This window comes from Malania oleifera, chromosome 3, assembly GCF_029873635.1.
Source record: "Malania oleifera isolate guangnan ecotype guangnan chromosome 3, ASM2987363v1, whole genome shotgun sequence".
Classification (NCBI taxonomy): domain Eukaryota; kingdom Viridiplantae; phylum Streptophyta; class Magnoliopsida; order Santalales; family Ximeniaceae; genus Malania; species Malania oleifera.
The window spans coordinates 121722536-121794624 of record NC_080419.1 but is presented as its reverse complement, the minus strand read 5'-3'; the positions used below and the strand labels follow the sequence as shown (position 1 = coordinate 121794624).

At 35.7% G+C, this 72089-nt stretch overlaps 2 protein-coding genes across 3 annotated transcripts; both read right to left on the bottom strand.

Moving 5' to 3' along the window:
* Positions 1-15997: 15997 nt before the first annotated feature.
* On the bottom strand, positions 15998-34246 carry LOC131150498 (uncharacterized). Of its 2 annotated transcripts, XM_058101239.1 has the most exons (3): positions 34026-34226; positions 18280-18333; positions 15998-17437 (listed from the first exon to the last, which is right to left on the bottom strand). In XM_058101239.1, exon 3 carries the CDS (start codon positions 17374-17376, stop codon positions 16336-16338), a length of 1041 nt encoding a protein of 346 aa, XP_057957222.1. In that variant the 5' UTR covers positions 17377-17437; positions 18280-18333; positions 34026-34226; the 3' UTR covers positions 15998-16335. The 2 variants fall into 2 exon arrangements, with proteins under 2 accessions (XP_057957222.1, XP_057957221.1); XM_058101238.1 differs by lacking the exon at positions 18280-18333 and having other exon boundaries at positions 34026-34246.
* A 1731-nt stretch (positions 34247-35977) lies between these two features.
* On the bottom strand, positions 35978-70582 carry LOC131150497 (uncharacterized). Its single transcript, XM_058101237.1, has 13 exons — positions 70046-70582; positions 62073-63029; positions 61511-61611; positions 61245-61359; positions 60907-60984; positions 60679-60771; positions 60109-60192; positions 55334-55432; positions 45750-45812; positions 44874-44904; positions 41375-41421; positions 38776-38834; positions 35978-36467 (listed from the first exon to the last, which is right to left on the bottom strand). Exons 1-13 carry the CDS (start codon positions 70091-70093, stop codon positions 36233-36235), a joined length of 2010 nt encoding a protein of 669 aa, XP_057957220.1. The 5' UTR covers positions 70094-70582; the 3' UTR covers positions 35978-36232.
* Between the last annotated feature and the right edge of the window lie 1507 nt (positions 70583-72089).

The following is a 72089-nucleotide window of genomic DNA, read 5'->3' as shown; positions in this document are numbered from 1 at the left end:
AGGCAATAGCGCTCACGCCAATGGGGATGATTGTAACGCCCCGAACCCTTAAACCCGGGTTCGGCGCGTTATACCTGATAAAATCCCTAATAATCCATAATGAACACAGACGCAACGGAAAACATAAACATAATCTCCATATAACATAATACCTGAGTTTACTAATTCTAACTACCAACCATAATAAATTAATCATCCACCTATATTCAAATATATACATGTCTCCAAAACATTATCCACAAATACTAGTATGTTTCACAACCATCCATATCTTATAAAACTTAAAACATAAATAATACATATCAAAATTAACACTAAAATATACCATTTTCTCTTTCTATTTATCTCGAGCTCTTTAAGCTCAATCTCGAGGAAAACCTGAAAAAGATAATTTCATATTCGGGTGAGACACATCTCAGTAAGGGAAGAAACCATATATTAAACACAGCGTGTGGCTAATATAAGGTATATAACAACATAATATTTAACATTTAAAAATTGTTAACACAATTTTTGAAACCATTCTCTGATCCTAATCAAACACATGCAAAAGATTTAACCCACGAGATTTCTCAAGGATAGAGGTGATTACCCGCCCATACAAGTAACACCCCTCTGCTTTGATACATTTAGCAACCCGAATGTCACAATTTAAGCATACCAGGGCACTCACCTTACTCAGTAAGCCCTCAAGTGTTAAATTGATCTCGTACTCATGCATTCAACAATAGTTTACTGGAAAAGGCCCTAAGGATAGGGAATTCTACCTGCCCATACAAGTAGGTTCCCTCTGCCCTAGTGCGTTATGCAGCTACTGCCACATCTGAAGCTACTAGTGCACTCGCCTTACTCAGCAAGCCCTCAGGCGAAGAGTGCGCCCTGCTCAAACATAATATGTTCTACATACATAAATACTTCTAATATCATAATACATCATTCTTTCCATCGTTATTCAATCATTCACACTCTTTCATGTTCATAACTTAACATTTCCTTGCGTTTCACTTTAAGTGACTCTTTCCCATTTGTATCATTCACATTTCACATTTCATTTCATTGCATTGTCATTCCTTTTCATTTCATCTCATAACATTTTCATTTCATTCATTTATACTACAGCCGCTCTTTAGCCGTCATTTGTTAGTCCACATAGAAATGCGCTAGAATCTAACACAGCTCCTTTTAGTTGTCATCAGTTAGTCCACATAGAAATGAGCTAGATCTGCTAACTCGGCTTTCAGCTGTCATACCTTTACATAATTACATTTAATATACACAGGCAACATTGTCCATACCATATTTTATTCTCATTGCTTTACTTACTTAGTCTGCATCTCATACATTTAACATATAATTTGCATAGATTCTCATGCCACACAATTTAGTAGGTAAATTCATACATATTTCTCATAAAATAAGCCAACCCAAATTTAACATTTATATGCTCAAAATACATTTCATTTCTTATTTAATTCATCAGAAAATTCTTTTCACTTTCATTCGTTCACTTTCACATATATATAACTATATCGACAATCCTAGGCTTAGAAAACATAAATTTCATAGCTGGCATATTAAACTCAATAAAAACATATATGCATAAATAACACATAATCATTTTTAATTCATGAAAAACCTGATTTAATATATAAATTTCCCCCTTACCTGGTTTCTTGAACTACGCCAACAGGGATTCTGAAAAATACTTGTGACGCTCACCCGGACCTTGAATCAAAAATTCCTAATTCCAATAAATTATTCCTGAATAAAATATTATTTAAATATTTCTTAGGGTCATAATTCCTAAATAAATAAATATACCCTTAAATTTAGTCAAATTACCAAATTTCTCAAATCCCACTTTCGCTTTGGAGTGGGGCCTAAAAAATCTCAATTGAAAAATTACTTATGCCAAAATGATGATATCGACGACTAGGACCCGGTGGTGGTCCATGATCGTCGATTTAACTGCATATTTAAAGCGAAATTGAGGAAATATGAAAAAATTACCTTTCCCCGGGAGCAGTGCTTAAGCCGTTCCCACAACAAATATGCTCTAGTAGAAATGTCGGTGGTGGAGCCAGGAATCCAAAGACACCTTTAGTTTCCCAATCGATAGAATATTTGTCAAGAAATGAGGGAAGAGAGAGAGACGGAGACGGAGAGGCGATGGAGAGTGGGAGAGAGCATAGAGAGAGACGCAAGAAGAAAGCTTCTCTGCGCAAGAAGCTTCAAGCTTCCTTATTTGTTTTTCTTTGTTTTTTTCTTTTTTTTTTAACTTACTTTTAACTTAAACATCATATATTATATTTATATATCATATCCTTTTATATATATATATATATATATATATATATATATATATATATAATCACCATTTTACTTACATTAATTAATTCAAGTTAACAATGTTTAACTAATTAATTACTAATAAATAATTTTAATTAAATATAATTTTTTTTCTATTTTCTTTATTTGTTTATTCAATACATTACCTTAATAGTGTTTAACCAATTAATTAATTAATAATTTTAATTAATTATTATTTTTTTTAAATTTTTTTTTTTTTTGGGTTATTACAATGATGGTGTTGGTCCTTTTGGTGCAGTAGGTAGGGATTAAGATGTTGTGCTACGCAGTGTGGCTCAGCAAGTCATGGCTGTGATAGCACGGAGTTCTAGAGAGCAGGGACGTCCATCCTCAGCTCAGGGATGTACCATAGAGAAATTTATGAAGATGAATCCACCAGCTTTTTCTGGAGCGACTGACCCTGTAGTTGCGGAGAACTGGGTGCAAGAGGAAGAGAATATTCTAACAGTATTCATTGCACCAATAAGGAGAGAGTTTTATATGCTACATATAGGCTGGCGGGGGAGGCCGAGAGATGGTGGGCAGCTCCAGGTTGTTGGAGGAGCTGAGGGCTACACCAGTGCAGATGACCTGGGCCCGATTCAGAGACATATTCTTTGATAGGTATTATCCTGCTTCAGTCAGATATGCTCAAGTACAGGAGTTTTTGAGTTTGTCCCAAGGGTCGTTAACTGTACCGCAGTATGCGGTGAGATTTATTGAGCTCTCTCGTTTCTGCCCCTATATTGTCCCCGATGAAGCAAAGAAGGCTAGAATGTTTAAGAGAAATTTGAGGCGTGATATTTACAGGTAGGTGGCGGTACTGAGGATCCAGGATTTTGCAGAATTGGTTGATAGGGCCACTATAGTGGAGGAGAGTTTATCTAGAGAGACGGAGACACGAAGTCAGAAGAAGAAGGCTGCGCCCTCGAGTTTTCAGGCGGGTCCCAACCGAGGCCCTTGGAGAGGAGGTAGATTTTGCAGAGGCCAAAGACAGATGGTAGAGCATGGTGGATTTCAGGGCGAACAGCTTCCTGCCATTTGTCCTAGATGTGGACGGAGACATCCTAGTGAGTGTCAACTGGGGGAGAATGTTTGTTATCGATGAGGGAGGCCCAGTCATATAGCTCGATCGTGTCAGACGCCATCAAATTATGCACAGGCTCCCAGATCATTTCAAGGTGGATATCAGACACCTCGCGGTGGTCAGCAGAGGAACATTGCATCGGCGAGCGTCTACGCATTGACACCGGGAGACGCTGAGACGGCTGGAGACGTGGTGACAGGTACTCTTTTACTGCTTTACCATATAGAATGATTGTTTTGTTTGATACAAGTGCCACCCACTCTTTTATATCGGCGGGGTATGTGAAAATAGCTGAAATCGAGACACAACCATTAGATATAGAATTGTCTGTGGGTACACCGATGGGATCTGTGGTTAGATACATGAGGGTACTTCGGAATTTTCCAGTAAGTATTCAGGAGAGATTGCTTTTAGCCGATCTTGTAACCCTGGATATGCAGGGATTTGATGTGATATCGGGTATGGATTAGTTAGCTATTTATCATGTTAGTATTGATTGCCATCATAAAAAAGTAATTTTCAGACCCTCAGGTGAGCCAGAATTTAGATTTACGGGTTCAAGCATGTGTGCCTTGCCACAATTGGTGTCGGCTATTTAGGTGAGGAGACTGCTATAGAAGGGTTGCCAGGGGTATGTCGCATACATAAAAGAACTATTGAAAGAAGAATTGGGACAAGCTGACATACCAGTAGTGCGGGAATTCCCAAATGTATTTCCAGAAGAATTGCTTGGTTTGCCACCAGATCATGAGATTGAGTTCACTATAGACTTGTTGCCGGGATCTGCACCAGTATCTAAAGCACCGTACCATATGGCACCAGTCGAGTTGAAAGAACTAAAAGATCGGCTACAGAAATTATTGGATAAGGGTTTTATCAGGCCCAGTGTGTCACCCTGGGGAGCGCCAATTCTATTTGTGAAAAAGAAAGATGGAACCATGAGGTTGTGCATTGATTATAGGGTGATAAATAAATTGACAGTCAAGAATAAATATCCTCTCCCTAGGATCGATGATTTATTTGATCAGCTCCAGGGGACCCAGGTTTACTCTAAAATTGACCTACGGTAAGGTTACCATCAGGTGAAAGTTAGAGCAGAGGACATTTCGAAGACCGCATTCTGTACCAGATATGGGCATTACGAGTTCTTAGTGATGCCATTTGGATTGACTAATGCACCAGCGGTTTTCATGAATTTGATGAATCGGGTGTTCCACCAGTATTTGGACCAATTTGTAGTTGTGTTCATTGATGATATACTGGTCTATTCGAGAAGTTTTGAGGAGCATGAACCTCATTTGAGACTGGTGTTGCAGGTATTAAGGGAAAGGAAATTATATGCAAAATTCAAGAAATGTGAGTTCTGGTTAAAACAGGTTACTTTTCTCGGCCATGTGATCTCAGAAGCAGGAGTATCAGTTGATCCGAGTAAAATAGAGGCAGTGGTGAGTTAGGAAAGGCCAGGAAATGTTCACGAAGTCAGGAGATTTCTGGGATTAGTAGGTTATTACCGACATTTTGTGGATGGTTTCTCCAGGCTATCAGGTCCATTAACATGACTTGCGAGAAAAATGTAAAATTTGAATGGACTGATGACTATGAGCAGAGTTTTCAAAAGTTAAAGTAGCGGTTAGTTTCAACTCTAGTACTGGCTATTCCATTAGGGGAGGACGATTTTGTAATATACAATGATGTCTCTCTTAAGGGTCTTGGATGCTTGTTGATGCAACACGGTAGGGTTATTGCATATGCGTCTAGGCAGCTTAAAGAATATGAGTAGAATTATCTTGTCCATGATTTAAAGCTTACTGTAGTGGTGTATGCTCTCAAGATCTGGAGGCATTATTTATATGGTAGAAAGTGCGAAATTTTCATGGACCATAAGAGTGTGAAATATTTCTTTACCCAAAAAGAGTTTAATATAAGGCAAAGAAGGTGGTTAGAGCTTATTAAAGACTATTATTGCATGATTAGTTACCACCTAGGAAAAGCAAATGTAGTGGCAGATGCTCTGAGCAAGAAATTAGAGGGATCTGTACTGGCAGCTATGGAAATTCAGCACTCGATTCTAGTGGATTTGGAGAGGCTCAGTATATAATTGGTGGAGAAGAGTCCTCAGGCAGTTATTGCCAATCTAGTGGTTCAGCCTACACTATATGACAGGATTAAAGCAGCTCAGGGCGATGATGCAGAGTTGGCAGCGGTGATGGCTAGAGTACGTGATGGACAGGGTGAGGAGTTCAGCATATCAAATGATGGAGCTCTGCGATTCCGTACTAGGCTATGTGTTCCTGCAGATACTAAAATCAGGGGAACTATACTGGAGGAGGCTCATAGATCCCTATACACGATCCATCCCGGCAGTACTAAAATGTACAGGGACCTGTGAGAGTATTTCTAGTGGAGTGGAATGAAAAGGGAGATAGCCGAATTTGTTCAACAATGCTTGACGTGTCAGAAGGTTAAAGCTGAGCACTAGAGACCGGCAGGACAGTTACAGTCATTTTTTATTCCAGAGTGGAAGTGGGACCACGTTTCGATGGACTTCGTTACGGGGTTACCACCAATATGACAGGGACTGAATGCGATTTGGGTGGTTCTAGATCATCTGACGAAGACCGCTCATTTCATTCCTATTAAAATTAGTTATTCCATGGACCGATTAGTAAAGATATATGTTCAGGAAATAGTTCGTGTTCATGGAGTACTAGTATCCATAGTCTCAGACCGAGATCCTCAGTTTATTTCACGATTCTGGAAAAGTTTTCAGGAGGCTATGGGTACGCAGTTAGCTTTTAGCACTATTTTCCATCCCCAGACAAATGGTCAGACTGAGAGAACAATTCAGACATTAGAAGATTTGCTTCGTGCTTGTGTGCTTGATTTTGGAGGCAGTTGGATTCAGTTTATGTCGTTAGTTGAATTTTCTTATAATAATAGCTATCAGACTAGTATCAACATGACTCCATACGATGCATTATATGGCAGGAGATGTCGTTCTCCTCTTTTCTAGGATGAAGTAGGTGAAAGGCGAGTTTTAGGTCCCGAGATAATACAAAAAGCGTCCGACAAAGTTCGATTAATTAGAGAAAGAATCAATACAGCATAGAGTCGGCAGAAAAGCTATGCAGACACCCGCCGCCGAGAGTTGGAATTTGATGTGGGAGATCGAGTATTTTTGAAGATAGCTCCTTTGAAAGGAGTTATAAGATTTGGAAAGAAGGGCAAGTTGAGCCCTAGGTATATTGGTCCTTTTGAAATACTTGAGAGAATAGGGTCATTTGCCTACAAGCTAGCTTTGTCGCCAGCTTTGGCTCGAATTCATGACGTGTTTCATGTTGTCATATTAAGGAAATACGTCCCAGATCCATCCCACATCATTAGCTATGTAGACATAGAGCTTAAGGATTCATTGGCATATGAAGAAGTACCAGTACAGATTTTGGATAGAAAGGTTTAGACTTTACGCACTAAAGAAATACAGTTAGTTAAAGTTTTGTGGAGAAATCACACTATAGAGGAAGCTTCTTGGGAGCTCAAGGAGCAGATCAAACAGAAATACCCGCAGTTGTTCCAAGAGGTATAGAGGTACTCAGGTAAAGTGTAATAGTTAGATAGGTTTCCTTTGCAGGTACATGTATTGATTTTGGTTAGTAGATAGTTTCTAGTTTTATATATGTAATCTCCCAGAACGTAAATGTAATCACGGTATTCCTCCACCACAAGTGAGGGCAAGTAATAAAATGAGTAGACCTTTTTTCCTTTACGGAATGATGGAGTGTATAGATGGAGATACATAGTAAATTTCGAGGACGAAATTTTATAAGGAGGGGAGAATGTAACAACCTGGAATTTTTGCACAGGATTTCGTCAATGAATACAGGGGATTCGTCGATGAACGCATAAGGGACTTCGTCGATGAAGCCACATCTCATCGATGAGAAAATACCGAGAGAGGTTTTGGGGTAGCTTGAAATTCGTCAACGAGGGAGTAAGGTTCGTCGACGAAATTACTGAAAGATTCGTCGACGAGATGACGTGTTTCGTCGACAAAGGCCACAGTATAAATATTGTTTAACCCGAATCTTTTATGAAAAACAACGCAAGAAACCTCTCCTCTCTCTCTCTCTCTCTCTCTCTCTCTCTCTCTCTCTCTCTACGTCCCTCTCTCACTTCTCTCTTCATTTTCGGGCCCGTTTTGCTTCGGATCGAAGATCTGAGGCTACCACGACACTCCTGGAGAAGTTCTTTGCAAGTTTACCGGAGCTGATCGTTGGGAAAGTTGGGTTCGATTTCATCCTAATCTCAAGGTAAGGCATTTTATTCAGTATTTGTCTTTCCCTCAGTTATAAGAAATGTTGTAGGTAAGAAAATACTGATATTTTGTTCTAGGAGATTTTATTTTCAAGATGTTGAGTTAGGAACCTTGTGGGTATAAAGTCAGAATTTTATAAGGGCTTTTTCAAAGTTAAGGTAAGGGAAATATGTTATGCTAGGGGTTTTCATGATGCTATCAGAGATGTCATAGACATATATTTATACCAGTTTATTATACAGTATTTACAAAATATGAGTTTAAATGCTTGTGTGGCCTGAGTAGATTTTCATGTGATGAAGAACTTATATAGTTTTTATAATGTATCATACTATACTGAATACACAGATATAGATAGTATATACAGTTTATATAGTTTTTCCTAGTATATGGAGTTATATAGAATATACAGATATAAATATATATTCACAGAAATTATACAGAGAAATTTACATGCATATACAGCTTTTATAAGAATAGTTTCATGAAACAGATATATATATATATATATATATATATATATATATATATATATATACATATGCATGTATACCATTTTATTTAGATTTGTATATATATTACAGTTTTATACAAAACAGTATATATAGAGTTATAGCATGTCATGTTTCTTATTACCATAACATACAGAGTATACAGACGAAGTATATAGACAAAGTATATAGATAGATATACAGAGATAGCATCAAGATGCTACAGATACAGTATATAGAGATTACAGTATTTATAGTACAGAAAGATAGCGTTATGGTAATTTTGGAAACATGATGAAAACAATAAAATAGTATATATGTATATATGTATATAATATCAGATCTATGTGGAAAGATTACAGACAGATACAGTACAGATATAAATTACAGAGCACGGTACCGTTGCTATATACAGATAGAGTACAACCACATATCTCAGATAGTGTATAGGTACCGTCAGTCGTGCTCGGAGAGTATGCAGCTTCCTAGTTCACTGGGTGGAGGGGGCCGGTTTGACGAGGTAGTAGCCAGTCCCGAGCCTAGGAGTGGATGCAGTTTGGCCGGACTGAGGTAGTGTAGAATATATTGACTTATTTGGAGGGCCGACCAGATGAAATCCCACCTACGGGCCGCACAACCCTGTCATGAGGAGTCAAATCATGACGTACAGAATCCCAAGGATAAAACACAGTTATGTATATGTATACAGTTTTACAATATATGATGAGTATAGTATGATATTATCAGTATGAAAAGTAGAAAATACAGACGATACAGTATATTTTAATTTGTGAAAGAAAGATATGCTTTACAGATTATTTATTGCATTACAGTTCAGTTGCTATTTTAAAAGTTTCCTTAACTTAGTTGTCACACACTAGTAATAGCATATTTCCACTTACTGAGCGTCGACTCACCCCATGACTTTAACATTTTTCAGGTGAGCCATCTAGGCGAGCAGATTAGGCTCACGGATAGAGAGTATTTTGATTACCCTACTTATAGGATGAGTTTTTGACAGAGTTGTGTATATTTTTGAGATAGATGATGCTGGAGGGATTATTTTGTATGGCTATGGTTGATATGCACTGGATTCTGGTATTGTTTAATATATATGTAAATGGTTGTATGATTCGTGTTTCTGCTACTAGGTATGGATATGTATATATAAAAAAAATGGTAAGAATTTTGAGGATGTTACAATTTCTCTCTTCATGTTATTCCACCAAAAAGATTCTTGCAAGTCACAATACATCTTACTGCTTCCTAGATGCATTGTATAAAGAGAGCGATAAGTTTCTTTCAGAATTGTTCTTTTAACCTCTTCATCATTGGGTACACATAATCTGGTTTGGAACCTCAAAACCCCATCATCTGATATGTTAAAATTCACCCTCAGTCTACTCTGTACCTTACCCATAATCTTCACCAACTTTTTATCTTTCATTTATGCGGCCTTAATCTTGTCTAGCAAGGTCGGTTGGATTACTAGATTAGTAATGAAAGTCAGATGCATTCAATGACTTTCGGCTTAATGCATCTACTACCACATTGGCTTTCCTTGGGTGGTAATTGATGGTACAATCATAGCCCTTGATCAGTTCTAACTATCTCCTCTGTCTCATGTTCAGTTCTTTTTGCGTGAAGAAGTACTTGAGACTTTTTATGGTCTGTAAAAATCTCGCACCTTTCACCATATAGATAGTGTCTCCAGATCTTTAGTGCGAATACCACTACTGCCAATTCCAAATTGTGCGAAGCATAATTCTTCTCATACTCCTTGAGTTATCGAGAAGCATACACAATGACCTTGCCATGCTGCATTAATACGCACCTGAGCCCTTTTCGAGATGCATCACTGTAAATCACAAAACCACATCCTCCTGAAGGAATTGTCAATACCAACACTGTGATGAGTCATTACTTTAATTCTTGGAAGCTTTGCTCACATTCATCAGTCCATTCATAGTCACATTTTTTCTTGTCAATCTCATCAAATGACCTGATAATTTAGAAAACTCTTCCACGAATCGGCGATAATATCCTGTCAAACCTAAGAAACTCCTGATCTCATGAACATTCTTCGGTCTCGTCCAATCCATTACTGCCTCTATTTTACTTGGGTCCACAAAAATATCATCCCTGGATATCATATGTCCTAAGAATGCAACTTTTTCCAGCCACAACTCACATTTCTTAAATTTGGCATAAAACTTCTTTTCTCTTAGTACCTGGAGTACCAACTTCAAATGGTTCTCATGCTCCTCAAGACTCTTCGAATAAATAAAAATATCATCAATAAATACCACCACAAATTGATCCAAATATTCATGGAAGATCCTGTTCATAAGGTCCATTAATGTAGTAGGAGCATTAGTTAGCCTGAATGGCATAACTAAGAATCCATAGTGACCATATCTAGTTCGGAATGCAGTTTTTGGAACATCCTCTGACTTGACTTTCACCTGATGGTACCCTAATCGGAGATCGATCTTAGAGAATACTTGTGTTCTTTAGAGATGGTCAAACAAGTCATCTATACGAGGTAGTGTGTACTTGTTCTTAATTGTCACCTCGTTTATTTCCTGGTAATCCATATACATTCTTATTGACCCGTCTTTCTTTTTAACAAACAGAATCGATGCTCCCCATGGTGACAGATTGGGTCTGATGAATCATTTGTCCAGCAACTCCTGTAACTACTCCTTCACTTCTTTCAATTTTTCTGAAGTCATTCTATAAGGAGTCTTAGAGATCGACACCATTCTTGGAAGTAGGTCGATAGCGAACTCAACTTCGCGATTGGGAGGCAACCCGAGTAAGTCCTCTAGAAATACATCCAAGAATTCCCTCACTATCGGGATATCCTCAAGCTTTAGCTCTTCCTTTGGTGCTTCCTTCACACGTGTTAAGTACCCCTGACATCCACCCAAAAGTACCTGTTTTGCCTTAATAGCCGATAATATTTGTGGTGAAGAGAGCACGCATGTCCCAACAAATTTGTACTCCTGCTCTCCATGAGGTTTGAACACCACCTCTTTTTTATAACAATCTATACTAAAATAGCTTGAAGCTAACCAATCCATCCCTAGAATTACATCAAATCCATGCATATCAAACACTACTAAATTGGTAGGTAGCATTCTTCCATGGATACAAATTGGATAGCTATAAGTACCTTTCTATATGATACTAAGGTCCCCGTCAGTGTAACCACAGATAATTCAGCATTTAATGGTTGAATTCCCACCCCACACATTTTAACATACTCCATAGATATAAAAGAATGTGTTGCTCTGGAATCAAATAATACTACTGTTTTCTTTGAAAATATAAAAATATTACCTGTCACCACATCACCGGCATTTTCTGCATTTCCTGGAGTAAAAGAATAAACATGCGCCTGGGCGGTGTTCTTTTGATAGTTGCCTCGAGGTGCCTAATTATTTTCCTGGTATTATTTAGAAGTGGATACATTATTCAGCAGCATATGACAATCTCATGCAATGTGGCCGGGTTTGTCGCACTGATAACAAATAATTACTCTAACCCAACATTCATCCTAATGTCTGCTATTGCATTTTGAACAAAAAGGGCACGCTGGATTATTCTGATAAGCCTGATTCCCCATTACTTGCCTCTGGCCCACTGTGAAGACCTGAAAAATTTAGATTATGAAAATAATTAAGGGAAAGAGAAAAAGGAAAGAAAATAAATTTAAAAATGGGCTACAACAAGGACTCGTCGACGAACGCCCTTCTTTGTACCGTCGATGAAGACATGTGTCTCATCAACGAAGAGAGACCAAGACAAGATTCAGATATTTCTAAAATTCGTCGACGAAACCAATGGTTTGTCAACAAACGTTCTTCTTGGGCTCGTCGACAAACCTATCTGTCTCGTCGACGAACCCCTTCCTATAAATAGAGTTTCTTTCATTTTCAACAAGATTTTTTCTCTCCTCACCTCTCTCTCCTCAATTTTGAACTCGTTTCATCCCAGTTTGAAGATCAGGAACCACTACGGAGATCTAAGGAAGATTCTCTATAATCTAATCGGAGCATATCGTTGATTTTAGGTTCCGGGGAACCACTCCAAAATCAGGGTAAGTGAGATATTTTAGGGTTTATAAGATTATTTGAGGTATGTGAACGTAGGAAATGTATTAAATGAAAAATAAAATGGGGATAACGTGATTTCATGGTTTGGGGTTCGGAACATCGCTAGTGTGATTTAGGATTTTAGCGGACCTTTCTGGAATCTGGTAAAGGGAATACGTTATAACAACTTTTTATTAATTTTAAACCAGTTAAATTCGAGTATACAATTTAATATACTTATGTATAATTTTCTGAATGGTTTAGGCATTTGGATCAAAAATGATTTCTAATTATATATCATATATGGGAAAAATCGTGTGGCATGAATATAACTTTCATAATTAATTGGTTGTGAGTGTTGCTTGAATGCGAATATGGTACGCTTGTGGATACTATTTTGGGTTGCAAATTCTGGTTGGTTGTGATGCATTTTGGATGAATAAATACTGTGAACTTGAATGCATTGATGTGCTTACATGAATTGGATGGGTATTGTTCTATGGTTCATATAAATTGCGATATAGCATTGGCAATGGTATGAGAAGGTCGTTATATCGTACCTGATATAAGTTGTCATATAACGTTGGCAGTGGTATGAGGAGGTTGTTATATAGGCATTTATATTAAAAGGGTAAAACATTGGCAGTGGAATGAGGAGTTTGTTTTGCCGATTTACTATAAACGGGGTTGTGTGTGTGGATTTGTAACTTGTGTGGTTGGGAAGCTTGTATAGTAACATGTGTGGTTGTAAGTCCTCTATGGATGGTATTCCTGTGTGGATACGAGTCCTGTGTGGACTATATTTCCTATATGGATATGGACCTTGTGTAGGTGTGAATGAAGTGTGTGTGTATCCCATGTGGATGGGTTGTGATGTGCGAGTATACATGGATCTCTATAAAATAATTAGCATTGGATGTGCGTAAATTTAATTGCATAAACATTTATGGCAAAGTAACACTCTCCACCCGAAGGCATACTGAGAAGTGAGTGCCCTGATCAGTATCAGTTGTGGTTATACCCAAATAAAAGGGTAAGGTTACAAACAGTATCAGAGCAGAGGGTTGCTACTTGTATAGACGGGTAATCACCCCAATCCTCGAGAACTTTTGCTATAAATATTGGCTTCTTTGTGTGACTACAGTATTTATGCGTTTTATTGGTTGTTGTTGATTATTAAATGGTCATGTTTTATATTTTATTAAAACTCTTTTGCCACACACTATTATAACTTATTTCTTCCTTACTGAGAGGTATCTCACCCCGACGATTTATTATTCTTTTCAGGTCCCTTAGGTGAATGAACTTAGAAAGCTTCGAGGCAGGATTTAGTTATTGTGTTATTTTTAAGTGGTGGTAAGAACAGTTATGTATAGTTTTTGTTTTATATGCTAGGCATGTAATATGGACAGATGAATGCGATTGTTTTGGGATGTAAAGGTATTACTCTGGTATTTAGTTTGAGGTTGTTTATTTCTTTCCGCTACGTGATTGTTATTTATGGTATTTAGTCGTCATATACATGATATAAATTTTTTTTGTCAATGCATGTCATGTTTAACTCCCATGACCAGATTGTGCGGTCCAAATACTGAACTTAACTTGATTGGTCGACCAAAACTAAATCAAACATTTTATCTGTAAGTGCGATTTTCCTATCATATCTTGGTACAAAAATAGGTGTGTACCCAGGACAACTCTACTATCCACGGCCAACACTTCCACAACAGTGTGGCTGCACTAATATTCATCTATAGCTACAATACCGAACATTTACCACATTCGGCCCATCAAGATTCTTATAACATATAATTGTAATTTTTTTACAGAGGAAGAACGGGATCTAAGAAGATGGGAGAGGGAGAGAGTGAGAGAGAACGGAAGAGAGAGGGGAAGGGTTAACCAGTGGGGTTTGAAAATCAAATCTGTAGGATCAGGAAACATCCTGATCCTACTTAACATATGTATAATATAATATTATATTATTTAATTGATTAATTTTATTTTTTTTAGGATTATTACAGTATAAGAAAGAGTGTGAAGAAGTATATGAAGACACAGGCACAAGAGAAACAGAAGAAAGAAAGATGAAGAAGAAATAATGAAGAGGAGAACAAGGAGAAATTGTGCGCATAGAGATGATGCTCAGAAGAAAGAAGTAAAGAAGGTAGGAGAAGTAAAGAAGGTAAACTTCTGGCAGAGACAGGCTAGAAAAATAATGAGAGGAAAGGTTGATCGAAAAATATTTTGTACAATTTGAGATTTGTAATTTCTCCTAAATAGTAAAAGTTCTGATTCCATTCGTCGGTTGAGTAAGTATATTCGAACCACATAAAAATTCCATCTCGCCTATATTTATTTTCTGCTTATTTCTATTTATTTTATTATTAATTATCTGCATCATTTTATAACATTGAGAATAAATTCTTTTGGTTTTCAAATTTGACTTGTTAATTGTTATATGCAGTTGTTCATGGATTTTATTTATTTTATTTTTAAAAATGAAGGATATATATATATATATATATATATATATATATATAAATTTATCTTATTTTAATTCTCTTGAATTTTTAAAAAGTATTTAAAATATTATAATTCCAAGCTGCCGAGCAGTACAATAAAAGATGGGAGTGGGTCGCAGCAATGTCAAACGCATGCTAAAAACATTGGAATAGAGCTTAAAAGGATCTCCTACTCTGCAACAGATTGTCAATATTAACTACCAAAGGACAGCCAACCAAACAAAAGCCTTGAACTTCAAAGGAACTTTACTTTAGCGTTCCAGATAGAATTAAGACGAGGAGGAGCAAATCAAATGATTGAAAAATGAGTATTCCTAATAGCATATCAAGAGCCACCCACCTAGATGCTTAAGCTGGCACAATATCATTTAGACTAAGTATATATTAAATATTGCTCATATTACATTTTAATGTGATTTGAGTGTTGGGAGGCAACAACAACATTATTTTTCTCGAAAAATAAGAGATATTACTGAAGAGAAACTAGACTCACGAGCATAAGAAATCCTCCTTAGAAGATAAACAAACAGCAGCAGCAACATTCTCATGTTATGAGAAACGTAATAATAGTATTTAATAAACAATAAAATAAATAGAAATTGTGAATTGCACGAGTCTACACTAGTTCATACGAGTTCTATCTACTATCTGTACCCTCCCGGGAATAATAACCCCTTTTTGCTCAGCATCAGCTATCATACTGTAACCTTTCCTGGAATCATATAATAGAAGAATTAACATACACACAACATACAAAATTAATAACAGTAACTAAACATCACAATTAAAGTGAATCTTATCCCAGTCCCAACTGTTTTTGGGAACAGTAATCAGGATCGGGGTTTTTTTTATCACATACACGTTATACTGGCACATCTTCCTTCTAAAAATATATAATATTAATGATGTATAAAATTAAAATTTTATTTATAAAATTTATATATATATATATATATATATATATTTGACTTTCCTTAATAATAAAACATGAAAATGTAGATTTCTTAGTATTTTTCTTTTTTTCACCTAAAATTTTTCAAGTTCCAAAGAGAACCTAAATCAACTTTTCAAACAGAAAAATAAAACAAACATACATAAAATTATACCATGCTCGAGATCAAAGAGACCTGTAACAAGAACAAAATGGTCTCAACATTACTCTGAAGTACCAATCCTACAACAAGTACTCCACTCGTGCACAAATCTATTCTTTCCCATGAGCAACTGTGCAAGGTACAACATTTCAAAAACTACAAAGAAGCAAATGAAATGACAATTACATAGATGCAGGTCTACAACTGTAAATCCAGAAAACACTTCATCAAATTGTAGAACCTCGGTGAGTTGGGATATCCAATTGGCTGAGAAATGGCAAGTAGATTCAACTCTTCAGAACTTGGGCATGGACACTCATGGATAGGGCACAACAACGGGTTGTCGCTATTGGTTATGTTCAGGTTAACAAAATTCATATCTCACCAAGATAAATCTGTTTATCACTACTGCAGGATCCAATAATAGGTTCAGTGGGATGGAAGGCAGCATCATTTACTGATCCAGTGTGGCCAGGGAGCTTGTACAAGATGCGTCGAGTGGTCGTATCCCAAATATACACCATTCGATCCGAACTACCAGCAGTAACCTTGCTTCCATCAGGTGACCAACTACATTTCAACAAGATTTTCTCAAAGTTGTGCTGGTGCCCTTCCAATATCTTCACACAACGGTTCTGAGGGGCATAGGGACGCATGTCCCAAATGCACAGCTTGCAATCCATACCATTGGTAAGGAGATATGAACCATCAGGACTCAGCTGCATACCTGTTATCATATCTTGGTGGCCTTGAAGTGTCATGGTTACCTCATTTCTGCGCAAATCCCACAATTTAATATCATTGTCAATACCACCAGTATAGATCTTATCTGACCCATCGGAGAAACTGACAGCTGTGATTTGATATTTGTCTGGGAATGTCTGGATGGCACCTCTTTGACGCATATCCCAGAGTTTGGCAGTTCCATCGTCGGATCCACTGACAACAAGTGGAGGCCCCCTCCGAGAAGGACAGCACGAGTTTACAAAAGAGGAATGTTCTGCCATCTTCTTTATCTGTTTCCCGGTTTCAACATCCCAGGCCCTCAGAGTCTTGTCTGGGCTGGCTGATATTATCTGGTACCCATCAGTAGTCCACTGGAGATCCAAAACTGCATTCTTGTGCCCTTTTAAAACCATGAAGTTTTTACACTCACCGTGCACATCCCATAAGAAAATGTCTCTGTCATGAGACCCCGATGCGATGATGTTTCCTGTCGGATTAAACTTCATTGTGTATATAGCACCCTGATGACCCGTTAACAACATGATTGGCGATACCAAACTCGATGTTCGCTTATTTCCATTTGAAACTGGTGCCTGAGGACCACCATATGGTACAGCCGACCATTCCATTCCTGGCCGTGGCCCAATCACAGACAAAGCATTTTCACCTTCCCTTGGAAAAGCTTGCATCTTGGTTTTCCTCTTGGTATTCAAAATGAGTAGAAAATTACAAATTCAATCTGCCCCAATCCTGAAATAAACATGAAAACATGTAGCTTTGTCACATCAAAGAAAATCGCTTGAAAAATAGCTCACTTACCCAAAGACCTAGACCAGGACTAAGTCCTTAAAGTTGTTACAAACAAGCAAATTTTGTAATGCAATACATAAGCATACATGTGTGTGTGTGTGTGTGTGTGTGTGTTTGTGTGTACCTTATGGATGTATGTATGTATGTATGTATGTATAGTGGCTTAACTACACGAGAAAACTTTACATTCCAAAAATCCAAAAGTAATGCAAGATCTAAAATTCAAATTATAAGGATTAGGGTTGAGAAACCAGGCAATACATAAAGCACCCAATAGGCCGCTGAAAGGTCAGTTAGTCATGCCAATAATGGATGTCATCGAGGAGAGAAAAAGAATTTCGAGAAAGAGAATAAGAAAACCTATTATGGGAAAAGAAAAAAAAAACAAAAGAAAGCAACAATGAAGTGAATACTTTCGAGACTCTAAAAATCAATCAAAAGCAGAACTCTCAAAGTTCCACAATCTGAGCACAAAAGTGAAGCAAGGCAGGCAACTCTTCTCCACAAAATATACATATCATCACACAGCACTCCATCCACAAGTACTCCAGAAACTAACAAAAACAACACAAAGCTTGAGAATCTTACCCACCCTACTCCCTCTAAACCCCAGAAACCTAAAGGAACTAGTTGTACTCAATTGCTCATATGTCAACAAATTTTTTTAGAGATTTTGCTCTGAGAGAGAGAATAAACAAATGACAGCTTGTTTTCTTTTTTAAAAAAATTGCATTCTTAAGACCCTATCATCAAGGAAGCACCAACACTCAAGAAACTCTTACCAGTGTCTGATTCATTGAACACCAACTCACCCAGCACAGCACGCAGCCCAACACCTGTCAAAAATTAAATTAATTGATTTAATTTTTTTCATACAGCCAACACTCTTTTTCAGTTGAGCAGCATGACACAATTTTAGAGACAGCCTAAACACGCCCTAAGATGGCCTGATATGTCTTTTGTGTTTTTCTTTTTCCTTTTTTGCTAAAATTACTACTTCTTAGACCAATGTTTTTCGTGCTTCTTATTGCCAGTTGCTGCTTGTTTTTTTGTTATCAGGTGATTTTTCATTATTGATGATATTTTTATGATTATATTATAAATCTGATATGATATTTTTATGATCATGAAATAAATCTGATAGCACTTTTATAGTTGAGTAGTGTCGCATTATGAACTATCAATTCCGCCAATGAATGTAGATGAACTTTGTTTGTGGAATGTACATTAACAATGCCTAAAACTCATCGTAAATTTACTTCACTGCAATTGCAGTATTTTGCATCTGAAAGGAAAAAACCAATAATAAATATGCCCAAATATGTATTTTAAAATTTTAATTAACATACCAGCCATGTCATATCCTTGCTTTTTTGAAAGTTTCCATGCCATTTATCAGTGTCGTGTTTGTGTCACATGTTGGTATCAGTGCTTCTAAGCTAACCATCATAGTTTATGAAGATTCTAAATTATTTAGTTTTCTCAGCCCCATACTCTTGCTCCCTAGTCCCAACCAACCTTAAATCCTGACCTCCAGGTTCAGTCAAGCATAAACCTCTTATCCAACAAGTTCTTGGGTCTTGATCTCTTTGCCATTCACCTCTTTCTGTGATTAAATGGGAGCTGGAAACAGATAACCCACCTTGATACCATATCTTCTTCCCACCTGACTTGTCTGTTATACTCACCATTACTACCCTAAATCAACAATAAATGATGAAAATCGCATCCAAATCCCTAGTAGAAGTTCTATTCACAAAAGAAGCATCCTGCAAAAGTGAATCCAAATTGTAAACACAAAGGGCTTGAATTTCCTTCAATGAAAAACCATCACCCAAAGTTGCTATCAAATTCACTCTCTTCTTAAGACTCAACACTCACTACTTTTAGCCACACCTCTAAATCTCCACCCTTACCATCCTTATCTCTAGAACTACTCCCACTATTATTATAGCTTTCCACAGGTGTAAAACTCCCATCTTTGTTCCTCATAAGAACAATTATTTTTTTGCAAAATTCTGGATGAAGCCTTCATTCCTCAAAAAGCTTGCACATCTCAAAAACTTACTCCATCACCCTCATTTGAGTAGCTGTCTTTCCCAACAAAAGAAGCCTACCTATTAATGCCAGTTTGAATATCAGCTCTTGCCCCTGACCTTCAGGAGAGACCATACTAATTCCAGCACCTCAAAGCTTCTATATATCGTGGCATCCACCATCTCAACTTCCTTTGTTGTTGCTGAAGAAGGATCTTCCTAATTAGACAAAGACATCAACCAACTTACAACATCACCCTCATGGAAATCACCATTGTTACCAAAGCAGGCCTTGTTTGATTTTGTCTGATCTCACATCGACTATGTACTAGAAGGATCACGCTGACGAGGATGTTAGAAATCGGACGGGGGAGCTTCTCACGAACTCACATCGGATATGTACTAGGGAAATCACACAGATGAGGACTTCAGAGATTGGGCAGGACAGCCTGTCACGATCCCACATCGAATGTGTACTGAGGAGATCTTGGGCTTATAAGGAAGGTTTGGGTTCCAACGAAGTGAAGCACCTTTTATAGGACAAACCCGTGAGGCCAGTGGACCAAAGCAGATATTACCTCACCAGAGTTGGGCCCAAGACCATTACATTTGCTCCAAACCCCTCCCCCCACCCAACCCAAAAAAACAAAAACAAAAAACAAAAAATTATGCTTCTGTAAAATGTAATAAGCCGGACCCCACATGTGCGGGAGTTTTGTGCACCAGGCTGCCCTTTTTTTGTAAAATGTAATAAGCCCTCCTTTGCATCAGCCTTGCCAACCTTCATTCTCACTGCCAAAGAAGAAGCCACTGCTTATTGCTATCATCATGATGCCCATTCTTCTGTTTGATTATAAAAATGCCAATAATTATACCCTTCGAAAGTAATTCAGGTTGTATAGTGATGGTAGGGGTTACCATCTTGTTAAATAAGGGAATTTCTCAACAATACAAAGGGATTTATAAGATCAGATTTTTGTGCAATTAAAAATTTAAAAGAAGAATAAGGAGTGCTATATTGAGCAAAAATCTAACCAACTTACAAGATAAACACGCCATCATCCCCAATCAAACAGAATTCATTGGATCCATGTAAAAACCTTATTAAACTTGTATGAATTATAAAGCACAAGGTGTTGATGATTTTATGATGGCCTTCACTAAGAATAGTTGGGAGGTGTTGCAAGATGATACCATGAGGCTTTTCAACAAGTTTCATCATAGTGAGGTGGTGGAAAAGAGTGTGAACTCAACTTTATAGCGCTTATTCCTCAGAACAAGTCAAGGACGGTGAAGATCTGAAGGACTTTAGGCCAATTAGTTCAGTGACCAATGTTTTACAAATGTTTTAACTTATCGTATTGTTTAAGATTGCTATATGGGAAAAGGAAAAAAAAAAGGGTCTTGTTTAAGATACTGAGAAAGGTGTTGTGGCCCACGATGACGTTAAAGATAGACAAATTTTAGATGTAGTTATGGTGGCAAATGAAACTTTACCTGTGATGCACTCAATGTCCTAATATTTTCACATACAGTCAGTCCCAAGTCCAGATAAAGGAGAAGGGTTGCATTATGTAGCTGATAACCAACATAAAATTGGTCAAATCACTAGAATATGAATATTTATGAATTATTTGCAGGGAAGTCCCTTACGAGCGACATGTTGCACTTATACCACCAGAGTGCAGCGAAAAGTAAGCAAGGGTGGGCTAGGTCATTGCCCCGAAATGACGCGCCTTGTCAATGCCTAGGTACAATGTCAAATATGCTAGGATTCTCACATCATTTTGAACATGGGCAAGTGAGAAGTTAGTTCAAGAAAATAGGATTAGATTAGCAACTTGGAATATCGAGACACTTACAAGTATAAGCATGGCGATTGTGGACACAATTATTAGAAGAAAAATTAATTCAATTTGCCTTCAAGAAACTAAGTGGGTAGAAGAGAAAGCTACAAAAATTGAAAACTCGGAATTCAAATTTTGGTACACTGGAAAAGAAAAACGTAAAAATGGGATAGGAATTATTGTGGACAAAAACTTAAAAGATAGTGTTGTAGATGTCAAAAGAAAGTGGATAGAATTATAAAAATCAAGATGGTCTTAGGCCAAGATATAATAAATGTCATTAGCGTTTATGCTCCTCAAGTAAGTTTAACAAAAAACCTTAAGAGACAATTTTGGGAATATATATAGATAATATTATACAAGAGATATCAGTGTTTGAGAAAATATTTATAGGAGTAGATTTGAATGGATACATTGGAAGGGATAACATAGGTATGAGAGAATACATGGAGGATATGGATATGAGGATAAATTGATAAAAATGAATCCAAAGACATGATCTTAGATTTCACCATGTCATATGATTTATTACAATGAATACTCGCTTTAAGAAGAGAGGCCACTTAATAACCTTCAAAAGTGATCAAAATAATTTTTTTTTCATTTACTAGAAAGATAGATCGTTTATAATGTAAGCATTGTAAAGTTATTTTGGGTGAAAGCTTAACTATACAACATAGAGTTTAAGTGTTAGATATATGTATTAAAAAATGGAACAGAAAGAATAAAATAAATCAGCATAAGAGAACTAGGTCACAGAACCTAATGAAAGAAAATATAATAAAATTTAAAGATAAAATGATCAAAGATTATGGTTGGACAATTGAAGATGATGTAGACACACACACACTTTTGGGTAGGATAGCTAGCTCTTTAAAAAAATAACAACCAAAGAGATTTTAGGTGAATCAAGAGAAAGATTCTTGAATAGTAAAGAAAGTTTGTGGTGAGATTAAGAAGTCCAAAAACCTGTAAAGACATAAAGGATCTAGTATAAAACATGGCAAACATGTAGAAATATGAAAAACTTTGAAAAGTATAAGGAGGTGAAAAAAATTCAAATAAGGCCGTTAGCGAAGCTAAAAATAGATCATTCAATAATTTATATGCTAGGTTAAATACAAAAGAAGGGGAAAGAGACATATTTAAACTTACTCAAGCTAGAGAAACAAAGAGTAAGGACTTAGGTAATATAAAATGTATAAAAAGTGAGGATGATATTGTCTTAGTTAAGGAAGAAGACATGAAAGAAAGATAGCAAAGTTACTTTAGTAAGCTATTTAATGAAAACCAAGTAGAAGACTTGAACTTTAATTGAAAAATGAAGAGGCTAAAAATATGAGATTTATTCATAAAATTAGAGTTAACAAAGTTAAATTTGCATTAAAAAGATGAAAAATGGAAAATCTATAGGACCAGATAACATCCCAATTGAAGTTTAGAAATTTCTAAGTGATAAAGGAATTATATGGTTAACTAATTTATTTAACACAATTATAAAAACTAAAAAAAATTCAAAGGAAAGGAGGAAAAACACTTTAATGTCTATATAAAAAAATAAAGTAGATATTCAAAATTGTAATAATTATCATGGAATTAGACGTATGAGTTAGTGAAATTGTAGGAAAGGATAGCTGAACAAAGATTCGGGTTTGAAACGATGGTCTCAAAAAATCAATTTGGTTTTATGCCTAGGAGATCTATTACAGAAGCTATATATCTTTTAAGAAGCTTAATGGAAAAGTTTAAAAAGAATAGAGACTTGCATATGGTATTATTGACTTAGAGAAAATGTATGATAGGATACCCAATGAAGTTCTATGGTAGGTTTTAGAAAAAAAAAATAATTTAGTTGTAATAGGTGTACAGATGTCATTAAGGATATGTACGATGGAGTAATGACTAGTGTTAGAACTGCATGTGGAGAGACAAGGCAATTTCCAATCACAATAAGTGTACATCAAGGATCTTTTTAGAATTTTTATCTTTTACTTTAGTGATGGATGAACTTGCTAGAAGTATCAAAAATAAGGTTCCATGGTATATGTTGTTTGCAGATGATAATGTCTTGATTGATGAAGCTAGGAGTGGAGCGGAATCTAAGTTAGAATTATGGAGAGAAGCTTTAGAATCTAGAGGTTTTAGGATAAATATAAGATGAGTATACGAAATGTAATTTCAATCATAATGGACGTAACATTGGAGATGAAGTTAAACTTTATGATAAAGAAAGCAATAACACTAGTAGATTTCGATATCTAGGATCTATTATGCAAGCTAAAGGAGAAATTAAAGAAGATTTAATGCATAGAGTTAAAGCAAGTTGGGTAAAATGGAGAAGTACATTGAGTGTGTTGTGTGATCGTAGAATACGAACATCTGTAATTTAATAGGGAAAAGTTAGGTTTATTTGAATGGTAGTCACTTAAAAAATGCATACTAAATGTCAAGAAAAATGCAAAAATAAAAATAAAAATAAAAAAGCCTCAAATACTTGTTCTAGTTATTCACAGCCAGTCTGGCACTGTAACAGCCCATAACAGTCTGTAATGGGCACATGGTTTTGTAACGGACCCTAATGGTTGTTACAGTTGTGAATCGAATTACCTAGGAGATATTGCCTCATAATGGTCTTGGAAGTCACTGATACCATTACATAACAGCCACTACGAACTGATATTTAAAACTATGGGAGGATGCCTTATCCTCCAACTCTTCTATTTTTTAGTCTTTAATGGATTTTTGTTATCTAAAAACCAGTATGAAGTATTAACAAACTCAAAGTGACCATCTCTGCTTAAGGCTTTTGAATTTTGCATAAAGGAATTAATTTGGATAAAAAAATTTATTAACCCTGTCTAGGGGCAGGAAAACCTTCAGTCATGACAAATATAAACTTATTTTAATATATAAAGAATAGAGAGGCAAGGTATCCTCCTTAATAAATCCAAAACCTAAAGAAAAACTTAACTACTAATGAAACAAGCCCGCTAAACATACACTGTCAAAAAGGCCACAAGCAAACCATCATAGTGAGGCCAAAAGCATTACTCTACTCCAAAGAAAATCGGGGTAGGGGGTGGGGGAACACTCGCCCCCTTAAAAATCCTAGCATCACACTCCAAATAAATACACCACAAAATTGCAAAAGTAGCACACTCCAAAACACTTCCACCATCTTAACACCGCCAAAAAAAAATTAAAAATAAAAATATATATAAAAAAAAACTTTCGTTCCAATGTAACTTACAAACTGTACACTTTTTTACAAATAAAAAAGTTTGCAACACATTTCGCCCTTTTCCCATTCACCACAAATTAATAAAGTCAATTCAACAACAAACAATTTTGAGAATTAATCCACTAACAGCAGAATCCATGTTCTTTTAAATAGCAAAAGAAATTAATTAGATAGAATAAGAACATACAATCAAGAGGAGAGGCACCTGACTAAAAACTCAAGCATGTTAGAGAGAGAAGCTCTCCCTTCTCTCTAGGAAGGTGCATGCTCGTGGCTGCCGGCTGGGTTTGTTCTTGGTTCCTTCTCTTCAATCGCGAGTGATTCTTGCTGTTTCTAGTGTGGATTGTGGGTACCAAAGACTGGTAGGTGGATTGTTGGTGGATTTTCAGCTTCTGATTGTGCTTCGGGATCGGGAATTTTGAAATTTCTGGTTTCCCGCTCACGCGGGATTTTGAATTCCTGTGGTTCTAATCACTCATGGCGACTCCAGGTGGTGGTAGGGCTACTAGATTCTCATCTCTGAAGGCTGATTCGAAGGAAGAAATTGCTGATGCCCTTAAGTTTATTGAACTTAAGGGTGGAAGTAAACTGTTCTGGAGTAAGAAGAATGACAAAGAAATTCTGGCAGAATACTATCGACTCTCGAAGGAGGCAGAATGTAAGTTCCAAGAATCTAAAAGCATGCATACACCAGAGGCCCTTCGAGAGCTACTCCAGAATCAATTAGGGCTTATTGCATGTCCTTCTGACCCAATGGCTGAACTGTGCACTGCAGAAAAAGGGGTCGCAATCCCGATGGTTTTCAATGAAAAGGTAATGGATGCTCCGGGATTAGTAGAGAGAGATACACCCGCTCTGGAAAGCTCGAACTATGGGAAAAACCCATAAAGGAAGGGGCAATGGGGAGAGGATGAGCCCTCTGTGTCTGCTACGCATGGCTCAAGAGACACAGAGGAGATGGTGGACTCTGGTGAAGAGGAACAACTGGAGGATGAGACAGAAAAGGTTACAGGTGTACAACCAAACCAGACTGGGAATAGGAAAAGTTATGCTCGGATAGTGAAAGGAGAAAATGAAAGAATGAACACTCGAAATAACAAGAAAGTGCCATGGTCGGATCTGTTTGCTAACAACAGAAACCCAGAATGGTGTATTCCTATACCAGCTTTCCCCTCGGATGGCTCTGGAGCTAGATTACAGAGTTCTGATCTCTCGATTCCTGAATTATCCTATCTCAAGTGCCTTGCAGGGTACTTTGCTGGTAAGTTCCCAGGTAAGGTTGCATTGAATAATCTGGCGTCTTCCTGGAAGATGAAAGTGAACTATTTGTGTCATAATGATGGGTGGATTGTATTTAAATTTGCTAATGAAGAGGACTTGGAGTGTATTCTGCAGAAGGGACCATATGCAGTGTATGGAATGACTTTGTTACTGAAAAAAAATGCCAAAAAGATTTCAATTTGAACCGGAACACAAGACTATTCTTCCTGTCTGGGTGCAACTGAAGAACCTCCCAATCGAAATGTGGACACCAAATGCTTTAGGGAGAATATGCTCTGAACTTGGGAGACCTCTGTGTGCCGATAAGCTTACTGCTCAATGTGCTAGGATTTCTTGTGCCAGAGTCCTAGTGGAGGTTGATGTAGCCAAGGACATTAAACACTGTGTTTAAGTGTGGTTACCAGAGGATGAGGAGATGTACCAAGAAGTTTTTTATGAAAATCTCCCCAGTTACTGTTCTTTGTGCAAAGTGGTGGGTCATTCAGTCAATTTCTGCAGTAGCAAGAAAGAGAAGGAAGAGAAGGAAAAGACTAACATTAAAAAAATCTTTGTAGCAAAGAACATCAGTAATGAAGTTACTGGAAGGATGTCTGAAACTGATTCTGGGAGTAAGGGTTAAACAATGATTGTGGAAAATAAAAAGGAGAATGAGGGGGCAAGGCTGGATAGAGTTCTGGATGAGGAACAGGATTCTTTGGCTTGTCCATCAGTTTGAAGACCACCAGTAGAGAGAAGGGCAATACAAAAGATTTGGCTGTAACACGGGTAGCTGGTAATGGAAACCAATGTAGAATTGATAAGTATGATCCTTTTCCCTCTTCTTCTGGTGTTAAGGAAGCAAGGGAATTGGGGAATGAATCTGTGGTGAGTAACAATCTGGTGGGAAACAGGCACAAGGGGAGTCTAGAAAACATTTTTTGTCCTGATGTTGATTTTGGAAACAGATTTCAATCTGCTCCTGAGTCTGGCTTCTTGGGTCATTATGTGGTTAGGTTGGGGGATGACAGCAATACAGGGAAACACTGTCTGGAATCTGTGGAGGATCATTGTGGAGAAAGGATTTTATTGTCCTGCTGGTCAGGTAAATGAGGAAGGTCAGGAGGGAACAGCTGTGGCTTGTCCTGTAATTGAAGTTCATGCTTCCTCCTGTCTTGGTGAATCTGAGTTGATGACAAAGGAAGGTCAGGGTGGATGTAATGCCATTTCTTTGGAAGTCTCTGGGCCCCCTATCCCTAATGTGGGGTTGGAGGTAATATGTGCATTACTAGCAAATGGTGGATCATCAAATGCTCTGAAGAAAGGCTTGCTGGCTCAAAAGAATAATGATGATGGGTGCACCCAAGTTAAAAGCAAGACAGCTATGAAGAGGGGTGGGGTTGTAACTCAAAACAACCAGGAAAAGGGGGTCAGACCCCCTTCATACATCATGAAGATCGTAGCATGGAACATAAGGGGCTTCAACAGTCCCTTGAAACAGAATGGGGTTCTTGACCTCATGAAGAAAAATAAGGTTGATGTTATGGGACTTCTGGAAACTAAGCTGTCTCCTGAAAGGTTAGGGAAGATAATGAATAAAAAGTTCAGTTCATGGAAGCAAGCCAACAATTTTGATCACCACTGTGCAGGGAGGATCTGGGTGCTATGGAATTCTCAGAAAGTTCAGGTACAGATACTGGGTTCGAAAGCTCAGGTAATACATTGCAAGGTTATTTGTTTAGTTACATCTAGCTGCTTTGCCTTGAGTTTTGTATATGGATTTAATTCTATTGTAGCCAGGAGACCACTATGGCAGGACCTTAATGATTTCAGCCAAACATCATATCCCTGGCTGGTCTTGGGAGACTTCAACTGTGTTCTGTCACCAGAGGAAAAACAGAATGAAGTGCCTGCTACAGCTTATGAGGTGAAGGACATAAATGATTGCTTTTGTGAAGCTGGCCTGATGGATCTTAACTCTTCTGGGTGCTTCCTTACCTGGTCAAATGGTAATGTATGGTGCAAATTGGATAGAGCAGTGGTCAATCACAAATGGCTTATCTCAGGGTTTAATGCTAACACTGAATTTCAATTTCCTGGAGTATATACTCTGATCATTCTCCTTGCATTGTAACTCTGTTTGAACAATCGAATAGTGGAAGAAGACCTTTTAAATTCTTTAATATGTGGGTGAACCATGAAAATTTTCAGGAGGTTGTTAAAAGAGGTTGGGAACTGAATGTAAGGGGATTTGCTCAATTCAGATTCGTGAAAAAGTTGCAAGCATTGAAACAGCCACTCAGAAGTTTAAATTATCTGCATTTTTCTCATATAACAAATAGAGCTGAAAGTGCCATGGAAGAAGTAGCAGAGGCTCAGCAGATGCTTCATGACTCCCCAGGGGATCTGGAATTCCAAAGAAGATTATTAGAGAAGAAAGAGAAGGCTAACAAACAGTTCCTCTCCCAGTTTGCTGAGGCCAAATACCTGAAAGACAGTGATAAAGGGACTTCTTACTTCCATGCTTTAATGAGAAGAAAAGCACACAGAAACCACATTACTGCTGTAATGAAAGAAAATGGTGAAAGAACTTCCTCCCAGCAGCAAGTTGTTGAGGAGTTTCTTGAATTCTACAAGAATCTCCTGGGTAAAGAGGATGAAACTGACAGTATTGATCCACAGATTGTAGCTAGAGGAAAAATTTTAAATGAAGCTCAAGCAGCTCAAATGATTGCACCCATTACAGAAGAGGAAATCAAAAATGCTTTGTTCAATATTGGGGACAACAAATCAGCAGGTTCTGATGGTTACATAGCCTGCTTCTTTAAAAGAACATGGAACTTAACTGGTATAGATTTCATTGATGCTGTTAAAGAATTTTTTAATTCTGGGAATTTACTGAAACAAATAAACCCTACGATAATTGCATTAATCCCCAAGTCGAAGCATGCTTGCACTGTCCAGGAATTCAGACCTATTTCTTGCGGCAGCATTCTTTATAAAGCCATTGCAAAGATAATTGCAAGCAGAATCAAACCTTGCCTTCAAGAGATAGTTAGCCCAACTCAGTCGGCCTTTGTTGAACAACGAAGCATGGTAGAAAACATTTATCTTGTCCAGGAGAATGAGAGGAAATATGCGAGAAAAAGAGCCTCACCCAGATGCTTGCTCAAAGTGGATCTTAAAAAACTTATGATATGATGTCTTGGAAATTTATCAGAGAGATGTTGGTGAAACTGAACTTCCCGGGGGCTCTAATTGACTGGGTGAACCAATGTGTAACTACCACCAACTTCTCTCTTTCCATTAATGGTGGATATCATGGGTTTTTTTTTAAGGAAAGAAAGGTTTGAGACAAGGGAACCCTCTCTCCCCTCTCTTGTTTGTAATTGGGTTGGAATATGTCTCGAGGCTGCTTGCTGGTTTGGAGCTCAACAGAAAATACAGATTTCATCCTAGGTGTGAACAACTAAAAATTTCTCATTTAGCTTTTGCTGATGATCTGGTAATGTTTTCTAGAGGAGACTCGAATTCTGTGGAGGCTATGTTAAACTGCCTTGTTGCATTTTTAAAGTGTTCAGGGTTACTTGCCAATAATCTGAAATCTAGTATACTTCATGCTGGAATTAAGGCAGTGGAGCTGGACCAAATAAAGAGACTAACAAATTTCCAGGAACGAAGCTTTCCATTCAGATATTTAGGCATCCCAGTGGCAGCTTCAAGATTGAATAAAATGCATTTCTCCCCCTTGATTAATAGAGTGTCTGAGCTGCTACAAGGATGGCCATCTCATACAATTTCCTACGCAGGTAAGTTGGAGCTTGTGAATTCTGTGATTCAAGGTGTTGAACGCTTTTGGCTTGCCATCTTCCCAATCCAAAAATCTGTTATGGACCATGTGATTAGACTGTGTAGGACCTTTTTTAGGGGTGGTGGGAAGAAGCCCCCTATTGCATGGAAGGAGATGTGTATCCCTAAAAAGGAAGGGGGTCTGGGGATATTTGATCTTAGAAGCTCTACTCTCCCAAGCCCTCTAGAATATCCAAAGTAAAAAAGACTCTCTCTGGGCTAAATGGATGCACCAAATCTATTTAAAGGAATCAAATTTCTGGGATGCAGTGGCTAAACATGATGATTCTCCTCTATGGAAAAAGATAGTAGAACTAAAAAACCAGCTTGTGCAGAATTGTAGGGGTAACATGGCAGCTGAATGTTTGTTAAAGCAATGGGTGGTTGATGGGCAAATTTCTTCATCATTGGCTTATGAAATCAAGGGGAGAACTGTCCTATGGCACAAAGAAGTATGGAAATGTGGAAGCATCCCTAAACATGCTTTCACTTTATGGATGGGGTTAAAAGGAAGGCTACCTACGAATGATAAATTATTTGGTGATGGCATAAAGTGGAATTGTGTATTGTATAATTCAGAGCTGGAGTCCAATGAGCATCTCTTTTTCTCATGTCAATTCTCAAGAGAGGTTTGGGGTCAGATCAGGGCTTGGTTAGGCATATCAAGAGAAATGTCCACTATCAAATCTGCACTAAAATGGTTACATAAAGAAGCTAGAGGTACTGGGGTCCAACCTACAGGGAAGAAGGTATGCCTGGCAGCTACTGTGTATATGATATGGCACTTCAGGAACAGGAGAAAGTTCGAGGGAAAGATCATATCCCCACCAGAGTTGGTTGAAGTGATCCAAAGGTACACGTTTAGAATAGTTTTTGATAAATTCAATATGTTTCATATTCCATGAATGATGTCAGTTATGTTGAAGTTTGTTACTCATGCTGATAGCTAGGCAGGTCGTATGATCTGTCCTACTTTTGTGTATGTTATGATAGTTTTTTGATGAATCCTGGGTATGCCCAGTGTAGTTGTATATTCTCAACTTTGATTAATACATTTACTTTTATTGATAAAAAAAAAAAAAAAAGAGGAGAGGCACCTTCTTTAAAGAATCTGGGATGCCCCAAGGAAAACAAAATAAGAAAATCAAAACAATGTAAAAAACGGCACAAAGAAATCAGCACATCCTAGGAAGTCAACAGAGAAAGCCAATCCTGCTGAATATCTGAGAAGCATATCCCCTTGAAATTACCATCACCTATGCACCACAAAGAAACCAGAAAATGAATATTCCCCCACACCAACAAATATACTAGTTTCTTCCCTGAAAGTATAGGCAAGTAATGTTCCTTTCACAAACCCCAAAATACTGAAAATAAAGCACTAATGTGTAGCAATTTTCCTTCCTTCTTCCGACCAAACCCAACAAAATATATATCAAAAACTCCTCCATTGTCCCTAGACAAACCAACTTTCTCCAAAATAACTAAACAACTTGTTCCAAACCTTCCATGCAAAATTGCAATGCAAAAAAAGATGTAGAGCAGATTCTGAGCAGTAAAAACAAAGCACACATATATCTGGAGAGAGCCTTTAAAGGCCTCCTCATCTATAGCAAGTTATTAGTGTTTATCCTATTAAGCACAACCAACCAAATAAAAGCTTTAAGCTTAGGAGGGATTTTGGCCTTCCAAATAGCTTTGTAGAGACGGAAGGAAAAGTTGGTGCTGATCAAGAATTCACAAAAAGATTTGCAGGAATAGAACCCCGAGTGTTCCAAGAGCCAAGATCAGTTATCGGCTTCCGAAGATACCTGATAATTATTCAACATGACCAACAATGAAGATAACTCATTTGTTTTCAAATATCTCCTAAACTGAAAATTCCAAGTAAAGGACCATTCGTATCAACAATGAAAGAGGAAATGGAATCATTTTGTCTTGAGCTCAATCGGAGTAGGCAAGGAAAAGAGGTGGACAAGACAATAATCCCCAACCAAAGGTCTTTCCAAAAATAAAATACACCCCTTACCCAGCACAAATCTAGTATGAGCAATCAAGAGAGGGAAAATTTGAGAAATAGCTTTCCATGGGCTTTCCAAAGAGCATCTAGAACCCAAATTGGAATCCCACCCATTCCCGTCAAGTCCAAATTAGCTTTTAATAACTTTATGCTACAAAGAAGAATTCTCTAAAAGGGAACCGCCAAAGTCATTTGGCCAAGAGAGCCATGTTTTTAGACATCAAATTTCCAAGACACAAACTGCCCTCCTATTTTAGACCTACAAACTACCTCCCAACTCACCAAATGATCCCTAAAACCCCCTACCCCCTAACCAAAGAAAATCTCTCTTAATCCTCTCTATCTTACCAGCAGCACCCACTGGAATTTTAAAAATAGAAAGAAAATATAACGGTATACTATAAAGACAAGCCTGGATTAGAGTAATCCTACCTCTCAAGGGAAAAAGAGCTCCCTTCAACCCATCTAGACGCTTGGACACTCTCTCAACTACCAGGTTCCAAGAGCTAACTGACCTAGGATTGCCCCCCAAAGGAACCCCTAGATATGACAACAGCCAATCCAACTCAATGCACCCTATCTCCAAAGATAACTCTCTGACACATCGTAAAATCCTTTCAAAATATGGAGAAGCCACAAAATATTCAAAAAAGAAAGCCAGTGATCCTCCAAGAAAAAGATGGCATTGTCAGCGAACTGAAGGTGTGAGACCGTAATATCCACCTCCCCAATTCCAAACCTTTCACTAAACCTCTTTCCACCAACCTATCAACCAGCCTACTCAAAATATCCACCACTAAAACAAATAAAAACAGGTAAAGAGGATCACCTTGGCGAATCCCCCTTGCGGCCCTAAAGCAAGATCTAGGTTCTCCATTTACTATCACCAAGTAAAACATGTTAGATATACAACCTTTCGTCCACCTTCAAACACCAATTACTGGAAACAACACCCAAGCAACTTTTTTGCTCACTCATTTGGAAAATTAAAAGCACAATTCACCCATCTAAGTACATAAATTGCACAACTCTACAATGAATATAACCTCTAACTTTTCAACGACCCCTTTTAATATCAACCCAATTACACAAATATTAAGTAAAATTTTTTTCCTCCGCCTTTCAGGAGCCAATCATCCAAGCACACGGAGTGAAGCTAATTAAACAGAAACAATAAAATTTGCCATGAATTCACAATAGAAGCCCTAACTTTGTTTGGGTTAAGTGATTTGGGGAGGAAAAAAAAAAGGCAGTTCGATGCACAAAGTTCCCGCATATGCGAGGTCTAGGGAAGGGGAAGACCACAATGGGTCTATAGTACACAGCCTTACCTTGCATTTTTGCAAAGATGCTATTTTCACGCCTCAAACCCATGACCGCCGACCGGTGACAACCTTACCGTTGCGCCTAAGCTCCCCTTTATGGGGAAAAGAAAAATATTTAAAAAAAAAAAACAAAACCCTTTCTCTTCAAATCATTCATTCGGATTGCACAACATAAAATAAATGGAGAAAAAAGGTCACTCATTTGGATTGCGCTCTATAAAATAAATCCCCCCATAGCCTTCTTTTTTTGAATCCCTTCAAAACCAGAGAGAATTGGAGAGAAAAGAAACTTAATTTATAATATTTTTAAAAAATAACCAAAATACCTCAAGATAAAAAAACATTTACGATCTTAGTTAAGAAATAAAATGTCAATTCAATAAAATAATATAAGATCTTCTCTTTTCTCTTCATTTATCAGAAGTAGAGAGAAATTGCTCTCTTTTCTTTTCATTTCTCCCTAGTTTTCCAAATAATAAGTGAGAGAAATCACTCCTATTCCTTCTCTTTTCTCATTGACTGAAACAATTATCATTTCTTTCCAATTCTCCCTTAAAATCATCTCCATATTTTTCTTTTCTCTTCATTAAACATATTTCCCACTTTCAGGAACCATTTTACTTTGAAAGAAAATAGACAAATTTAAAAAAGAAACTAAGGAAAAACAAATTGACCAAAATCAATGCATCTTTGCAAGATTGTGGGAAAAGATCCCCAGACTTCGAAAGAATCATTATGTTAGCTGAAATGATGGGCAACTTAAATATAAAATAAAAGAGACGGCACTGGGAAAAAAATTAGACGAAAAAGTGAAGTGGACAGATAGAAGATACTGCGTTACATCGTCATTCAAATAATTGTAGTTACATAAGGAAATATTCAAACCAAATACTACATACAAAGAAATACATATCAGACCCGTAGCTAGGGTCCTCTATAGAGAGAGAGAGAACCTTGAATATGAAGGAGTTCTTGTCTTCGTCGGCAGCAGCACCCCCCACGAGAGAGAGAGAGAGAGAGAGAGAGAGAGAGAGAGAGAGAGAGAGAAGCGTCGTTCCGTCCCCGTTGAAGTGAACGACTCGCCAGTCGCCACCACTTTGAAGCTGAAGCTGAAGCTGCAGAGCAAACGACGTCGTTTTCAACCAAGGAGAAGGCACTCCAAAAAGTGTTGAGGACTCTTTTTTTGCCCCTCTCGCAGTAAAACAACAAATTTCTTTCATTTTTTTTTCCAATTTTGTCACCTTCAGGCTCTGTTTGGCTGTTTGCGATGAAAGGAAGATATAAAAGAATGAACTTTTTTTTATATTTGATTAAAAAATAAATAAATAACGTGAAAAGTAAAATAATATACATATATATATATAGCATATAAAAATGAGTAATTAAATTTTCACAATATTACTATTTAATTTTTAAAATTTTTAATTATTTTAAATAAATTCTGTTATTTTATAGTATTTGATATTAAAAAATATACGATTGAAAGTGATTTTTTTTTCAAACAAAATCAATAATGCAAAGGGAACTATAAAGTGAAAATTAAATAAAATTGTCAACACTATATTAAAAAAAATAAAGGTACAAGGCCATCTATTTTTTAATTTGTTGGCCTATGGGTGCAATAAATATTAAGAGAGGAAGTCAAAGATTGCAACTTCATGAATCAGGCATGATCCAACGTGATTGTTTTTTGACACCAACTCCTCCATAGTCAAGATTTGCAGTTTGGAATTGCAGGCTCTATATCCATGTCTCCTCTCCTTCCCTATAAAATGGGTTGTGTGTTGTAGAGGAATATACAAAAATACACAAGTGTAATTAGTAATGTAAATATCAAGTGAGTTGTGTTGTATTTGAGAAGTTGAATTGAGAGTTGAATTTGAGTGTGTTACTTCCCCTTTACTGTATTTTCTATTGATATAATGAAACTCTCTTTCTCCAGGGGATGTAAGTTGAATTTGACTGAACCACGTAATTCTGGTATTTCTTGTGATTGATTGCTTGTGCTTGTGTTTTGGACCATTCACAATCCCCAACATAATTGTCCTATGTTATAGCAATGCAAATGTCACTCTTAGGGAGCTTCAACAAATTGGGATGAACTCCTAAGATGATTTTCTTTTTTGGGGAGTACTCATTAGAAATCTTTAAGGGGATCCAGACAGGCACAATTTATCAGCACCGAAAAGCACAAAAAATACATTTCTATTTGAAGAGAATGTTGCTAATTTTGAAAGTTAAAACAAGATGATTTGCAACTCTGACAAAACTATGGTGCTTAATTCTTTCTAAAGAAATAACAAAATATATATATATATATATATATATATAAACTAAAGATAGTGCGGCAATTATATTTTGTAGAGAGCAGTTTCCCTTTATTAAATCACAAAATTTTACTACCTCTAAAAGAACATTTATTTTTTTGGATCATCAAATATCAATGTGAACAAACAATAATAATAATAATAATAATAAAATATTTTTTTATCCTTGTGACTCTCTCTCTCTCTCTGGCTTTTGCTACAAAATTCTATGGGTTTGTAGTTTTTGTGATGGCATTTTCCATACCAATGTTCATGTTTTGAAATTCTTGTTATGGTCTATTAAGGCAACCCAAAAAGATCTGTTACATGTTTTTTAAATTCTTGTTATGGTCTACTAAGGCAACCCAAAAAGATCTTCGGTGTCAAGATTGATTTATATTCAACCACTGATTCGCAAATTTCATTGACAACACAGTATCTTCCTAATAAAAGCCTTGAAAATTTTGAGCATTTTAGCAATGTCCCAAAATCAAGAAGATCAACAGAGAACAGCTCAGAAGTTTTTTTAAAACCAGCTTGCCTATGATTGAAGTGTTCGTAACGACTCACAAGCTGACATTCATTCAATCATAAAAAAGTTGGCAAAATTCCAGCATTCTGAGATTAATTTTACCACAAGTGTCGTCTCAAACTGCAAACTGCACACTGCAAACATTTCTACTCCTGCCAACTGGAATCAATAGTTCAGTGAGCAAAACTCGCGTTTTTCGACACCAAACGGTTGCATCTCATTTAAGTTACATAGCAATGTGTAGAGTTATGTTCTGTGGTTACACAATTGACCCAAGTGGCTCAAATTGAGATGATACACTGCAAGAGAAGAATCTTAAACCTCATGCTTCCGAGAGATCCACATTGTCATTGACAGGAACTGCCGATTCGGGAATTGGGTCTTTGAATTCCTCGATATCAGATGGTTGAGATTCATGTTTTGCAGCTGCCTGCAACACCCGGTTTTGAACATCTGCAGATGAAGGTGAAGTTGGGAGTCCGATGCCATTCGTTTCTAATTTCCCAGCTGCCCATGAAAATGCTTGAGCTCCGAGTCTAGCAGGAGCAAGCAACACCCTTCAAGAAACCACAAAAGTTATTTCATATCACCAGCATAATAAAAAATTGTAGGTACAATTCAAAAAACAGATTACACAAGCTTTCAAACAATTGTGTGAGAAAAGGATATGTGAATGACTTGCATTCAATAAGACAAACACAACCTAGACAGTGTCAAGAAAAGCATTTGGGTTCAATGATCTTCTTGACAAGAGATTCAAAATGGACTTGATCAGATTTTGAAGCTCTCTCTTCGACTAGTTGGTTCTTATTCAGTACAGTACTCTAAAGGAGACAATTTTGGCAAATTAGGAACCCAATTTCCCTTTAAAACATTAATTGGGAATTAGGCTGACAGTATTAAATTTACAAGAGCATAAAGTGGTTTCTTTTTTTGTAAATTAAGTATTTTCTAGGACGTATATACAACATAATTTTTTACCAACCAGAATACGTTGTATCACCACATATGGTCTCCATCAACAAAAGAGAAATTTGGTTAATATTACATTAATACTGTGTTTAATGATTAAGAAGATAATTATTTTCTGACATCATTCAGTCATGCTTTTATTTATTCTATCCTCAATTTTAAAAAGAGTGAGATGATAAGTTAATCTTTATAGTTTATACCATCAACTAAAATCTATTTTAGTTCTTATGCTTCAAAATAATACAATTTAGGAAAAAAGTATATATATTATTGGTTATGAAAAAAGTATATACATTATTTATAATTATTAAGCTAAATATGTACTAAAAGTCATAATTGATTCACAAATAGAACTTCTTGAATTTTTTTAAAATTCTAGGCTCCTAATAAATAATAATGACAAGTGTAATGCCAATTTTCAACATGTTATATATGTAAGGGAGAATCTCTAAGGGTGTATTTGGTGTTTCCATTTCTGTTTCTTCATAGTGAACAAACATATTATAAAAACGCGTTTGTTTCTATTGTTAGTTTTCTGTTTTCGTTGCTGGTTTTCAGCTGTTTGTCAAAAAACTGAAAACCAGGTTTTATGGTTTTCAATTGTTTTGACAACCTATTGCCAAATATTAAACTTATTCATTTTATACACTTTCAAAATTAAAATCAAAATTAAATGATCATATAAATTTAAATATAACTAAAATAAAAATATACATATATTTTTAAAAAGTATACTAAATGATCATATAAATTTAAATATAACTAAAAGAAAAATATACATATATTTTAAAAAATAATAATAAAGCCAATTACAAAATACTTTTACTATTTTTCAATTGTCATGTCTAATAAAATTTTTATTGTAAAGTAAATTTTGAAAGTAGAACAATTAAGTAAAATAGTTAAAATAAATTTTATTTTTATTATAGCAATTTTTTTAATGTGTATTATTTGTAATTTTATTATTTTAATTATATTTTTATAATATTTTACTTAAAGATGAAAATGAGCATTTTTTTAATTAAAATTTTAATTTGTATTAGTTTTATAAATGTTAACCAAACAAGTTTCCGGTTTTTAGTTTTGTTTCTAGTTTTTGGTTTTCGTTTCTAGTTTTCAATTCTGGTTTTTCATTTTTCTAATTTTTGACAATGATAGCAAACGACCCCTAACATTTTAAGATTTAATTACAATGACTAAAATAATTGCATAAAATTAGTAAGTACAAGTCCCTAATTGTACTAACTACTAATTAAAAGTATAGGGATTAAAATAAGTTTCACTTATTAGTATAGGGATTAACTTGCGAATTTCACTCTTTAAAAAACTCAATCTCAAAAGAACTTTATTGCAAGAAAAAAATTGGGGCTTCCACATTCTCGCATACACATATGCAGCAACTGTACACATATGCATGCAGAATTTTGGAACTCAAAGCTACCCTGAGTTCAAGGATAAATACATTAAAATGTAAAATTTTAAATAATCATATCCCTTATCTATTTTCTGTTCGCCAAGTCATATTTCAGAATCCATTGAATTAAAACAGTGACCAGAGCTGGAGCTCAAATTTTAATACAAGAGGAGGCCAAGGTACCTACAATTCAATTATCTTAGCATTAATAACTGCACATAAAATACAGTGTTTATTTAATACTTGAAATACAGCCCCAATCATTTTTATCTGAGAACCAAGAGGCAAGTAATAGACCGTATGTTTGGAGATCTAGCTTGCCTCTCCACAAACAGAGTGGCGAAGTGTGCATGAATAAGTGATTTATGGTCAGAATTTTCGTCTCATAATGCAATGCACATATTTTTTTCAGCCAAAAAATAATGAAAAATAAAAAAATTGCCTGTACAAAAATATGCATATAAGCAGGAAGGCTTTACCTCAAATCTTGTTTAAAATCTTCGGAGTTCTCATAGGAAGACAACCTCCTGTATATAGTCTGGAGAAAAGTTGCACAATGAACAAAGGCAATTGGGACAAATCAAAATAGACTGAAAATAAGAGAACTATCTGAAAGAAGTTTAATCACATCACTAATCATGCAATAATTTTAGGAAAGGAAAGGTGTCAAGCATCTGATTCTCAACCAGAAAGATGGGCATTAACAGTACTAGTCGATAATAATGGATTGTGGAAGTTTATTAGAAGACAGAACATCATCAGGCCATGTGGAGCAGTCCACCAAGAATTTTTGTGCCCAAATTCAATGCAATACAATATTCAAACTATCTGCTTTGAATACCCTTTTTTTCCCAGCACATCTTTAAAAAAGGGCTCTCCCATGTCAGGAGAAAGATAAGTAAAATCAATATATAAAAAACTATTGCCTCATTCTGGTTTCCGAAGCAGGACCAGCAATGTTTTCAATACCTCTATCCAACTTGCTACACAATTGTGCAACATAAAACATTCTTTTAGTCAATTGTCTTCACTCTTCATCAGGTTTCTTGCCCAGGGAACTACGAACCAAGGATATTGATACAAGGATATGTGACACATATTGGGAAATGTAAATACATATATTCTTAAAAATTGTGAATATTTCCGTGCGGATACGTTTTTGGTTTTATATATATATATTTACGTATGCAAATCAACATTTTACCATGTTCTATCTAAAACAAGGATAACAAGCATCAAAAGGCTTAGATAAAATATGAAAATTAATACGAGTACCAGGATCTAAAGGATGTTATATTACTTTGTCATACCTAGTGTCGATTTCTTCAAGTATTAAGCAATTTAGAAATGAAGTTGTTTCACATAACGAAAAAAAAAAGGATGCGATGAGTTCAAACATTGGATTTAGAATTGCTTGAAATTTAATACTATTTTGTATTGTGTATGTCCAAACCCACACAATTCCAAATCTAAGGTTTGAACTCCATACTCCCAAACACACAGTATTGTTGTATTGTCAATGTCAAACCATATAAATATAAGTATCGATATGTTGTGGACATGTCAAAATACGTTTTAGAAGTAGTTGGCATGTATTCAAGGAGTAACAATACAAATACAAGTGGCCCCCTAGCAGTATCCATGCTTCATACCCATGGAAAATTGAGGATCAAGACAACATGCAAAGGAGGTTTTTTTTCCTCTCTTATTTTTTTTTTTTTTTTTTTTTTTGGTAGGGGTTTTGGGAGGAGGGGAGGGGAATTTTCAGAAGTGTTCTTAGGCACAAATAAATTGTGTGATGAAGGTTCGAAGTCTAAGCCACTGGTTTGGAGAAGGAGTCTGCTTCGAGGAGGGAATTCAAAATCAGTGCGCATGGGTCTGTCCACTTGTAGAAAAGGAAAACTGTTTTAGTTTCCATTTCCAGTTTTCTAAAAGAAAATTATCAAGATGCCGCATTGCTTTCCAGTTTTGCAACATCTGTATGGGAAAGTTGGGCTGGAAACCATAATGGCATTTTTGTAATCATTTGGAAAACAAAAAATAGAAAATGAAAACCATTTTTCAGATTTGGAAAGAAACATGGAAAATACAACAATGACACTATTTGATTTATATTTGGAATAGGAAAAAGTGAGGTCAGACTTAAAATGGTGCTTCACCAACTGCAAGCAAATTCCATGGACAGTTAACAATTTTTTCATTTTCTTGCCTTCATAGACTCCTGTATATTCAGGATACTCCTGTCTTTTCTTCAGCCAAGTAAACACAATTCTATTTCTTAGAATTTTCAGTTTAGAAATCTTAAAGATAATGAAGTGGAGGAGGTTGCTCATTTAACAGTGGTTCTTGATTCCCTCACTCATGCCAGATCCAATGTGAGGATCTGGAAGAGGATAACTATGGTATTTTCTCCAGTAAATGCATTTTTTGAAAGCCTCCTATTTCTTACTCTCTTTTTTTTCGTATGGGCAGATTATTTGGCAAGGAAAGATTCCACAAAAGCTAAAGATTTTACCTAAAATGTGATTCTTAAGAGATATAATATTGATGATCTGTCACAAGTGAGGAGATCCCAATTCCTACAAGATTTTTAGTGCTGGCGAGTGATGGTTAAGTCTTCACAAGAGTACAATGATCAACTCTTTCTTCATTGCAAGGGTTCTAGGCATGGAGCACTCTGTTTCGCATTAACGGTGAATGAGGATATGTCCAACTAATATGTAACATTTATTTATGAGGATAGATTTTTAGGTTTAAAAGAAGGTGGCACGATGATCTTAATTAGATTTTGGCCCTTTCTTTGGTGCTCTTGGGGATCTTTCCTTGGGTGTTTTGTAGTGTTACTGGAAGCTGGCGGAGCTGTTCTGACGTAAATTTAGTTTTCTTTCTTCTGTTTTCTTAGAGAGGATGGCTTGTTCTTCCCTTTGTATTTTTTTTTCAATTAATCTTCTTTTTCTACGTATAAAATGGACTGTATACAACTCGTAAGCCTTCCATCTAGAAATTTGAAAACAATCATAAATTTGTAAATGTTGCAGTAATACAAGATTGACAATATTAATGGGAGAAAACAGTTACCAGACCAAGGCCAACAATGCCAATAAATTGTAGCGTAATCTCCCACTCTGAAACCATATCATTTGTGCTTAGTTAGAGAAGGAACAAGCAAAAAAATACTGTAGACATAGAGAAATTTTGGGAAATCTAAAAATATATCAGTTGTACTAAAAAAAAAATCCACAAAGAATCTAGAGAGGATATATGCTTCTAATAAGTATAAGCTTAATTCAACAAGTTCAAGGGCACTGATGTAAACTTAAATTTTCAACCTCTACCCCTACTCTCTCTATACATAAACACATGTATGTGCCAACTTACATATGTGATATGTGCAAGTTTACAATTTTAGAAAAGAAGAATCAATCAACTCAATCTACTTCCCCATCACAAAACATGTACTCCACTAATGCCATGGCTAAAATCTTAATTGCAGTTGTGGTTGTAATTGAAGGCACAATCATTGTACAATGGTTGTTGCCATTGCAAATATTACCTGGTTTTCAATTGTGAGACCATGAATTCAGTTTTCAGATCAATAATTTGGTAAAAATCATGCACATATGCCTATTTTAACCCATTAATATGCTGTAGTAATATTTTAAATACTTTTTGATAAACTTTAATCGAACTATATAGAACATTTACCAAGAGCATCCAATGTGGCGTTAGTTTTTTAGCTAAAGGTTGATCAGAAAAAACTAAGCAGACTTTACAATTCATAACTCTTCTGTGCATAAGAACAATAAAAATTAAAAAATCACAAAACATGATAGAAATAATTAAACCAATTCATGCGAGCACATAAATCAAAATCAAGGCTTTTGTTTACAGAGATAAAAATAATACACTTATTAAAATCCAACAAATTAAATTCAGCTTAACATTAAAAAACACAGCATTAAAATAATTTACAATGAACAAATAGTTCTCTAATCCAACTGAGAAAATACAGTGTTGCTTGAACCCCAGTAATCAAAGTAATATAAACGCATAATATATAGATTTCAATACAGAATCTAAAGTAGTAGATACATAAAATTTGACATATTAAAATAAATATTATATTAATAAAGCTACATTATTATACAATTTACTAAATTCAAGCACATCAAACCAAAATGAACCCCACCCCAAATGCAACAGTGAGGGTACACAGGCACGCACATGCACAAGCACGCATGATTTAATAAAAAATTAACCACTAATCTAAGCTCCAATCCCTTTTTTTGGCAGAAGGTAAGACCCAACCCCAACTTTTAACACGGAAAGGGAATATATTTGGCTTGTAAATATAATTTTTAACCTTAATTAACCAGAAGTTGAATTAAAAATTGTATAAAACAATGATAATTTAACATGTATCTGAGCTAGTCACCAAGAGGTCCTGGGTTCTTGTCTTGTTGCCTGTGTTTAGTGTGTGGTGTTTAAAAAATTATTGTACTCCTCTATCAGGGGTGTTACTTATCATGTATTTATCTCTCCACATGCTGTTGGGCTGCAGGGTACTGTTAAGGCTTGATATACATTTTTGGCCCACAACCTAATAACTTAAGCTTTCAGGTAATGTGGTAATCTTAAAAAAAAAAAAAATCTTAAACCTTCAAGCACTTCAATCTCAATTTCAAGTTTCACCTCTTGAATCTTGATCATTTCATAGAAAGCAAGATAAGTTTTACTTAGAACTAAGCTCGTATTTTAAATTAAATCAAAAAATGGGGCTGCAAAGGCTTTTTTATGCTACTCGCAGCCTCTATGGGGCTCTTACGGTGTAAAAGCTATTTCCAGTCTTTTAAATAGACAATAACGACCATTAATGGCTAAGAATCAAGAGACCCCAATATTTTGTTTTCAAATAGAAGACCCCAAAATGACAAATTCTATCAAACCATAAAGTCACTACTTCCGTCACCATAACTGCTACGGGAAACCATCGCAATTGGCCCAAAACTCAGCGGACCTCATATTATGGCTTTTAAATCATTGCACAAAATGTTATTTCCTTTTTCATTTATCATCACTTATGTGACCATAAATGCTATTGGAAACACGAACTCAGAAAATAGCATCCTATAAACCAATACAACCATGTAAATGAGCAAAGGTTGCACCAATGCACAAGGCTTCCACACCATACAGAGGGTCCAGGTAGGGCATGACGCATGCAGCCTTACCTCCACACTTGGAGAGGCTCTTTTAGTAAGTTGGACCTATGATCTTGATGTTTGTTCTAAAGCATTTACAATTAAGCCAAGGCTCGTCCTCCAACACGAGACCCAATAGAAACCAAAAATTCAAAAAATAAATGAAATAATACCAAAAAGACTATCTTTCAAATTTTCATAAAATATAACAATAAAATATTTATCATGAACTCACTTGCTAAAAAATAATGGAGGAAAAACAAAGGGACCATTAGCAATATAAGAATGTATTATATTGAAATTTAACAATTATTAAATAACTTTGAACATCAAAATCAATTAAATTAATTCTAACTGCTAATTATGACTTTAAAACTCAAAGAAAGATTTACTAAATAAATCAAACGAAAATATGATCAAGGATTTTGAAAAATAAACTAAATAAATTCTAACAAATATTTTCTATACTCCACCGCTTTATGCATTTTTTTTTTTTTTTTTTTTAAGTGCATGAAACTCAAGATAACCAATATTCCTCGATCTGAGTTAAGAGATCTAGGCTCCATTTGTTTCCCAAATAATGAAAAACAAGCCATAACTTCTACCAATAAATTACTATATCTTACATATTTTTATACTCCTGTAGCTTTATTTAGCAAACAGAAGTTGTTTTATGACTCAAGCCTCATAATTAAGTATCAAAAGAAATTTGCATGCCATGCTGCTAGTGTCTGTGTGTATGGGTGTGCCTGAGTGCACATGGGCAGGCGGGCGGGCGCGGCCATGCACTAGTGCATGCTTGCATTAAAAACTACCAGGAGCAGGATCTTTTGTACATTTACATTTGTGAAAATCATTTATCTAAACCCAACAATACCCTAGTTCTTCCATTTCTTCTTATAGTTTTTTTTTCCACTAAAGTAAGTAATTCTTACCTCAAGTCTGTGTGTACAGGCGCCTCAATCATTTTTTTTCCCAAAATTAAGAATTTATCCTACAACACCCCTTTAGATGCCTTCACCACCAGACCAAGACAGTTTTTGGCACATCTAACAACAAACAGCGAATATTCTTCATCATGCACCAAATTTTCCACCAATGGTGGAAATTTTGAAATTTAGAAATCACATGGAAATTGTTGCTAATATGTTCGGCCACACATCAATTACCATGTCTGTTTTTATATTTAAGTTTTAACCCTCATCCTAACTGTCAGCTTGCCACAGTAAAAAATAAATAAATAACATCATAATGTAATCCTAGCACATGTGACATACTAGGACATTTACATGGAATAAAAAAAATGGCATAAAAGTTCATATAATGTCTCATTTATTGTCACAAATAGTAGATCTTAAGGAAGAAAATGCACAAACCTAATAATGCATATACAGCTGCAATGAAGCCCTGTCCATAAGTAATGACATTTATTAGTGAGAAATGCACTGAAAATTGCACTAATAAAATAATTTCCAAATGAGATGCACAAGAAAGCTCTTAAAGTTTTTTACATACTAAAAACCCCCCCCCCCCCCCCCCAAAAAAAAAAAATAAACACATTTTTTATAAATGAAGAATTTTAGTGAAGAAAAGAGAAAGAAAAATTAAATAATATAAAAAAAGGAGGATAAGACATCTTCATACTCGCTAAAAAAAAAAGAAGTTCAAAAAAGAAGAATAAGAGACCAATACAGCAAAGCTTTCCAATCAAACAGTAAACATAAGACATGCTCCTTTAAAAGCTTTGGAAGCAGAAACCTATAAGGAAGCACGAAAAGCAATCTTCTCAGAAAGCAGACACTCTCCAACCACACATATCCCCCAAACAAAAAGATGATAAATGAAGATCCATTGACATAATTTTAAGCATACAAAACGGAGAATCCTGCAAATTTGCACTAAAATCAAAATTCAGCACCTTGATCATAGCAAGGCACTAAGGCATAATTTGGACCATATACAATGATGTTTGATGGAAAAGATAAGATAGCCATAAGCATCAGCATCATCCCAACCACCTGTTTTGGTAGATGGATGAAGCCTCTAAAGTCCAGATGGTGTGATTCCAAGTTCCAAATCTTCTACGTGTATATCGGAAGCAGATAAAATATAGAAGAATATAATCTCTGATCTCATTCTGTTCATCCTTCAGGACTCAAATAACCCTTCACAGACTAACTGATGATTTTAGGAGAACAAGAGGCTTAAATGATTGATAAAGACTATTTCCATACAAGTGAATTAAGTCTTACCACACCATACCCAAGCAGTTTCAGAGGTGTAGGACTGATATCCTCCAGGATTGCCTCAGCTTCCTGAAACAATCCGAAATTTGCTTTAGTCCAATCTGGTATCAGAGAAAGCTAGCTCTGGTAGTAATATTACACATATTAAAACCATAAACTGGATGGAATTATGTTTTAGCAGAATGAGGCAAGGACCACAAAGCCACCGTATAAAAACAGATGCAATGCAGTTCAACATATGCAAGAGATAGTTCATGGCTTCGTGCCTATGACGGTGATGTATTTTTCTTCCTGGATTTTGAGGTGATCACAGGATGCAGCTAAATTTACAAATATTTGTCAAGTTTATAGATATGGGCTTACTGAAACTTGTTGTAGGATTATTAGCACTCTACCAAGCTATGTATTCAAGCCAGGTTTCCATAACTGAAAATTTTAAAAGAAGATTTTCAATATAAACCATGAAAAAGTTCTTGGAACTCTCTAACAGTTAAACCCAACATTGGACATGTTTCTGGATATATGGCCTAGATTTAACCATTTCTTCCTTTTCTTAACTCAATGAAAAAATACACATTCCACTGAAAAAATACTGAAATCATAAACATTCGGCTAAAATATTTACTCTAATCATATATCCGTAGCCTATGGGCTATTGACTTGTGTAATCGTTATGATTGTTGCGAAGATTTATTTTATCAAACAGTTTAACAAACTGTTTTAGACAGTTCTTGAAGAAATTAGGTAAGGAAGCACTGCATACAGGTAACGGGAGAGAAGTAAAGAGGGGGCCAAGAGGTTGATTGGGCAATCCTTAGGAGCTTTTGTTGTGGACAGTGGCCTTTGTCATATCCAGGAGCCCGGAAACCCTTGGCCTGTATGCTTTTGGGATTTGGTGATCAATGAGGTGTCTAAACATCTAGATGAGGGGAACAGTGCGCTCTTCTCTTTCAGAGGTCACAGTACTTTAACTCAAGCATGTCTTTCTTAGATCCCTTTGTATTTACTTTCCTCCTTTAAGATTCTGATGGAGGTGGCTCAAAATCTTAAGAGAATTATCCAGAATTTTCTTTGGTCAGGGATGCGTGAGAAGAGAGACCATCTTGCAAGCTGGAAGCTAGTTGCTGAGCCTTACGCAGGTGGTGGTTTGGATCTTGGTAATTTGGTGTCTAAAGACATCTCTTTTGTGGGTAAATTGTTATGATAGTTTCCTTTGGAAACTAATTCTCTAAGGCATAGGGTTATCAAAAGTAAATTTGGTTCACAATAGACTGGATGGAACGCTAATAGTATAGCTATAGTAAGGCATGTAAGTCCAAGGAAATTCATTTCACAGTCAACTTCTTTCTTCTTCCCTTAAATCAAGTATAAAGTGGGTGATGGGACAGTCTTTCTCTATTAATATACTTCATATTTTTTTATTAAATAAAAAATGGCAGGATAGAGTTTGGTTTTGGAAGGAAATTTGGCTTGGGGATGTGTGCCTTTCTGTTGCTTTTTGTTCCATTTTTCATCTCTCTTTGCCTCCTAATGCTCCTATTTCTTCTTTTCTTGCTTTGGAAGGCTCTGAGGTTTCTTGGGATTTTCAGTTTCATTGCAATCCTTTTGATAAGGAGCTGGAGGAGCTTGCTTCCCTTCTGAGATTGCTTGATTCTTTTTGCTATTCTCATTGTGGAGATAGTATGATATGGGGGTTGGATAATTCAAGTGTTTTCTCTTGCAAATCATTCTATACTAAACAGGTCTTTTCATTGTTTTACTCATGCCAATAGATTGTGGAGAGCTAAAATTCCTGCAAAGGTAAAGGCTTTTGTTTGGATTTCCATTCTCAATAGTTTCGTTGCAGCCTTGCAGGTTCAAAGACCAAACATGGCATTATCTCTAGATATATGGATCTTGTGCCAGGGTAGCAATGAGGATCAAGCTCATTTATTTTTGGGAGAATGTTGGGGAGTCCCTATTCTTTGGAGGATTACTTGATGATTGATTTTAGAGGTTTTGGAAGCTGTAAAAGCATCAGGATTTTGAGATGCTGTTTTCTTGTGCTTTTATATGGGTTATCTAGCTGGAGAGAAATGTCCAGATTTTTTTAGATCATGGTTCATTCATTGAGGTGCTTTGGGATAGGACTGTGTTTTTTGCATCCTTGTGGGCCTATTCTATAGGGTGTTTTGGCAATATGGATTGTTCTGACTTCCAACGGGATTGGCTTCCTATATTGTCCTCATCTTGCATCTCTTCATGTACTCTTCATTTTCTTTTTTGTTTTTTTTAAGGAATCCTCATCCTCCATTCTTTTTCTATCAAAGAAAAATGGAATGACAAGGGTCCATCTAGGAAATCAATATGACCTTTTAAAAGCAGTGACTCATCAAGAAAACAGACGAAAAAATGAACTATACCCTAAATAAACTGTTGAAGATCTACCACATATGGAAAGCTACCATTCTCAACAATCCTAAATATAGAGTGTGCTGAGAATCACAATTAGTATGTCCTAAATTAGACTTCCCTTATTAGCTATAATTTCCTAGAATTAATTGTATAGAGTGTGAGTTGATTTCTTTCTATTTATAGGCACCTGACTTTATGCATGAAGGCAGCAGTATGTAATGTCATTATACAAAACATAATACAAAAAGTCATTCATTAGTTTTTTCTACTTGGTATCAGAGCCAAAGATTCTTAAAACCCTAGCCTCACAGTCCTGAAAACACCCTAGCTGCAAATTCCATCCCTTGAAAAACCCTAGCCACCATCAGCTTCTCAAGCACACAGACTCAGGCCAAGAAAGAGGTTCAGCTGCCACCTATCAGGCCGAGAAAGAAGTCCAGCCACAAGGTTCAGCTGCCACCCTCTCAGGCTTAGAAATAAGTTCAGCCGCCACCCCCTTCTCAAGCAAAACCCTAGCTGCCGCACATCCCTACCCACCTGCAACCAGAAACCTCACAAATCACCATGTCTGTTGACAGTAAACATCTTGTGTCAGCAATGCAAATCAACAGCCAGCATGATCAATCCAACCTCCCAATGGTGTTTGAGAAGCTGAATTCCACCAATTATGTCAATTGGGCAAAATCAGTCAAGATGACCATCAGAGGGCAGAGCAAGTTGGGATATCTAGATGGCTCTAAGAAACGGCCAGAAGAAGATGAAGCTGCAGCAGAGAGATGGGAAGATGAGAACTCACAGGTGTTGGCTTGGCTGATCAACACTAAGCAGCCAAACATTGGGAGTAACTACCTATTCATGGAGAAGGCAAGCGATCTATGGGCAGCCGTGAAAGAGGAATTTTCAAGTGGAGGTAATGATGGTTCAATGTATGAGTTGGAGAATCAGATCCGAGACACTAAACAAGGTGATTCCAATGTTAACTCCTATTTCAGTACTCTAAAGCAATTATGGATGGAATTGGATTATTATCAAAATTTAGAACTTGAGAATACACATGTGCCAATTAGAGTTACTGTAGAGACCCGAACCAAGAAAATAAGGAAATTAAATAAGAAAGGAAAAGGGGATTTCAGCAAGCTTCATCGACAAACTCCATGTTCTCATCGACGAAGGTCCTTCTAAGGCTCGTCGCCGAAATTCAGAGCTTCGTCGTCGAAGAGATCCAGAACATCCGAAAAATATCAGGCTTAGGGTTCGCCGATGAACAGCTGGTTCGTCGACGAAGGCGTCATTTCGTCGACGAATTTGACCGAGTCAGGGGTCTATAAATAAATTTTCAATTGCTTCATGGTTAAGAAATCAAAATATCTCTCTCTCTCTCTCTAGAACCTGCGCCCACTCTCTCTCTCTTTTCGATCTTTCACCGTTCGTTGCTCGTTTCAACGATCAGAAGCTACCACGAGGATCAGTGAGCGAATATCTACAAGTCTAGCGAAGTGGATTCTTGATCTCGAGAAAAAGCTAGAGTTCAGTTTTCGAGCGTCTCGGGTGTTTTTCAGGAAATAGGTAAGGAGATTATATTATGTCAATTATGTTTATGAATTCTAATGAAATGAAATGTTAAAACGGATTTTAGATAAACAGTTACGGCTTTTCTAGGGTTTCCGGGCCTAGGGTTTGGTTAACCGACTATATTTTCAAAACCAACCGTTTAAATTTAAGTATGATATTTTTAAAGTATAATATTGGTTTTTCTGAACGTTTTCACTGGTTGAAAAGGGGGTATTTGAAATCATAGACTTGTTTTAAAACCAATAAAAGACGGTAGGGTTGATTATCTCCATTTTTTCAGTATTTAGCTATATATCTATATTTAATAAAATAATAACCTGGAGATATTCATACCCCAGTTTTAGTAGCAGTATGTTCTCAAGCAGATGAGTTACGTAAGAGTTACCAGATGAAAATTGTGTGGCATGAGTATAGTTTTTTTTTAATTGGCATTAAATGAGCAGGTTTTGTGTAATACTGAATTGTAACGGCTATAAGCTAAGATGAGAGATATGATGGCTATATGCCAAGAGATGAGATGAGATGAGATGTGACGGCTAAATGTCGAGTTTATGATACGCCGGTTTTTACCGACTCAGTATCGAGCAGATGTTTTCACAGAGTTATGTATAGAGTATATTATATTACAGTTTTATGAAATGAATGATGATTACAGTTTTATATGATATACATTGTCATATATGATAGTAGAGTCCTGTTATGATGATCTCATGGTTAGAGCACGGTACCGTAGCTATATGTATGTAGGGGTGCAATCACACGGCTCAAATATAGTGTGGATGGGAAAGGCAACTGGTGGCCTGGGTAAAGTACTCCCCGAATGAGTGATTCTGGAGCCTCACTTTATGTTTGACTTAGCATTAGTCGGCCGGCTATTTGTTAGGTCCAGCCTTTGAGCCGCACAACCCATCATAAGGGGAAGCATGTCGCACGTGTATGTGATGGCGTGACGACGCTAGTCCTATAAACCAAGTTGTATCTTTTAGGCATATATGGGCATATTTACTACAGAAAGGGCTATATTGAACCAGCAGTATGTATTTTCAGATTATAGAGCAGTACAGATTTTAAAATATCAATTAAATGTATTTAAATGTTAGCAATATATGTACAAACGAAATCTCATGCTAGCCACACACTGATGATAATATAATCCGTCTTACTGAAAGGTGTCCCACCATAGCATACAAATGTTGTTTTAGGTCCTCTGAGGGATCAAGCCTAGCCTGTTTCCAGGCAAAGTTAGATAGTAGACAGTCCTTGTCAGAGCTAGTGAGATTTTATGCAGTCTCTGCCTTCTGGGGATTGTAATATATATAACAGATTATGTTTTCAGTTATGTATGGATGTATGTGGGAAACAGTTAGATACTTTGGTAACTTTTTAGAGAATGTATGTTTTCCACTGTGTATGTTTTTACAGTTCAGTATGGAACACCCGTATTTCCCTTATATGGGCGGGTTGTATATGTATGGTATCAGAGAGATGTATGTTACGTATGTTTAGTGGCACTCCGGGCCCACCTAGAGGGTCGAGGCGCTACAGTTACTTGCCTTATCGAGAAGGGTAGGACGTATAAATTCTTGGCTGGTTTACGATCTGAATTTAATAATGTGTGTTCCATGGTGATTAGTAGAATTCCTTTTCCTTCCCTTAGTAAAGCTTTCTCGATGGTACGAAGTGAAAAGAGCAGAAGAAACGCCATGACTAGGGATCGGAGCGGAGAATCCGTGGATATGGCAGTCAACAGAGATCGTAGACCTCCAAATAAGAGGAAGAAAGGGGACAACAAGGACAATCTTTGGTGTGACCGATGCCATAAATGGAGGCATACTATTGACACTTGTTGGGAGATATACATGGAAGACCAGGAGTTAATAGAGATAAAGATAAAAAGGTGAGTAAAGCACATATGGCTAAAGGTGCTCAACAATAGGAGGAGATTGAGTCAACTTTAACCAACAAGCAGCTTGTAGAACTAATGAAGTTACTAGAAATCCATGCCGAGACTGTTAACTCCACAGGGGGTGGTAAAACTTCCTATGCTGTCTCTACTACTTCAAATAACTGTAACACGTGGATTGTTGATTCAGGTGCTTCAAACCATATGACAGGAAATAGCTCTATTTTTATCTGATATAAACCTAGCCTGGTAACCATAAAGTTGAAATTGCTCATGGTTCAGCATCAGTAGTTGCATGAAAAGGAACAGTCATCTTGGAGGGAAACTGACATTTACTAATGTTCTGCATGTGCCTCGACTATCAGCAAACCTAATCTCTGTTCAAAAGTTAAGTTGGCAACTTAACTGTTTAAAGTGTTTTTCTGAATCTGGTTGTTTTGTTCAAGATCTAACCTCGATGCAGAAGAGTGGTATGGGTCAGGAAGAAAATGGGTTGTACCTGGTGAAGATACACAACAGGCACCAATAGCAGATACGATCCACAGGAATGCAACAACCCGGTGATCCTCCTGAAGCTTGGCTATGGCATATGAGAATTGGTCATCCATCTTTTCCTTCAAGTACTAATAAAGCATCTACTCCTTTTTCAGTTATTCATTCAGATGTGTGGGGACCTTGTCACATATCTTCTGTCTTTGGTCATCGTTGGTTTGTAACATTCATAGATGAGCACACTAAACATATGTGGGTGTATCTTATGCGTGACAATCTGAGGTTTTTTCACTGTTTGTTATTTTTTACAATATGATACAAAATCTCTTTGACACAAGAATTAGAATACTTCATAGTGACCATGGTAGAGAATATGTCAATAACAACTTCAAAACATTCTTTACCGAAAAAAGCATTATTCACCATATGTCGTTTGCACACACCTCTCGTCAGAAGGGTCTAGCAAAAAGAAAAAACCAGCACCTTCAAGATGTCACTCGCAGCTTGCTCTTTAATCGTAATGTTCCTAAGCATTCTTGGGGTGATGCGCTCTTAACTGCTACCTTTCTTGTTAACAGGATACCTTCTAGAGTTTTAGACTTTGAATCTCCACTAGACAAACTCAAAGCTATTACCCCACGGTTAAATTCTATTCTGATCTCCCACTACGTGTTTTCGGGTACGTTGCCTTTGTTCAGAATGTGTCGAGCAATATTAGTAAGCTAGAACCTCGTGCAACAAAGTGTATTTTCCTTGGGTACTTGATGTTTCACAAAAGGTACAGGTGTTATTGTCGACAGACTTGTAAGCTATTTAAAAGTAGAGATGTCACCTTCCACAAGTTGGTCCCATTTTACTTCCCTACTGCTCAGCAGGGGGAGAACAAGGTCAATCCCAAGCAGTTTTGGAGTCCTAATCAAGGTCTAGATCAAGTCTCTATGCCAATTGATATGCCTACTGACGTGCAAGAATATGAAACTATCACAGAACACCCTGATCTGCGGCCTGAACAGCCTGACCACCCCGACCTGCAGCCTGAACAGCCTGACCACCCTAACCTGCGGCCTGATCTCCTGCAACCTGAACATGCACCTGGAGACATCCTACCACCACCAGACACTTTGCACCCTGAACCTGAACCCTCTGACAGCCTGCAGCAGACTAACTCTCCTAAATTGCCAAAAACAGCAGAGTTTTTGACATAACAGAGAAGGAGAAAGACACTACCGATACCAGAAAAAGAACCAGGCACAACTGAACCCATTCATTCCTCACAAGATCCCTTGGATGCAATAGAGGAAAGTATATCTGAAGGTACAAACTCAGCTTTAGATTTACACAGTGAACTTGATATGCCTATTGCTATTAGGATGGGGGTCCGAATATGAACTAAACATCCACTCTCAAATTATGTATCCTATCATAGACTAGGGCCAGTGTTTAAAGCTTTCACTACCAGCCTAACAAGTCTTTCCATTCCAAAGAATGTCACAGAGGCACTTCAACGGGACAATTGGCGGAAAGCAGTATTTGAAGAGTGGGGAGCGTTAGAAAATAATCAGACGTGGAAGTTGTGCACACTACCAAGAGGAAAAAGGGCAGTTGGTTGCAGATGGGTATTTTCAGTAAGGTATAAACCAGATGGAAGTGTTGAAAGGTTTAAAGCACGCCTAGTAGCTGGAGGATATACTCAAACTCCAGGTGTTGATTACTTTGAAATTTTTTCTTGAGTGACTAAGATTAATACAGTTAGGAGCAGCGAATCTGGATTGGGAGCTGAAACAATATGATGTTAAGAATACATTTCTTCATGGAGAACTTGAGGAAGAGGTCTACATGGAAATTCCACTAAGGTTAACAGGAGAAGATGTAAAGGGGAAAGTGTGTCACCTTCAGAAATCCTTGTATGGACTAAAGCAGTCACCTAGAACATGATTTGGGAGATTTACAAGGTTCATGAGAGGAATGGGTTATAGGCAGAATCAAGGTGATCATACTTTATTTATTGTTACAGGGAATGATTAAGATGAAATGGAGAATCTGAAACTGAGGAGGGCCCAAGATTAATTATTTCTGGGAATAGAAGTTGCCAAATCTGAACAGGGTATTTCTATCACTCAAAAGGAAATATGTTCTTGATCTATCAAAAGAGGTTGCGATGGAAGGAAGTAGACCAGCAGGATCTCCAATTGAAGCAGATGCCAAGCTGAGTGAATGAAGGGGGTGAAGCAGTTGATAAGGGAAGATATCAGCAATTAGTCCATAGATTAATTTATCTATCACATACTAGACCTGATATTGCTTTTGTTGTAAGTTATGTGAGTAGGTTCATGCAGTGTCCCGATAAAGAACATATGGAAGTTGGGAATCGAATCCTAAGGTATTTGAAGTCATGCCCAGGAAAGGGCATCCTATATCAAAAACATGATACACTGAATCTAGAAGTCTATACCGACTCAAATTGGGCAGGATGTCTGGATGATAGAAGATCTACTACAGAATACTGTGTGTATATGGCAGGAAACTTAGTTACATGGAAGAGTAAGAAGCAAAATGTTGTTGCTAGATCCAGTACATAAGTAGAATTCCGAGCCCTAGTTAAAGGATTAGATGTGATAGTGTGGATTAAACTAATCCTGAAGGACCTGCAAATGAACATCAATGGAACCATGAATCTATACTGTGACAACAAGTCAGCAATCTCATTAGCTCACAATCCGGTACTACATGAAAGAACTAAACATATTGAGATTGATAGACACTTCATTAGTGAGAAAATTGAGTATGGAGAAGCGTGTATGCCATATATCCCTACAGCTCAACAAGTGGCATATCAGTTTACTAAAGGGCTAGACAGGAAGACTTATGAAGCTCTGATGGACAAGCTTGGAATGATTGACATCCATTCGCCAGCTTGAGGGGGAGAGTTGAAGATATTCCGCATATGAAAAGCTACCATTCTCGGAAACTCCAAATATAGAGTGTGCCGAGAATCAAAATTAGTGTGTCCTAAATTAGATTTGCCTTATTAGCTATAATTTCCTGGAATTAATTGTATAGAATGTGAGTTGATTTCTTTCTATTTATAGACACCTGACTTTATGTATAAAAGCAGCAGCATGTAATGTCATTATACACAATATAATACAACAAGTCATTCGTTAGTTTCTTCTACTTAAAATTGATTAGGAAATAAGAAAAAAAGACCCAATATTTATGCCATAAATACCTCATTAAGTATACTAAGGGCAGTTTCAGGTTTGAGCTCCTTAATTCGGAGGCCCTGTTTCACCCAAGACTGAAAGCCACCTTGGACCAGGTATGGTTTCTGTAATTTCAAACAAAACAAATGGTTAGTGTATAATGATTTGTTTCACATTAGAGTTGAACCAAAAATAGAGAGAAATTGAGTACTTTTCCTAGAATTCAGGATGGATAAATGGGAGAGAGTTCGTTTGACTTTGTAAAGCCTTAACATTGCATCATTTATGCAATAAATAATTGATCATTACCATGTCTTCTGGAGAATTCACAATAAAAATCTGTCCACTCCATTGTTTGCTAGGCACCTAAGTTCATTTTATGAGTTTAAGCAAATGAAGGTGAAGATATCACACACACGAACTGAATGAGCTCCAATTTGCATATTTATCTTAGTTCATTATTGTCTCAACTTCTTTTTTATCTATGATGAACATATGTCACGACATCCCATGTGGCCTTGAACAGCAAAATAATAAATAATTTTAAGTATTGGGGATGCAAGGATGCGTACGTAAAATACTAGAGTCGCAACCAATACATTTTCTACCCTAGGCATGATCGGTCACCTAATTATTCAACCAATTTTAGCTTTAAGGTAAAGATCCACCTAATCCAACTAAATGGTAGAGGCAGATCTGCATTTTCGGAGTATGGGTTCGGGAACATAATTATTCCCATGCAAGGTATTGAGATAGTAGCACCCCACAATGCCTATTCCACAAACAGTACCTAGTTTACAAATAGTTTATGACTTGGCCTCAATAAATAAATAGTTCTTTATTGATTCAAACTTTATTCAAACAAAATTAGACTTTACTTAATATTTATATGCATGGTTTTAAACAGAGGTAGTGGGTAGCATAGCATAACAGGGATAGCAAGAAGCAGGAGTAGAAGATGTTACATAACGGGAAGCAGGTGTAACAACAGTGAATTTTTTTCAAGCACACACAACCTTATGTATGTTGGTAACTTGGTATATTTGCATGTTTTAAGCTCTTAATCCTTCTTAAAATGAGTTTTAGACTTTTAGTGTACTTTGGATCCTTTATTACAACTTACAAATGTTATTTAGCAAGGGAAATAAATTTTACAACTCTTAAAACCACTATCGAAAGAAAAACAATTATAATATAGATATATATTTATATATATATATATATATATATTCCGCTTGTTCATTTATCATACATGTGATAAATAAATTAATAAAATAAAATACATTATACACTCCATTAATCTATTAGGCACATAAACAAATAATACAATAAATTAAACAAGTTATTTTATGTTATTTGTTAAAGTAAAAAAAAACAATCTAATAAATTTAGGTGAACAAGTTATTGTATAAGTATAAAATATTTTTATAAATATATAATCATAAAGTTTATTATTAAATTAATAAAAAACATGAACACAACAAAAACTAGAAAAGGAAAGAAAGTTGAAGTTGAAAAATATTGAAAAGAAATATCAAATTACTAATATTGTCAAAATAATTTTTTTTACAAAACTGTGTTCATATCAATTTGTTAATTAATGCATTTCTTGTGAGTACTTAAAAAAATAAATTATTTTTGTATCATCGTTACCCTCGTTATAATCTTCTCCCCCTCTTCACATAGTTTATTGAGAATGATATATGAAAAGGTTTAAAAAAAACAAAAAACAAAAAAATAAATAAAAACAAAAAGTGAGGAGAAAAGTAAAATAAATAATAATAATTTTTTTACCATACAGTCTTCTAGCGTTACATAATGGACAATGGTACAGTCCGTAACGGCCGCTGCAACTGTGATTTTTCTTCCCATCAATTTAGCGGGGTGTGATGGTATTGGGAAGCCAAAAATCATAAGATAGCGAGGCTGCTATTTGAAAACACGTTTATATGTTGATTCACTTTACTACCTTGCCAGCGCTCTTGGCCAAATACATAAAGATCCCCTCACCTCGTGAGTATGGCTGTCACCACGGCACCATCAGAGAGGGGCTCCATTATCAGATTGATTTAAGAGATTCATTGAGACAACATGCACAATAGATAAGGGTTACCAATTAATCAAACATGAAGCAAAAAAAGCATTACTCCAATAAGAAACTCATTTCATTTAATCATTGGTTTTTAGACTTGAAGTTCGCACCCCATCAAAGTTCCTAGTCCTCAGCAATGTTAGAAGCATTGCCACTGCATAAGCCATCAACCATCATGGGAGTCATTGGACTGACAAAAAGATTGATGTTATTATTTAAGGAGACCTCCAAAACAATCCTGGGTGCCCGATGTGTTTCAAGTTGACTTATTGTGACTCTGGCATTCTTTAATTGTATGTCGTCCATTGAGCTTAATCGGACCCCCCACAACACTAGGGATAATCTAAATTATTTTGTTCATTTACCATGCCTCTCCAACACATCAAAGTGTTCCAGATATATTTCCTTTGATTTCAGTCGCTTGCGATTTCTTTTGAACTTACTATATATTTGACTACTTCTGGTTTCAACAGACCTCCCAGTCACTCCCAAGCTGATCCACTGTACTTAGGGCTCTTTAAGAGCTTTTCTGGACACATTCCCACAATACCACAAATTTTTTCCATTTCTTGAATTTTTAATTTTATTTATTTTCTGATTTTAAAATTCTTATTTTTTAAAATTTCCTTTTTAAATAGATTTTCTTGTTATTTTTTAATTTTCTATTTTTTCAGGATTTTTATTGTTGTATTTTTTTATTCTTACATTCTTTTTTAATTTCTATTTTGTTTTTTTTTCTTTTTTTGTTTTCCCCTTTTTTGTTTAACTAGTTCTCTTTTCTTCCTTCTTTTTTTTCTGTATTTTCTTTTTCAGTTTTCATGTTCTTCAAATTTTTCAGCTTTTATATCTTACATTATTTCTTTTATTTTCTGTCTTTGTTTCTGAGTTTTTGCTCCTTTTTCGGTTCTTTTTATGGACATTACTTACTTTTTTATTTCTGTTTTTTTTTTCTCAGGTTCTATCCTTTTTTGTTTTCCTTTTTTTATATTTTTTTTTATCTTTCTATCTTTGATTTAACTGTTTTTTGGGTTTTTATTTTCTCTTTTTTTCTTTTTTGATTTTTATTTTTTTGTTCTTTTTTTGAAACTTCTTTTATTTTTTACATGAAAGGGCACATCAGATGGTGCCCCAAAAAAATAGCCAAAAATTCAAAATAAATCTCAAGAAGCATAAAAAATTCTGGAAGAAAAATCCTAAATAAATAGAGGAACTTTTTATTTCTGCAAAATGAGCCCTGGAGCACCCCCATACCATCCCAGTCTGCTCTAGGTTGCCAAAAGGACGGTGAAAAGAGTGTGAGAGAGGGAATGTTGCCAAAATTCACGAGGAAGAAGAGTGATAGGGGAAAAGGAGAGAAAAAAGAGAGAGGCTTCCTGAGATGGCTCTGGGCTGACCTCAACTTGGAGCATCCCTGTTCGCTTTGTGTCACTGTAGAACGGTATAATAGAGACAGAAACTAGGTAAAGCATAGAGAGAGAGAGAGAGAGAGAGAGAGATGAAAAGAAGAGCAGTCTCTCAAAACAACTCCAAGCTCCTAGACAACCCGGATCACTCTGGTAGTCCAGCTCACCTCAAGTCACCATAAGAGAAAGGAATGAGGGAAGAACTGAAGAAGAGAGTAATATTGTGAGAAAATACGAGGGAAGAGAGATAGGAGAAGAGATAGAAAAGATAGAAACTCAGAGAGTAAAAATAAAAGGAAATTAGGGCACTACTTCGCCCATGGCTCCAAAACTTCACCAAGCACCCCCAAAATTTTATATTGTCGAATACCCACCCCACTTTTGCAGACATATAAGTCATGCAAAAATTCTTGGATAGTTTTTCTGTTAATAACAAAATTCAGAGTAACATTAATAACTTAAAAAAGTTTTCAACTCTTTTTGCATTGTTTAATGCACACCTCGCCTTTGCAGACATTTAAGATGCAAACATCTTTGGGTACATTTGCCATTAAATAGCCATGCCTACATTATGGCATTAAAAGCTTTCAAATCGACTTGGAATAGCCTTTTAACAAATTACATGCAGTCAGTAACATCAATCCTTTTTCAGGCATTCAATTTTGTAAGGGGTAAAATGTAATAAAGTTAAACAGTTAAAAAAAAAATAACACTCACGAACAATGGCTTTTGCTTCTAGTGCCAACATTAATGAAAACTAATAAGCATTAGCAGTCATTATAAAAGACAATAACCAATGCACTTTTTATGAATGTAAGCAAAGATAGCACTGTTCTGTTGACCGTTAAAATGATAACAAAGACAAGTTAAGGTCACTCGGCTGAACATTAAAAGAAAAGAAAAGAAAATTTAATATCTCTATTTTACCAGTACTACCAACATTGTACTTGTTTCCAATAGAAGACTGATACTGCAAAATGTTAATACTCCATAATTATAACAGTCATAGGAGGGATGTGAATATCATAAGTACAAAAGATGAAAGGAAAAACCAGTGTAATTTTAGACAGCACAGAGCCATAAGACCAGCATAAATATCTAAGAGCATTCAACATTCGAGTACGTACTGCAGCAATGTCACATTCCAATTTCCAAACTTGGGAAATAATTATGAGATTTCTTGAATAAACCAAAAAACTTCTCAAGTTGGGTTATCATGCTAGTATTATTCGCATTTGTGTTTATCTTATATTCCTAGTCATATTGTTTATATCACAGAGAAGCAGAATAAGTCCAAAATACTTGCCTTAACCCCAAGTTTCCTCAAGGATCTTGCAATGCCTCTGGAACGAGTACCATCCGCATCCATAACAATGACCCCAGACCTGTCCTATAGGTAGGAGGAAAACAACATTCAGAGACATCATTATTAGAGCCAGAAAAGAAGGAACTACAAGAAAGTGCATGATACAAGAACCACGTTTTCCTCCCACAACAGGGGGAGGGAGCCCATCAGTCATTTTTTACAATCAACCACTTTGCCCAAAATTAACCCAACAGGAACTGTTTTTTGCATCATTTACATTTCAAAAATATTCTGCTGATTCAAAGTGCCGATAGTGGGCAAGATAATAAGCCAAAAAGTTGCCCCAGAAAACATATATGACATTAGTTTACAAATTAAGGCCATATGCAGTTTATCTTTGAATTTATTGATAGATTTTTTAGCTTCAATTAAAATTTATAACAAAGAAATAATACTTTCAAACTCAGTACATCAAGCTTCCTGCCACACAAATTTTCTTATATCATGCAATTCTCTAAATTATTGAAAGTAGTAGAGTCATAAGCTAAGCACAAGAAAAATGCTACATACTTGAACAATCTTTAAGTTCCGAATGATAACAGCAAGCAAAGCATCATCAAGCTCTCTTCCATTTTTCAATAACTTTTGTACAGGGCCATCTAACTGAAATAGGCGAAAAAAAGAGTAGGTTAAAACTACAAAACAAGAAAATCCAAATCACACTTTATGATTACATTTTCTTTGTTGCTCTTATCCATTCCTACATCTATAAATTAACAGCGGAATGTGCAAACAGACCTGAGGTGGAGTAACGTTTGCATATCGAAACCGAGCTGCTCGTCGAAGATCAGGAATACCATCTCTTTCTCTCAGATCCTACAAAAGAACAAAACCCCAACACCAAAGATCATTTACAAATTTAACATGCAAAAAAATTCGCACTTAAAATATCATTATCCTGATGGCAAAGAAAACTCCCCATTCATTATGAATGCTACAACGAACCATGAGTGTGAAAAGCAGAGTTCAGAAGATGAGTAGAAGAGGTTTAAATGTAATTGATGATAAAAATGAAAGCATCAGTAGAATTTGATCACAAATGAAAGAAAAGGCTAGAAAAATTTACAGCCACTTGCCTCAGATCGGACATCAATAAGTGCGACACTCTCCTTCCCAGACAAGAGCTCCAAAGTTGACAAAGGTGATAAATCACCCGAGTAGCCACCATGTATCGATACCCAATAAAAGACCCTGTACAAATCTGATAAAAAACATAAATTCCTCACAAAAGCAAATAAGCAAATAAGTTTGTTCTAATGTATCAAAATAAAACAGAGAAAAAACCCATCCCACCCCCACCTGCAAAAAAAAGAAAATCCAGAGTGCAAGAGGACATTCATACCATAAAGTGGCTGATGTTCCAACAAGAAGAATGAATGGAACTATTGGATCACTGGGATCCAAACCAAGGCCTCTCTCCAGCCCCTCAATAGCAACATAAACCTGCTCAAAGTTATGAAAATTAAGCATAAGGGACGAAGTAGGGAAAAGTTCCGTTGCCATGAAAATTAAGCAGAAAGGATGCTATAGGGATAAGTTTCATTAATGGAATGTTAGCAATGTTAGCAGTCGCGAAAAATATATGCATGACAACATGATGGATGCAAGTAAAGTCAACAATGACTTAGTGATGCAAGAAATAGAGTTTACAGGAATCTGTAGCAAAATTGGGGTTTGATGACCCTTTAAACATATTCTAAACCAATAAACATTTAAGTGTTGGATTATTCAGATTCTTTCTCAACCACTTAAAATCAATCAATTGGTTAAATGCAGCTCTCATTGCATACACAATATGACTTTTCCCTCATAAAATTTCACGGCAGATCCTCAATTGAATCATCTAGACAGAGACGATAGAAGGTCAACATGTACAAATAGAGAAGAAGGCAACATAAGTATACCTGTTGAAGTGCTGTCCCAGCAGGCCTCAATATTTCTATTGCTCGCTCTTCAGTCAAATTAAATAGGTTATGGATATCTGGAGGAAGCAGCTCCTTAACAAACCCATAAGAATAAACAACATATGTAGCCCCATTTGTTAAAGAATACTCAACTGCAACAATTGTCTGTCTCAAAACATCAACAGCAATAACACCTGCATTGCTCGTTGCATCCTTTAAGTTGCTTGACCAGCTTGTTAATACATTACCAGCAAATTCTTTTGCTTGATCAACAGTTGAAAGCAGTTCATTGACAGCATTATCAACTGCTTCAGTGGCATTCTTGATAGCCAATGTTAGAGATGAATTACCCACATCTAACAAGCTTTTGACAATGTTTTCTCCTTTATTGGCTGAAGAACCTATGGACTCATTAATTGCTCTATAAAGGTCTTCCACATTTGTTTTCAAATTAGATAATGAATCACCATCCATGCCCAAGGAATCAGAACCCAATGCAGGACTATCTGGAACAGCATCAATAGTTGATATGATTTCAGGATCAGCACCTATTGATAAATTACTATTGCTTTCAGGCAACTGGTCCGTCAAGCCTGCAAACTCATCTCCCACAGCAAATACACCAGAACTTTCAATGAATTTCAGATCTCCCCTTCCAGCAGAATTTGGTTCACTTAAAGACCCCACTGGATAGCTCCACTTATTTGAAAATATGCATTCATAGTCATCTAATTTACTAGGACTGGAAGGCATGTTAATGAAACCAGTGAAACTTGATTGTTCAGTGTTTCCAGTGAAATTAGAAAAGAAAGAACTTGTAGCTTGTGTTTTGAAAGAAACTCCCTGAAAATGGGTATCATTTGACAAGCCAAAAGTAATCTTGTCTTCTACAATGCATTTGATCTCAAAAACCTTCCAAGATGAAAAAATGGGCTGGTGTCCTCCATGGGTTGGAATCTGCAGGATTCATATAATGCATAACCTAAAAGATCGCTCATCATAAACATTACAATAAAAATTAAATATTTCATTAGTATATCGACAAAGCTCTACAGCAGAACTTTGGAGTAATTTTTTAGAAGATTTGAAATATTCAAGATTAGTTCAAGTTTTTAACAATATCTAAAATATAAGAAGCTGAAGATAATGCATTTATATGCTTAGTTGAAGGCTCGCTGTCATACTGCAAAGAGGAACTTGTTCTGTTAGAGGAATGGTGACATAACTTAATGACCTCTTTGCTACGTGGACAAAGGGAAAATTGAGCTTGTTGACTCAAACTCAAAGAGTATGAATTAGAGCTGACCTTAATGATTGCAGTAAACAGAATACTTCCATTAGTGTCAAACCCAAATTGAACAGAGTCAACTCAATTGACTCAGGATTATATAGAAAGACAAGAGTCTGCCCAAACAATTATGCTCAACCCTAACACACTTAGAAATTTGATCCATTCAATTTTCATTCAAGTTGAGCCATGTTGAAGATCAATCAAGCCAAGAAGGATCAGTTGAAGACCAAATGATGATTAGAAGGGTCTATACCAAGTATTAGAAGGATTTTAAGTGGAGATCATATGGTGATCAAGCTTTCTTATCATCTTTTATATTTCCTATGTTTATCTTCTAAGGCTAGACATTTGTCTTTAAGAATTTTAAAAGCTCCCGTAGACAGAAAAAGGAAGAGACCCCATTAAGGAAGAAAAAATGTACAAAGAAGGAGAACAAGGAATCCTACTTATAAACTAAGAAAAATTAAAAGATAAGATATCAATCAATAGTAATAATACACTACAACCAACAAATCATGGTGTACATCTGCAACACACGTCCCACTGAAACAACCTGCTACAACACTCCATAAAGAAACCAAATATGGAGTCCTATACCAAACCAAAAACCATGGAGTCTTCTTCCCCTTAAAATGCAACCATTCATTCCCATCCAAATATCCCCCACAACACAGCTTATAACCCACATCTCCATAAGGCTGACCTGTTTTACTCCTACCAAAACCTAAAAATGAAATGGCCAAGAGATCCTCCACTGACTCACTGAGTCTGAACAACCCCAAGTTTATCCAACATACCAAATTACTTATTCCAAATACTCCATGAAAAAAAATAATGCATAAAAAATTGAAAGGCAGATTCAGAACTATCAACAAAGCAGCCGCACATTGATGGATAAAATCTGAGTTTCAAACTAAGCAAATCCACAAATATACAATAGCCACAGTTGGAAAATTCTCTTATAGTTTTTCTAAATATCTATGATATATTTCTCTACAAGAAGACCCTTGAAGAATATTTGGAGCAATCAGATCAAATCAAAGCTCTCCAAAATTAAATACAAAGATTCAAATCTTGATTTGGCAGATAATTAACACAAGTGACTGATCAAACAAATAACTTAAGAGGAAAGAGCAATAGCCAGTTGACGTTTCAATTTTAATATTGATGCTGCTGCTGCTGCAAATTTGAGTGTGAGGGACACAGAGACAGCTTGTTAAGCCATTTGGCATCTCTATAAAAAACTATGCAATCAAAAACCAAAATGAACACTAAAAACATGTCTGATTAGTATTTCCAAGAGAAAAACAAACTAAAAACTGAATTGAACGCATGTCCATTTTTGTCCTTGAATCAAATAACAATATATATATGATTAAACTAATGAAAATGCAAAAGAATACAAATTAGAAAATATTATCATAAAATATAGAAATTAATTATAATTTTTTTATAGTAAAGGAAGAATTTCATTAATAGTCAAGAATATACAGCCAGGAGAATAAGACATCTCCTTAACAGAGACTGGAAAAATCCAAATAAAAAACAAGAAAAAAACTGGAAAACTAAAAAAAGACAAATAAAACTAGCACGAACTAACAATCCAACACATAACACCAATCACCCTGAGTATAAGAAAAGCTCACCCCCTTAAAATTATCCTGCCCCATACATCAAAGAGAAGCAAAATAATTTATCTTTTCCCAAACCAGCAAATTCGACTTCTTCTTCCCTAGAAAAATATGCACATTACGCTCCAGCTTTCGAGTGCTGCAGACTTTCAAATGCCACAGAGAGGACCAATTGAAAGTCCGGGTCCCGGTACCTTCTCATCCGCCCTTACTCTGCTTCAGCCCTAGAATGAGCAACCACACTACATTTTTAACTTTCAAAAGTGACGAGATTTCAACCCACCAATCAAAACGGAACCCCTTTGCAGTAGCCAGTGTTGGCTAGCAAGTTGCTGTAACAGAAAAGATACCCAGTATGGCTCCATCTGAGGATCGGTTATTACATAAGTCCAATCAGCGGTCCTGCCGTCACTCATTCCAGCGAGTAGCGACTGATTGGAACTTCCACAACCCTATAATTATTTACTAAATTCTTATATTTTAAAACTCACTTTTAAATTTTCCCAGAAAAAATCAATCATATATGATAACTGAAAATTGGTAAAAGTGTTTTTTGAATACTTTCATTTTTCTTTTCAAATTTTCAGAAAATTTATGGATAGTTTAATTTTAATTATATTTTAAATTCAAATGATCATTTTATTTTAATTTTTAGTTAAATATTGTGTATAGGATAATTTAATCTACAAAAGTGCATCCTAGATAGTACCATAACAACATGTTGCCACAGCAACTTAGAACTATAAAATCTGATTTTCAATTTTTTGTCATAGTAGCCAAAAATAATTGAAAAGAGAAAATGGAACGAGAAATGAGCAACATTCAAATGCATTGTCATCATCCAATTTCTTCACTATACTGCAACAAAAACATAAAGTATAAAACGGAAATGATACTAAATAGCCCCTAAACTTTCATCCCTCTAGTCCTCTTGGAATTCAAATATCACGCACACACGTGCGTGCGCACATGAGAGAGAGAGAGAGAGAGAGAGGAAGCCTTCTCCCACTAAGGTAATGTTTGGGTTGCAGGATCCTTCAGGATTCCGATGAATGTGCTGCCTATGGCATCCTATTCCCACGATTGTTTAAGGCCCAAAAAGCGGCATAATGGTAATCTCACATTCATTGGGAATGAAGGACTCAGGGACTCCCACAAAACATAGGAATCCCATTCGCATGTTCAACCACGGGTCTTTTACATTTCCATGACACCCCATTTCTTGGGACTAAATTGACCCACTATTGTCAGTTGGACATAAATAACCTCTGTTAATAGTTTCCTAACACATTATTATGATATATACACACACAGAAATATATGATAATTAATTATTATAGCATTAAAAATAGAAAGTAATATTGTTATCATTATGTTAAAATGATATAAACTAAATTATAAATATTATCTTACTAATTACATATTTCTACTATTACATCATTAAAATTATACAATAATGCATTTTATTTTATAACATATCATTACCATAGACTATTATGACATATAGATAATTTATCATTATAACATCAAAAATACAAAAAATGTTATATTATTCTGTAATAATGGAATATTGTTATATTAAAATATGATAACATAACTGATTATAATAATATATAATATCATATGCTATAAGTCTATAATACACAATACAATTAACATAATATTATAAAAATATGACTATTATATTATTCTTTAATAATGGAATATTGTTATATTAAAATATGATAACATAACTGATTATAATAATATATATAATATTATATACTATAAGTCTATAATACACAATACAATTAACATAATTTTATAAAAATATGACTAATCTTCGTATATTATTACATACAGAGGTCAGGTCAAGGATATTTTGGTAATCAAAATGCCAAAGAGGGTTCCCATGGTGAACCAAAGTAAGATATGGATATCGTGCGCACATTCCTAGGAATCTATAATGCAAGTCAAATAAAAAAATTTCCATAATCCCATGAAACAAGGGGAAAGGTATACAAACAACAATTAGATGTTACCACCTTACCAAAATTATGCGTGTTAAAAATAAATAAAGAATGCTCGGAAATCTAAAAGTTGAGAATGCTACTACAAGAAACATACAAGTCCTCATGCCCACACACACAGAAATTCCTCAGTAAATAATTTGTGTATTCAAAATTATTTTCTTCTCCGCCGTTAATCTTACAAAAAACAACAGTAACTACTAATACTACACATCAAAAAGTCAATATTCAAGAATGCTAATGGACGTATAAATCCTGATGTCCACGCAGACCAGCAAACAATTCATATTAAACCAGCAAACAATTCATATTAAACCAGCAAACAATTCATATTAATTTTCCCATCAGTATTAACTTCATGGGGTTCCATCCAAATTTTTGTTCGCATTAAAATCCTTTGTTTTTAACTCTATCGCATGCTGCATGCATGAAACAACTGAAAAAAAGAAACAAAAGAAAGGTATATAGTATTCTGTTCATTAGTATCGATCTCACTAGCTGAACATGTTACAGTAGGCAGACCAACTACACATACCCCATTGTAGAACCTTTTACATCATATGGTTCATATTATAACCAGAATTTAACATGGTTATGCTCAGCACAAACTAACAAGCTCCCTGAAATAGACTCCAAGACCTGGGACAATAGACAATACATGAGGCATGAGCTGCAGAATATACTGGTTTTCAAGCAGAACTAGCTACAAAGAAATTTCACCAAACTAATGTAGACTAACGATCAACTATAGAAGAAGGCCACATTCGCCCCCACATGATAACATATCGCCAAAAATTGGGTTTCAAGAAGAACTAGCTTCAAAGAAATTTCACCAAACTAATGTAGATTAAAGATCAACTATAGAAGGCCCCATTTGCCCCAACATAATAACATATCACCAAATAATTGGTTTTCAAGCAGAACTAGCTTCGAAGAAATTTCACCAAACTAATGTAGATTTAAGATCAACTATAGAAGGCCCCATTTGCCCCTACATAATAACATATCTGTTGACCTAACAAGGCTTACAATTCTTATTTGATGATAACAAATCATGATATGTTTAATATGGTTTGTTTCAAATGAAAGTTTTTCAGGAAAAAGGCAAAGCTTAGAGATAGTTCAAAGCTCAAAAGGATGATAAAGCTTATGATGAAAGTACTATTCAAAAAATCAAGAAAGAAAGATGATCAGAAGCTCAAAAAAGATAGAAGAGCAAAGAGTCAATTGAAGATCAAAAGAATATAGTTTTAAGAATGGGTGAATGTAAGTATTTCAAGTAAACTTCAAATATAAACTGAATTGAAACTCTTATAAAACAAAAGAAACTTAGAAATGTGATGTTAGAAAAACCCTAAAGAACGTTTTAAAATCAAAGTAAATGAGGGTTCAAAAGAAGAAATTTTTTTTGTGAAAACTGATTGGCCAAGCAACTGCCTCATTGTGGCAAGCGACAACCTAAATGAGAAAAGCTTTTTTAAAAGAGGCAGTAGGGTGTCAGGCGACTGCCTAAGCACAGCCAAGTGCCTGGGTGGTCAAGTCAGGCGACTGCCAGTATTCTGAGTTTTGAATTTTTTCTATGGCAAGCGACTGCCACTCAAACAAATTTTTTAAATATCCAATGGGAAGATTTTTTAAATGGATTTCTTGGGCACTACTCTTTTGAAAAACTTGAGGATTAATCCAAGTAAACTTAGGGGGCAAGGAATTACTTTTAAACATCTATAAATAGCCCCAAACTTTAAAGATTTCTACACCAAGAAATTTTCCAGCAATCAAAATTCCCTAAAAGCTCTCAAATTCTCTTGTGTTCATCCTACTTCAACTACTGAGTTACTGCTGATACAAATTCCGAAGCAGACCCTTCAAAGTCTGAATCTTTCAATACTTGGAAGATATTTGGTGATCTAAATTCAGTTTGAGTTTCAATTTTTTTATATTTGATTTACTTTGAAGTATACTTGTACTGAATCTTATATTAATCTACTCTACTGTGAGAGTGTCTTTTGTACACAAACTTTTCTCTATCTTGTTTCTTGTTTATAGACGATTCAAGGTTGTAGAATCGTTGGACCGAACAAGGGAATATCGTTTGGAGAGGCGGGCTTCAGCCTAAAGGAAGGAGTGGTTGTAATCGGTATTGTTCCACCCGTCAACAGAACTGAACTAGTGAATCCTTTGGTGGTTTGCCAAAGGCGAGGACATAGGCTGGGCATAAGACGAATCTCGTAAAACCTTGTGTCTTTCTCTTCTTCCTTACTCTTTATTTTTCAGCAAAATTTACAACCTGCGTGTATGTTTTAAATTGTTAAATTCTGAGTGTATGGTTGTTAAATAGACCGGACGATAATTCGTTTTGGCTTGATCAGCATTGATTGCGGAAACCGAAAGGGACTACGTTGATTGATCATCCTAAACTTATTAACTTGAAAGTTTGTTTAATAACTAAACACAAAGAAGAAGTGTGATTGTGAAATAACATAAGGCTTATATAAATTCAACGTGTTTTACACTTTGATATAGGGCTATTGATATAAAAATTAAGATATTGATTATTTTGTTGATTGGTTGTGGTTGACTTGATTGTGTGATTGCTTGTTGTGATTGTTGATATAAAACAAAGTATTAAAAATGAAATAATTTTAAAAACCCAATTCACCCCCCTCTTGGGAAGCTATCCTAATTTCAATATCACCAAATAATTTTTCCAAAAATAATAAATTAATAAATTCCAAATTACACTAATCAACAAAACCCAAGTTTCTCCCAAATTATTTTGCCACAAAAAATATGAACCAAAAAAAGAAGGAACGTCCATCAATATCATGAAAGATTTCTGGCAGTGGATCCACATGCAACCCAACTGCCCCAACTGGAGTTGTAGAAAAATCCCAGGATCCTACAGTAATTCAGCCATTGGTCTCCTAAAAAAGAAATGAGATGGGGAATGCTATAGAAACACTTGTAAAGCAAATACGTTACCGATTTAAAAATTAAGTTCATATTTTGAAAACAGAAAAAACAAAAGAAAAGAATAATAACCCGAGAATGAAAAGAGTAGTTTGGTGTGGCTGAGCAGAGGGGCAACATTCTCGCACCAACGAAACCCACAAAGGGATTCACCAAATTTTCATCTTCTGCTGAACGATTGAAAATGCAGACGATCTCAGCAATAGAGCATCGCAATCTCCGAACTCAAACAAACCCACGAACCAAAAACACAACCCTTTTCGATAAGAACTGATAACCCATTCAATTTGATGACACGCGCGTCAAATGGGTTTTCTGAAATTCAATCTCCAGAGTCAGAATTAGCCGAGTGTGGCGCGAGTCAGTATTTGAAGCTCGGGCTTTCCCAGTTGAGAGTATGAATTTGAAATGGGTTTTGATTTTATCCGATGATTATCCAATGAAGTTTGCGTGAAAATGAAACGAGAGGCAAGAGATATGACAGGGAAAATCGTGTGGCTTGTCGAATCCGTTCGCTTGATCTCTTTCGCTCGTCTTTGCCTCTCGTTTTTTCTTTTTTTTTTCTTTTCTTGGTGATTGATAAATGAGGACAAATGGTCTCATTCAATTGAAAGTTCAGCGCTATGCTATGGTATTTAAATAAAATTTTAATTTATTTAAATTAATTGATGCAAGATAAACTAATTACAATATATAAAACTTATGTCATATTTGATTTTCAGAATATAATAAAATAGGAAAGTGATGAAATGAAAATTAAGATATAACACATAATAAAATAAAATAGTAAATTTAATTTTATTATTTTCAATTTCATTTCGTATGGACCTAAATTCAATCCAATTGAAGCATTTGAAATTTTGATTAAATTATAAAAACATTTAAATTATAAATATAAACATGCTCCTACTAAAAGTATAAAATAATAAAATTATGCTAATAATATCAATTCAAATTTTATGAAGAGATTATTTGTTAAATTATCGAATGTTATAAATTATTCAAAATATTTCTCAACCTTGGGATCATAGCATTGAAACTTAAGGTTTGAATTTGTTTGGATTTGGATGAAACAATAGATAATTATATTAAGATTTTTTTAAAATTCACATAAATCTAAATATAAATATGTAATCTATGCTTCTACCATACATCAATGATTTGACATTTATGGGATTTCTACATTATATACTCAAGTTTGAGTCATGCAAAAATAGTTTTACAAATTTGTGTTTTGTCTATTTTTATATTAAGCTCGTCTAGTGCAAGCATATATATATATTGCCCACATTGAATAAAATTTATGGATTCACAATTATTTTTACATACCAAATGTGCACTAATAATTAATTTTTTTCGGTCATTTTATTCAATATCATAAATGAAAAAAAATGTTTGGTTATCTTATTTTAACTCTTTTTTAAATAACAATTAAGTAATAATTTGTAAATTGCTGATAATTTTTTGTCAAGTTTGTGAATGTATTTTTTATATATGTAATTATAATTTTAAATAATTCTATCTCTTTGCATTTTCATCACTAAAGCTAGTTTACCTTTGATTGTAGAATCAAGGCTTAGTGTGAGATTCGAATCAATTAATAAAAGTATTCCACTTTGTTGCGCTTGCTCCATTTATGCTCAATACCCTTTTGTGTCAAACTATTTACATATGCATATTAATAGTTAATATATCAGTTCCAATCTAAAAATATTATTTATATATATATATATATATAAGTTATTTGAATTAATGCTTCTAACATTATTTTTGGAAGTGGAAACTTGGTGGGAATAGGAAGGATTAGAAACTATCAATATTTATATGTGTTGGTTTGAAAATCTTAATATATATAATGAAAAGGAAACAAATAATTTTTGTTTCATTTCATTTTTCCTATAACCCTTGATTGAAATATAATTCCTCCAATTAGGATTTTGTAATGTGATGAGAAAGTCTAACCGATTCTCACAGCTATATTTGATTTTACATAAGTGAGGGTGGAAACACATTCTAGTTGGGTTTTAATTTCATTATCCAACAAAATATTGAGACATAAATCACTGTTATTAAAATTTCATTAATAACAAATTAAAAACACAAACACACACAAACT

What these genes read in the sequence shown, in the direction of transcription:
- LOC131150497 (XM_058101237.1), bottom strand. Translation starts at nt 70,093, where the DNA reads ATGTTGCCCCTCTGCTCAGCCACACCAAACTACTCTTTTCATTCTCGG. An exon ending in CTGGGACAGCACTTCAACAG is followed by an intron (nt 61,612 to 62,072) that starts GTATACTTATGT and finishes AACTTTGAGCAG; the next exon opens with GTTTATGTTGCTATTGAGGG. An exon ending in AACTGCTTGGGTATGGTGTG is followed by an intron (nt 44,905 to 45,749) that starts GTAAGACTTAAT and finishes ACTTATGGACAG; the next exon opens with GGCTTCATTGCAGCTGTATA.
- LOC131150498 (XM_058101238.1), bottom strand. Translation starts at nt 17,376, where the DNA reads ATGCAAGCTTTTCCAAGGGAAGGTGAAAATGCTTTGTCTGTGATTGGG.